The 72,089-nt window shown below is 36.1% G+C and overlaps 2 protein-coding genes and 3 long non-coding RNA genes across 5 annotated transcripts in view; 3 read left to right on the top strand and 2 right to left on the bottom strand.

Moving 5' to 3' along the window:
• Positions 1 to 4,589, bottom strand: part of LOC123868103 — a 22,730-nt gene extending 18,141 nt beyond the window's left edge. The window contains exons 1-2 of the long non-coding RNA XR_006796583.1: positions 4,578 to 4,589; positions 3,320 to 3,334 (exon numbers count right to left, since the gene is read on the bottom strand). This is a non-coding gene — a long non-coding RNA (uncharacterized LOC123868103). The remainder of the gene's footprint in view (positions 1 to 3,319; positions 3,335 to 4,577) is intronic.
• Positions 1 to 31,615, top strand: part of LOC123868082 — a 169,358-nt gene extending 137,743 nt beyond the window's left edge. Inside the window, exons 5-13 of the mRNA XM_045910434.1 lie at positions 21,672 to 23,505; positions 23,754 to 25,874; positions 25,968 to 26,245; positions 26,361 to 26,567; positions 26,902 to 27,191; positions 27,913 to 28,024; positions 28,543 to 28,806; positions 30,370 to 30,591; positions 30,776 to 31,615. Coding sequence (XP_045766390.1) covers positions 21,672 to 23,505; positions 23,754 to 25,874; positions 25,968 to 26,245; positions 26,361 to 26,567; positions 26,902 to 27,191; positions 27,913 to 28,024; positions 28,543 to 28,806; positions 30,370 to 30,501 — 5,238 coding nt within the window. The 3' untranslated portion in view covers positions 30,502 to 30,591; positions 30,776 to 31,615. The remainder of the gene's footprint in view (positions 1 to 21,671; positions 23,506 to 23,753; positions 25,875 to 25,967; positions 26,246 to 26,360; positions 26,568 to 26,901; positions 27,192 to 27,912; positions 28,025 to 28,542; positions 28,807 to 30,369; positions 30,592 to 30,775) is intronic.
• Positions 31,616 to 40,083: 8,468 nt separating this feature from the next.
• Positions 40,084 to 42,260, top strand: LOC123868487 (clumping factor A-like). The gene is made up of 3 exons (XM_045911026.1): positions 40,084 to 40,127; positions 40,246 to 40,454; positions 42,118 to 42,260. The coding sequence occupies exons 1-3, from the start codon at positions 40,084 to 40,086 to the stop codon at positions 42,258 to 42,260; spliced, it is 396 nt and encodes a 131-aa protein (XP_045766982.1).
• Positions 42,261 to 54,796: 12,536 nt separating this feature from the next.
• LOC123868124 lies at positions 54,797 to 61,162 on the top strand. The gene is made up of 3 exons (XR_006796594.1): positions 54,797 to 54,922; positions 55,843 to 55,845; positions 61,151 to 61,162. It is a non-coding gene; the product is annotated as an uncharacterized LOC123868124 (long non-coding RNA).
• Positions 61,163 to 68,812: 7,650 nt separating this feature from the next.
• Positions 68,813 to 70,273, bottom strand: LOC123868123. The gene is made up of 3 exons (XR_006796593.1): positions 70,230 to 70,273; positions 69,913 to 69,981; positions 68,813 to 69,266 (listed from the first exon to the last, which is right to left on the bottom strand). It is a non-coding gene; the product is annotated as an uncharacterized LOC123868123 (long non-coding RNA).
• Between the last annotated feature and the right edge of the window lie 1,816 nt (positions 70,274 to 72,089).

The following is a 72,089-nucleotide window of genomic DNA, read 5'->3' as shown; positions in this document are numbered from 1 at the left end:
CAGACATATTCTAGAAACTAATATCTATGTCTGTGGTTTTCCAGATTTCTGTTAAAATATTCGGTTTCAAAGTTACATGGTCTTAAAAATTTTCATACAAATCTTTGAGCCCCTGTAATTTTAAAACTACATATTTTGAGAAAAATCTAAAACACCACAGACACAGATATTAGTTTCTAGAATATGTCTGCAAAATTTCATGGACTTTGGTTGCTTAATATTCAAATGAAATTGGAACTACGATTGTATGAAACGAGTGGAAACGAGTGACGGAGGAGCCCTGTTAATATATGACTCTCTCTGTTATGTAATCTCATGCCAATGACAAAGACAAAAAAGACAGAAAGCCATTGACGAACAAGTCCACGAAAATATCATCTCAGCCACGATTAGGCGTATGTTTGTTATTAAGGCGATTTATACTTTAACACTATATAAATAAGGTAAGTCTTCCAATGCAATGTCTAAGCACTTTTCCGGCTCTTCTGTAAACGAATAAAGTCGAAGCCACACTTTTGATGTCAGATTTTGTATGTGACTTCGCTTCTTTTCACAAAGCTACGGTTGTACACTTTATCTAAGCCGAAAGCCGTATCGCGTCTTGTAAATCAATACAAATGAAGGAACTTGTAGTGAGCGTAAAATCTATTCAAGGCTGTTCGTAGATAGAGTTTCTAATCTCAGTTCTTACATGCGATACTGTGAAGCCGAATCAGTAACAGGATCACGTAGCCTCGTGTTCTAGATAAGCGCGTCTGTGCCACGGTAATGGTATCTGTGCTGTCTTATACCGGCTTCCCACGGTGCGTAGTTTTGCAGATTATCACGCGCCGGCTGGACGACCACGGGCAACCATACACTCCGCGCATAAGGTTCTTCCAACGATGCGTTAAGTCTATGTGGGTCTTGAGATTAGAAGCCATTTTATAAGAAGTTTATCATGAGGGATGTGTCTGCGCTACCACGGATAGTACTCTTCTCATAGTGCGTCGGTGCGGGCATCGATCCGCAATATCACGCACCGTGGGAAGCAAGAATAACAGTGCATTATCTACACTAATGAAGGATTAATCTTGAATTCTACAAGTAATGGCTTCATTTTCTTTTAATTTATCTAGATTTGGAGGATCTTGATATAAAACAAAATGTGTGATAGCTCAGTGATTAAGACGTTTGCCTCCTATTCGGGAGGCCTGGAGTTTGATTCCAGGCACGCACCTCTAACTTTTCAGAGTTATCTATTATTTGCTTTATCGGATGAGGAAAACATCATGAGGAAACTTGCATGCCTGACAGTTCTCCATAATGTTCTCAAATGTGTGTGAAGTCTACCAATCCGCACTTAGCCAGCGGGGCAGACTACGGTCTCAACTCTTTTTATTTCGAAAGGAAATTTGTATTCAGTTATAGGCTGGCAATGGTTTGCTTGCTTACTACTTTCAACATTTCCACTATCAACTACAATAAGTTTTTTATACATCATGATAGTTTTGCTATCATTATTTACATTGAACTTTTTTAGCAGTAGTATTTTTAAAATTTTGGATTTGGCTATTAGCGGTAATAATGACTCTTTTAATACATACCAATTTTTTCTACTACACTCTTTTTTCTCAAATTTAATTTTCCTGTTTCTACTAGAGAGAAGCTAGTATAAAGCTTTTAAATCAATCTTTCTCTTTTTTCCTCTTCTGTGTTAGTTTCTGGTGGGTAAGTACTAGAATAAATAAATAGATAAAATAGATGAACTATCTTTTTTCTCTTCAATTGATTGATTTTTCTCTCGAGAGAAGCTAGAAAAAAGCTTTTAGATTAATCATTCTTGTTCCTATTCTTTGCTAATTTCTGGTGGGATAAATAAATAGGTGAACTTTTATTCTTAGTACTAAGATAACATGAAGCAAGATTAGTAGCTAGATCACGTAGCCGTGTTCTAGATCCTAGACAAGCTGGAGCCGAGTCTAATAGTGTTTTATCCACGACACTAATGAACAATTAATCCGCACTTGTGCAACGCCAGGAGTTGATTTTTGAGCTCATTTCTTGCTTGTACGGAGTGAAAAGATAATAATTATACGATGATTTCACTCGTAAGTAAAAAACCTAACTCCAGAAGGTCTAAAGCGCTGGTCAACATCGCTTAGGCGTTTGTTTTTCAAGGAAATTACGACATAACATCGTCATAGCTGATACTCTTAAAAAATCTTATAAAAATATCGTTTTTTTTTTAATCGCAATTCTTACTTACTTACTAAAATATCTGTAAAACATTCAAAATTCAAAATATTATTCAATTAAACTTTTACAAGTACTTTTGAATAAATCCGAATAATAAGTAAATGCCCTGTGATACTAAATTACAAATCGTTTTCGTTTCTCAAAGCCAAGCTGTAATCTTTTTTATCAATATTAAGGCCGTAATAAATACAGTAGGTGCATTCTTTAATGCCCGATAGAGCAATTTCATCTTAAAATTCATTCCACAAAATTGCTTTTGAAGCCGTGTTTTATCAAAAATATTAGCCCAATACATTTTAACATTTCTCATCTCTTTTAAACCGTTTCCCGGCAGTAAGTTCCGGATATCTTTTATTGGAATCGAAAAATACTCGACAAAAAAAATTCATGGATTCCTCCCTGCTTTTGTTTCCCGTTTGAATTTATGATAAAAATAAGTGTCTGTTCAGACTGACCACAGCAGCGACAAGAACAATGGTCAGGTTGAATAATAATCTCGTCGCAAAATGTTTAATAAATCAGCTACATACCTGAAGTTGAATGGTATGGTTTTGTATGGCCGCGATGTGTTGTTATTGACCACACGTTCACAACGGCCGTTGAATGCCAAATTATTGTGGTACGTTTGAATAGAACCACGCGTTTGCATACGATTTGGCGACCTTTCAACACTGAGGCTTGCTTGTAGCTGTGGTACGTCTAAAAGGACTCTAAGGGAAGAGATATTAAAGCAAGATCCAGTTTTGAAATAACAAAGTATTTATATGAATACAAATAATGATGTTTTTTATATGTTTGTATGTTTAGATTTTATCTCGTAATTACAATCTTTTCTGATGATTAAAGTTCGAAATGGCTTGAAATTAAAAATATACCAGTGAATTATGAATATGGCAGACATACCTTACTTATATGTATATCTGTGATGATTTTATATGTTGTGTGTGTGTTTGTCTGTACCTAATAAAGAATTTTTAGTTACTGACTTATTAAAAGTCTCGTTTTTAGGTTTAATAAAAAATTTGTATAAAAGGTATGCATAGAGAACAATCTATACTTATAAAGGTAGCTATAGCTAGACTTTATACTTGTTTTTCTTTTTTACAGGTAAGTTCCAGTGGTAGCTCCATAATTAATTCACCAACAAAGCGTATGTATTTTCTTAACTAAGCAATTTTAAAACAGAAGAAAATCTAAATCAAATTAATAGTACTCGTATCAGAGTTAAAAAAGAGAAATGAACAAGTTACAAATGTTCCCCTAAACTTCCGGGAAGGAAAACAGGAATTTGATTACACCAGGATTGGGGAATTAATCGTCCGCAACCGATGGGCCGCGATACCATTGCTTGGCGTATTTTTATAGACAGGAGTGTTTTATTGAGGAAAGTATTTAGGTATTTAAATAGTCTGACTGCAACAAAAGATCGACTTATGCAGTCGATCTTGGTTTTCTTTGGTTGGTTTTCTTCTTATGATGTTGGTCGCTAATTTACCTATTCAGTGGTCGCTAACATGACTCTCATACTTAGAGCGGTTTCGCACTCATCCGATCCAAGGCCGTGAAAATACTTATATAAAAACTCGGATATTGCTTACGCACTAATCCGAGCTCTGATCCAAATCCAAGCTATGCAGTGACATCTTTGACATATCTAGTCGGAGCTAGCGCGTAAGCTACCATACAAATAGTGCTATGAATTCTTCGGAACGTATTTTCACGGATTCAGATGCAGTGCGTAATCGCCCTTAAGGTATATTTACCTTACTTACCTTACTATAACACAAGTTTAAATTAAAAATTTATAACACCCCCGACAAGTGAAGGTTATACAGTAACTAGAAAAGAGCTGATAACTTTCAAACGGCTGAACCGATTTTCTTGAATTAAGTGTAGCTAAGAACACTCTCGATCAAGCCACCTTTCAATCAAAAAAAAACTAAATTAAAATCGGTTCATTAATTTAGGAGCTACGATGCCACAGACAGATACACAGATACACACGTCCAACTTATAACAGCCCTCTTTTTGGGTTGGGGGTTAAAAATTGTCGCGCGTCTCTCTCTCAAATATTTACATAAGTAGGTACATATTTTTGAGCCCGTATTACTATGAATCTAAACATTTTTACAAAAATAGGACAAACCACAGATCCAGAGATTTGTTTTTAGAACGTTTTATTGAGTTTGATTGGTTATATTCAAATGAGAGCCAAATAACGTTTGTATGGAGGGTGTAGGAAAAACTACTATTTTCACATTGAATGTATGATTTCGTTTCTTAGATCTCTACTTCACACAGGATCAAGGACTCTAAAAAATGGTATTAGAATATGAAACACACCTTTATCTAACTTATGCACTTTCGAATAGAGGTGACTCGGTTGGGTCAGCTATAGAAATTATTGTATATCTAAACTGGCTCAGGTCTAGACTAATGGAAAGCTTAGCTTAGAAAAATCAAGTCATTATTATAACTTTCCTAACCAGCTCGAGATATTTATGCAGGTCAAATATAGACATAGTGACACAAGTAACTGTAAGAGTATAAATCATACATGTACACAAAAGCGAAATTTCATTAAAGTTTTAAAAGCTTTTAAAATTTTCCGAACTCCGACTCCCTTCACATTCTGGTTGCGTTTTATTTATTCACGTTTCTATATCGAAAGAGACTTCCAATTGACACGTTATATATATTCATACAATAACCCCAGGTTTTTATTAACCCACAACCCAAAAAGAGGGGTGTTATAAGTTTGACGTGTGTATCTGTGTATCTGTCTGTGGCATCGTAGCTCCTAAACTAATGAACCGATTTTAATTTAGTTTTTTTGTTTGAAAAGTGGCTTAATCGAGGGTGTTCTTAGCTATAATCCTAGAAAATCGGTTCAGCCGTTTAAAAGTTATCAGGTCTTTTCTAGTTACTGTAACCTTCACTTGTCGGGGGTGTTATAAATTTTTAATTTACACTTGTTATAATGTCATCCTTAGGGTTCCGTGCCGGAGGGGTGCTATCGGGACCCTTTTACAGATGTCTGTCAGCGGGATGTATCTCGTGAACCGCAAAAGGGAGATTGTAATTAAGTATCACAGAATGTCACTTCTATTGCCGCTGTAACAAAAATAATAAAAAATTCTAAATGCCCGCCATGAAATTTCGAAAGTGTTATCAGTTCTTGCACGATGTTACGGAACCATTCGTGTCCGAGTTCGACTCGCACTTGACCGATCTTTATATGCCTTAAATATCAAAATAGTACATTCTGAAGAGTTGCTGTAAAAAAAAAAGAATAACAGCTCAAATAAATATTCGGTTTTTATATATTTTGGAAGTAAAGGAAAAAATCGGCTGAATGTAGCCGAATTACAGTTTCAAAAGTGTCATACGAATAAAAAAATCCACTCAAAAGTTACGACCTTCGCGGACGTAAAAATAGACCGATTTCACACATCGCAAGAGCCTATAGGTTTTTATATGGAGGCATAAAACTTTGTTCAATATAAATTTTAACAGTGCGTAACGGATTCGTAGGACCTTTTTTCTATGATAAGTTTGAATTAAAATTTAAACTTTAGAACTTCTTTATGAAGTTGGTTCTTTAAGTCAGTTAAAGGATGGATTATACTGTGCCCTGAGAGTGTGAGTTTTTTCATGTAAAAAAACCATGAAATCCGAGTTACCATAACAATTTGCTACCTTTTGTTTCCAGATGTGAAATGATGATTCTATTGCGGAAAATCAAGTTAGTTCCCACGGGATTCTTAAAAAACGCAGGCCTCGTCTTAATATATAAAATGAAAAGCTGACTGACGGACTGACTGAATGCCCGACTATCAACGGACAGCTCAAACTGCTGGACTGATGGGGTTGAAATTTGGCATGCAGATGGCTATTATAACGTAGACATCCGCTAAGAAAGTGTTTTTGAAAATTTCTAAAGGGGTAAAACAGGGTTTTGAAATTTGTGTAGCCCACGCGGACCAAGTCGCGGGCATATGCTATAGTCTATTTTATCCATATTAATATTATAAATGCGAAAGTGCCCAACAGCTTTACCGATTCTGACGTGGTACAGGATTAGCTTATATCCCAGGGACGGACATAGGCTACTTTTTATCCCGGAAAATCCGAGTTCCCACGGGATTCCTAAAGACCCATCCACTCAACCGATTTGTATGAAAGGTACCGAGGTAGCTTGCGTCCATGTTATTGACATAGACAACTTTTTATCCCGGAAAATCAAACAGTTCCCACTGGATCTTTAAAAACCTAAATCCACGCGGACAAAGTCACGGGCAAAAGCTAGTCCTATACCTACCTATATGATAAATACCTAATTATTTTCAAAATCATCAAAAATAGAAAAATTTAAACATTTTTCTATAACGTATTTGATGTTTAATTTTGAAATAGTCATAGTTTATTCTAATAAAGTGAAACGAATCTCTCTCCACAATAAACTATTATGTCTAGGAAACCGTACAAAGTAGTTTCAACATTGGTTTTGTACGAAAAGTTAAACGAAACACGGAACTTTCCCATCACGTATTTGATAATCCATTTCGGATCCTGAGATTGCATTTACATTCTGTTACATAACCAAAAAGAATATATTGGCACAATCAATTTTCCTTTATCTTGGCAATAGTAGTTTTAGGTTACTAAATAAAATTGGAAATCTTGAGTGAAGAATATACTTACCTACTCTCTGAAAATATGGTAGCTTACGCATTTAAAGTGAAGACTTAAAATTACGACACTTGGGTCACATATTGTGCGTTTCATGTCTGTACGTTTTGTCTTAAGTACTCATTATCTGGCAAGAATTTTATACGTCATAATAATTACTTAATACTATAAACGTAATTGTTTGTTTAAAATTTTGTGTCCGTTTGTGCGTCAGTGGGAGGTATCTCGTAAACCGTAATAGGTAGAGAGCTGAAATTTTCACAGAATGTGTATTTCAATAACTAGAACAGCTCGTTTAATAAAAATTTCGAATTGAAAAAAATTAAAAAGTGTTATTTCTTGTATGTATGATGGTACGGATCCCTTGTCGAGTCTAACTCGGACTTGACCGTTTTTTTTCTAATTTAAGTTCCTAAGTTTTTTCCTAAGATGGTGCAGTTAATTTTTCCTAAATTTTTTTTACAAGTTTTTGTTAAATAGTTGCGCGACGTTTGAGAACGGAAATAATATTGCTCTGAATAAGTACGAACCACTTTCAACTTCGGGATCTTACCTAAAGGGAGATTGAACGAAAAACTGAAAATTCGCGTCACGTTCTTGACATTTCATTTTCATTTCAGTGGAACTCCCTATACATACAGTATTTCGAAAAAAATACTATTGTCTATTTTTAACCCCCGACCCAAAAAGAGGGGTGTTATAAGTTTGACGTGTGTATCTGTGTATCTGTATATCTGTGTATCTGTGTATCTGTCTGTGGCATCGTAGCGCCTAAACGAATGAACCGATTTTAATTTAGTTTTTTTTATTTGGCTTGATCGAGAGTGTTCTTAGCTATCATCCAAGAAAATCGGTTCAGCCGTTTGAAAGCTATCAGCTTTTTTCTAGTTACAAATTTTTAATAAATTGGGGTGTTATAAATTTTTAGTTTACACTTGTCTTATGGAAAGATTTTCTAGAGTGTAGCATTAGTTTCTAACCGTTCTAGGTATCTAGTATTTTCCCAGTGTTTCCAGAGTAGCTTTTATTTAAAATCCATATTTAACAGGTTGTTATTTGTTATTTTTAATCGATTTAAAAAACGTGGTTATGTACTTAATCCTTATGTATTTATTTATGTATATACGCGATTATTTCAAACACTTATGAACCGATTTTGATAATTTGTTCAGTAATAGTAATTTACATTCAAGGTTTAGTTTAGTATGTATAACGCAGCTAGGTATCGTTCTTATGTACGAGGTAGGTATACATATAAATGTACACTCATGTCGCCAATATTTTTGATTATGTAGACCGATTTCTACAAGATTCCTGACAATAGCTTGCATCTTGGAGACGGACATAAGCTACTTTTTATCCCGGAAAATTATAGAGTTCTCACGAGATTTACAGCACCTAAAAATCGACGTGAACGAAATCGGGGGCATCACTTAGCCCTGGGGGGCCTAGCTATTCTTTGCGACTTGGTACTATCCAACACTAGCTTCTCCTTTCAGCAAAGATTGCCTGGTAGAGATTGCTCTAAGCAATAAGGCCGCCTTTGCACACAATTGTTTTTTCTGTGTTCTTCTTTCTGTGTTGTGTTCCTTTACATGTGTTTTTCTATCTATCTATCTATCTATCTATATAGTTCAACAATAAGTAATTTTCCTATGGATAACATTAGTTATTCGAGGTTTCATTAATTATTGAATGAGTGTCGCTACACAGTCTAAATAGGTATATTGAACCAGGTTTAGCTAACAAATGTATGAATTGGCTTCAGAATTGCTATTATATTGGCTGAATTAAAATACACAACGTGAATTCCTAGTCACGTTTAGTTCCGTTCACATTGATTGGGAAACTAAATTGGGGTTTGTTTCTTTATTTAGATGTATAGGTAGGTGATATAGTGATAAAATAGTTTCCAAATATATAGTTGAATTAAGGAATCCGGTTAGTCAGTCTAGGTGTCTTCTCTTGTACGACGGTAATGAGTAGAAACTAAAGTTTAGTATTTTATAGAGGGTTTCCAATATTTAGAAGCTTCTGATATCATAAAGATATTTTGGTTTTACTACATAACATAATATTATTCCTTTAACTTAAATCATCTATGATAGCAATTTGCTTTCTCTCTCGCTTCTTTTATCTCTTTTAAACTCAGATGAAATGCAATGTCTAAACTATTTATAACTGAACAGAATAATTAGCAACATTGTTTCATGTTATGTTACGGAGAATGATAAATCATTACGTAAGCAAAGCACCCATATTTGTATGACTTTTTGATTTGGGGTGAATTGAAATATTTGGATTCGACATTTCTTTTTCTAATTCAATTCGCTTAAATTGATCTACTTCTGTTAGTCTATTGTGCTAATTGACTACCTATTTCGCGTGGTAAATTCTACAAACTATTCAAAGGGATTCCGTATAGAATACCTGTATTCAAGTTTATTGAATTTACTAAAGCATTTTCGAATGGGTTTATGTCATTTGTAAGGCTAAATGAAAATACAGCGTTTTGTACTAAATGAATGTGGAACTGTGAAGAGCACTGGAATTTAGAAGTTTCTGTTTGGTTTTTATACTCCTATCCTCTGATAGAAATAGAAACACACCTATTTTTGTCTGTGTATGTATTCTGACGTTACAAAAAACTACAGAACGTAGGTATCTTTATGTATAATGATGATTTTAGAAATATCCTGTCTAAAGGTAGATCGTTTGGCGTAGTTATAATCTACTTGATCTTATGTACCTATTAGTTAATAACACGCGTCATGAATTATTGAATATTCTTGTTGTCCTAAATTCTTAAATTTTTGTAATACTTTAAAAATATAATGAGTTTTTTCCAAGCGTAAGCGAAAAATCTTTGCATAAGTATAATCTCGTACCTACCTATCTTAAAATAAAATAATACATTTTAAAAAATACGAAAAAAGCAACGTTGCATCTGCTATCAGGAAAATGAAAAAAACTGCAGTTTTAGATGTTTTATTTTAAATAAAATAGAGGTGAAATAGTGTGAAAAAACATCAGAGTTTTGACGTTTGCGTCGGAAGAATATTATTTATGCGAAAAAGCATTTGAATTTTTATGCGATCAGAGGGGAATTGTGGAATATACTAGAAATCAGCATAGCTTTGGATTTTACAGTTCAAGCCGATTATCACTGGGTTTAAAATATTTTGTATATGAGATTGTTTTATTTTAAGTGTCAATAAATCTGCAAATACGAATATAAACATAAAAGCAGATTGCTGCTTAGTTTCATATTTCAACTTATTTGTGGATTTCAATGCAGTTTCCAATTTCATTTAGAACATATCATTTTGATTTTGACATTTTTACTATAGGTATAGGCAAAAGGAAGTCAGCTAGTCGTAAAAAAACTGTAACAAGTGCAAATTAAAAATTTATAACACCCCCGACGAGTGAAGGTAACTAGACAGTAACTAGAAAAGAGCTGATGACTTTCAAACGACTAAACTGATTTTCTTGGATTATAGCTAAAATCACTCTCGATCAAGGCACCTTTCAAAAAAAAAAAAACTAAATTAAAATCGGTTCATTAGTTTAGGAGCTAAGATGCTACAGACAGATACACAGATACATTCAGTCAAACGACAAACATCAAACTTATAACACCCCTCTTTTTGGGTCGGCGGTTAAAAATTAACGCATATCGGTATGTAGAATGTAGATATTATTATTTATATTAGATAGGTATTATTAGGTATTATTATCTACTAGATAATAATAATATTATAAAATTGAGGGAATATTGAATGGTAACTTACTAAACTGGAAATTTCTAAATCATCAACGTTTACAGGAATCATAATATCATACAATTTTCCGTTAAAGAAACGACAACACAGGCATATGCAAATAAAATAAACACACAATTTCCTTACCCAAACATAACAATTTCAATATCACTTTTGAGGCATTAATGCTCGAAATACGCTACATAAAGGGGATTTCGCAAAAACGCTGACGTTTACGTAACACCCCTTATCTGGCAAGCGGGATAAACGCTACAGAAAATCGACACAAAGTTGTGTAGCGTCAGCAAAATATAAATGGATATTGTAGTGGAAATGTAGGGAAAACTTTTGCAGCTTTTGGCTTAATTGAGCAATTGAAAATGAGTGCTGGAATTCGAATGACTTTTCTAGAATGTTTTTACTAGGTAGGTACTGCTCGCTTTTGAACTATAAAAGTTTCCGAGTAAGACTAATGTGTGTGTGTATGTTTGTTACTCCTTCTCGCAAAAACGACTAGATAGATTTGGCTGAAATTTGGAATAGAGATAGATAATATCTTGGATTAGCACATAGGCTACTTTTTATCCCGGAAAATCAAAGAGTTCCCAAGGGATATCGAAAAATTTTAATCCACGCGGACGAAATCGCGGGCATCAGCTAGTAATTGAAATATTTTGGATTTATTTAAATACATTCTAATATTATAAATGTGAAATTACGTTTACGTATCTGTGTGTCTATTCTACTATAATAAGGGGTGTTACGTAAATGGACATAGGGGTGGGTGGCAAGCGGGATAAAGGCAACAGAAAATTGACATCAAGTTGTATAGAGTCAGCAAAACATACAGGCATATTGTAGTTGAACGACAATATGCCTGTATGTTTTGGTAACTTAATTTTGTCACTGTTTTATATAGCACTTTTTTGTTTTTTTTTCGATCATTCTTTTTAGGATTCCGTACCTCAAAAGGAAAAACGGAACCCTTGTCACTTTGTTGTCTGTCAAGAAAACCTATAGGGTACTTCCCGTTGACCTAGAATCATGAAATCGGGCAGGCAGGTAGGTCTTATAGCGCAAGTAAAGGGATAAATCCGAAAACCATGAATTTGTGGTTACATCACGAAAAAAAATTTAAATGTTTGTCAAATTTCAAAGTAAAATAACTATACCAAGTGGGGTATCATATGAAAGGGCTTTATTTTCTTCTAAAGTTTCTGCGAGCAGTACATGATGTCATATTGTTATGGCGTTCCAGAGGTAAAACTGATTTTATCAGACACATTAATAGCATTAGCTCGTTTGCCGTCTTTATTGCGACCGGTAAAAGCGATTCTCTCGATTGGAAGATGTAATTTTTCGTTCCATTTTCCCGTTCGTTTTATTGATGGCGAAGGTGGAAGGTAGATTGGTTTGATTGTGCGTCCGATTTATATGTATATTTGTATACTTATAAACTTGTATTTTAGTAGGTAACTGACCCCATATCTAGCAATCCGACCTTGATGTAAAAATTTTGTTTCTAGATCTATCCGTTAAACTTTAACTGATTTTGACGTTTGGCTTGCATCCCGGGTACGAAGATATGCGTTTTTATATCATGATAAATCAAATAGTTCCCGCTGCATTTTTAAAACACCTAAATACAAGTGCAGATTGGCAGACTTCACAAACCTCTGTAAACATTATGGATAACTCTCTGCCCTCTGGCTTGCAGGTTTCCTCACGATGATTCCTATATCGTTAAAGCAAATGATCCTTAAGCGCTTAAAACGTAACTCCGAAAAGTTAGAGTTCCGTGCCCGGGATTGAAGCCCCAACCTCCCGAATAGCCGGCTGATGTCTTAACCACTAAGCTATCACGGCTCTTACATCATCTAGATTCTAGTCTAAATAACAAAACAGTGCTTCTACCCTTAATGCATCCATTTTTGCTCTTTCAACTTGCATTTCCTTTTTCATCAGCAAATGAATGGGATCTATTTGCAATGCCTTCGTTCGCAACAAAATAACATTAGAAGCCTCGCCTCCACCTCACCTAGGTACAGTATCGAACACGCTTGCCCCTAGAGACCTTTGTTTCCTGATATTTTATGTCGAACCTGACACTGTACGTTTTCCCATTGTTATTTGAATTTTCATTTTCTTTCTTTTTTATGGACGCTGAAAATGTATATAAAACTATATTGTGTATATAATATGTGTGTGCCACTCGTATAGGTATAGAGCTGAAACGTAGACTAACTGTTGACTTTGTCCACAATTTAATAGTGACTCAGAACGCTATGGACGTTAACTATATTGGCTGTCTCTCTCAGAGATAAAATTCGCAATGAGATAATTCATAGACTTTAGTTTATTAATCATTTCAGCTATATTTTTATGTCCACTTACATAAAACTATAGCTAAAATGATTAGTAAGCTAAAGATGCAGTAGACAGGCCATGCCTGTAGCAGAAGTATTAAATATTTGCATGCTTATGAAGTAGAATATGAAGGTCGCTACTTAGTTATAATTTTGAACTCAACAACTGATATTCAGCAAATAAATAAAATTTCATTTCATTTCAAAATTTCATTTCATTTCCATTTCATTTCATTTCCATTTCATTTCATTTTCATTTCCTTTCATTTAGAACCGACTACCAATGGGCAGACGTATTCTGGGGTGAAGACCACATATCAATAAGCACAGCGTAGGACGACCAGCGCAGTGTAGGACGATCAGATATTATTGTAAGGGCCAATGCAGACCGAGTGAGGGTGATTAGAGGTGGCAAGTCGAGGTGCGTTGAGTAGAGGCGTGGACAATCATGGTCATAATTGATGAGCATCGGCTGGCTCCTCCGTGCCGTGCCAATGTCGCTAGGCACTTTCCGCCTGTGAGCGTTGTGCTTTAAATTCCATTCCATCAGCCAGTATGCGTCCACTGCTGAACATAGGCCTTTCCAAGAGCGCGCCACCAAACACGATCCTCCGCCTTCCTCATCCACCCGCTCCCTGCCACATTCTTCAGGTCATCGGTCCAGCGGGCTGGAGGTCGTCCCACACTGCGCTTGCCGGTACGCGGTCTCCATTCCAGAACAAGTCTACCCCATCGGCCGTCGGTTCTACGACAGACATGACCTGCCCATTGCCACTTGAACTTGCTAATCCTTTGAGCTATGTCGGTCGCTTTTGTTCTTCTACGCTTGTGCTTTAAATAATGAAGCTTTATTTTGACTTGTGCTACAATATCCATCCATAATATCCATAATCCAAAATAATATTATAAATGCGAAAGTGTGTTTGTCTGTCTGTCTGCTACGTTTTTACGGCCCAACCTTTGAACCAATTTTAATGAAAGGTACAGACTTGGGATACATCCCGGAGAAGGACAAGGGCTACTTTATATCCCGGAAAATCAAAGAGTTCCTAGAGGATTTAAAAAGCCGATATCCACGCGGGCGAAGCCGCGGGCATCCTCTAGTTGAATAATAAAACCCCATCCATCCCACATCTTAGACCACATCATCACTTTCCATCAGGTGTGATTGTGGTCAAGCGCTTACCTATAGTGAATAAAAAAAAAATATATAAGGCTCATGATACTTATTTTAGGGTTCACGCCCCACCATCGCGGCATACTATCATTCCCATTATTGTTTTAACATTAAATTTTATCCATTAAATGCGTCTCGGGAGATTGGTTTGACATTTCCCTTGCGGAATGACGAACGCACATTAATATTTAATCATTTGCTATTAGCGATGACGATAATAATGATAAATTATGAATTAATCAATGAAAATCAGAACAGTTCCGTGTATTTGAATATGTTTAATCAAAATTATACTTGTTTGAGCTAATTATTAATATTATTATGGATCAAATGTCCAAATATTCGAAATATTTCTTTATTTTGACATTTTGAGGATCCGTTTTTATATGGTTTTTATAAACAGCGTATTTAATAAATCATAATATGGCATGCTTGATGGCATGACGATTAATGAGGTATGTAGTACCAAATAGTTAATGTCATAGGTTTTTTAGTTTTTTTCTGATACTTGATAAACTTTCAAACGGTCTTCCGAGTTCACAGAAGCTTTTTACAAGTTTATTTTCTGCAATCAGCTGGTTACAGGGTTGTTACATTGGAGTTTTAAGCAAATTCTTTAAGTCTTTATATAATATCTCCCACAGATATCACGCTAGGAGTCGAAATAAAGTAAATAACAATATTGAACCATTCAGTCATACATAGAAACAAAAAGTGTATTCGCTTATTCATATAAATCGACGCCAGAAACCTGTTAAAGATATGTCAAAAGAGAAATATGCAAAAGGTATCGCATGTTACCGGCTCAGTTACCGAGGTAACGTTACGGTAACGCGATGCGAGGAAATCACTCGAAAGTGGGAACGGGACTGGAAACCGTCGTTTTGTTACGCTCACTTGTTAGGATACCTATTGTGTGCTGGTTTTGTTTTTGTATTCCATTTACGTTGAATTCTTTTTTTTTTGTTTAAATCGAGGTTAGTTCAGCGTTTATTTGTAGAATCAGGTTATTGTTATTGTAGAACTGTCCGGAGTTTATTAAAATGAGTTTTTTTTTGTAGACATCTAGGTTATCAACTACTTTTTTAAAGAGAGCGTTCAACAATTTATTTAACAAGAAAAATAATAAACTTTTAGGTTAAATAGTTTTGATGAATTTATTTTTACGAATAAAATATAACAATCGAATAATATAACAATTTATTTATACGATTATTATATTCGTACGTTCGTACCTAATATACAAAAGTATACCTAGATTGTAATATTTTATTCGTAAGAAACAGATTCTCAGGCATTTGATTCGGACATGAATGTCTATGTCAAACTTTATACTTTAGCTATACCCATAACATCCACTCCACAACCAGCAGAACCTCACTCTTTTTATTCGTAGGGCTATCATCAGGATTATGGAGTTGGAACCTGGAACTTACCTAATTTTTGTCTTCATAGAAGCCAACTTCTATAAGAACCAGTATAGTAGAAGTAGCTGAATAATCCGTTACAGATTGGAACCAAATATACGAAACACAAAATTTTGATCGGAAATTAATACCTATTCACGTAATAAAATGGAAATGATGGTTAGGTATAAGATGATTGAAAAGTCAATGAATGCTATGATTGTGTTCAGCAAAAATGAAATGGTATGTTATAAAAAACCAATCAAAACCAAACCAAAGTATAACCAATATTGGAAAAATTTATAGTTCAATTTATAAAGGTGTGCATGAAAAAATATAAAAAAACGTTTTCGAGGAAGATTTTGAACAAAAATTCTATATATTATTCTATATTCTATATGATATTTCATCGAATGGAATTTCAACCGGGATAAAAGTCGCCTATGTCAATTTCTGGGACGCAACTTATCTCTGTACCAAATTTCACATAAATGAGTTGACCGGATGGGCCTTTAAGAATCCCTTAGTGTAGCTACTTGCAGCTTGGTGGCCCTTAGGAACTCTTTGATTTTCCGGGATAAAAGTTGCCTATGTCCTTCTCCAGGATATAAGCTAACTCTGTACCAAATTTCACTAAAATGTGTTAACTGTTGGGCCGTGAAAAGCTAGCAGACAGACAGACAGACACACTCTCACATTTATAATATTAATATGGATTTATTTTATGTTTTTAACCCCCGACCCAAAAAGAGGGGTGTTATAAGTTTGACGTGTGTATCTGTGTGTCTGTGTATCTGTCTGTGGCATCGTAGCTCCTTAACTAATGAACCGATTTTAATTTACCTTTTTTTGTTTGAAAGGTGGCTTGATCGAGAGTGTTCTTAGCTATAATCTAAGAAAATCGGTTCAGCTGTTTGAAAGTTATCAGCTCTTTTCTAGTTACTGTAATCTTCACTTGTCGGGGGTGTTATAAATTTTTAATTTACACTTGTTAAAACTGCAGTTGTTGAAAAGTAAAAAAAAAGACTACAAGTAAATCGCAGTAGTAACGCATCCGTGGGAAGTTGCTATGTGATCCCAACCCGAGTATCCGATAACCTTTTAAGAAAGTTCTGGAATTACCCTGTTATCGAGTTCTCGAAGAAAAATACGATATATTCGAATGAAACGCGAAGTTTTCCGCGGGTCTGCGCGAACACGGGATTGGTTTTGTATCGCCTGTTTGATAGTTTGTTGGATTGGTTGAGAATACTTCGCGAAATTCTCGCAGCTTTATTCCGATTTCGGTTACAGTACGAAAATGTCGTATTTCCTAAGAGAAAGTTTGGAATAATACATGTTTTGAAGTTATGTATTTGCCTAACGTCACAGCGTGCATTGAACCTTTACTAAACAAACTTGAGACAAGTAATAAAGCAGCCAACCTGAGTATAATTAGTGAATTTAACTGGTTTTGACGAAACTTTGTACAGATTGCGTCCCAGAAAAGGACTACTTTTTATCACGGAAAATCAAATAATTCCCATGGGATTTTGAAAAAACCTAAATCCACGCTAACGAAATCGAAGGCATAATCTACCTAGTGATAATACTTATAATATCTAAAGCATTAAGGTATAATATAATTTTAATCTATAAAATAGTAAGATCATCCGTTCTTAACTGAGGTGAAAGGTACAAGTAATAAAAAAATAAAGGATAAGAACTTACGCTCTAAAAGATGAAAGTCGTTCAAGTATCTAAAGTATTCTCTTTTAAGATTTATTGTAAAAATGCGTATTTTCTTTAATAAAATATGTTGGCCGTAGAAGTAGGTATTTTTGATAGAAACCAGTGAGGTGCGATTCGGACTCCCACACAAAAGGTTCTGTGACGCCATTGCATCGTAAAAAGACATTTTTTATTTTATTTTTTTATTTCATGGCAGATGTTTTGAATTTTTTTATTATAGCGGCAATGGAAATACACATTCTGTGAAAATTTTACCTCTCTACCTATTATAGTTCACGAGATAAAGCCCACTGACAGACAGACAGCTAGATATACGAACAAACGGACAGTGAAGACTTATTAATAGTGTCCCGTTGGCACCATTCAGGTACGGAACCCTAAAACAGTATTTCCGAATGGCAGTCTTTCATCAGGATACCAAAACCCATTACAGTGAAAGCGTAAGAGGGCTCTCTCCGTCACTCGCTTCATACAAACGTAGTTCCAATTTCATTTGAATATTAAGCAACCAAAGTCCATGAAATTTTGCAGACATATTCTAGAAACTAATATCTATGTCTGTGGTTTTCCAGATTTCTGTTAAAATATTCGGTTTCAAAGTTAGGCGGTCTTAAAAATTTACATACAAATCTTTGAGCCCCTGTAATTTTAAAACTACATATTTTTAGAACTTAATATTCAAATGAAATTGGAACTACGATTGTGTGAAGCGAGTGACGGATAGAGCCCTGGTAAGAACGAGAGAAATCCAACTTTAAGGGCAATTAATTTTATTGCGTTCTAAACAAATGTTTCGTTCAAATAACTTATTCATTAGCAGAATCAATTTCGCGTAATCTGTTCTGTATCTCAAATTGTTTGCAGAACTTTGAAAAGGGTTCCCCTTTAGATCGGAGTTGGAATTTGTTTTAGAATGGCCCATCCGGACTAAGTAGGGAGGCTAATTATTTTGTTCGTTGTCTTTTTCGGATTTGTGTACTTACCTTTTAATACTTGAGTGTTAAAATACTTAGTTCAAATTTGATACAAGATGAACTTACCTACGCTACTTAATGTAATATGCTTAATCCCTACCAATATTATAAATGCGAAAGTGTCTGTCTGTCTGTCTGTCTGTCTGCTACGTTTTTACGGCCCAACCGCTGAACCGATTTTAATGAAATTTGGTATAGACTTGGTATACATCCCGGGGAAGGACATAGGCTACTTTTTATCCCGGAAAATCAAAGAGTTCCTACGGGATTTGATAAAACCAAAATCCACGTGGGTGAAGCCGCGGCCATCCTCTAGTATAATATAATATGCTTACGATAAACTACTCACTGTCAGAAACTGCCATAGGTAGGTAGGTATAAGTTAGCCTGCTTTAATCTTATACTGCATCATCACTTACCTCCAGGTGAGATCGCTATCAATGCCTAACTTGTATCGGAATTTAAAAAATACCATTTTAAAGTACTTTTTTTAGCTATGGGTAGGTACCTATCTATCTATCTACTTATTCCTTCAAGGAAGAATTTATTTGTATCTCAATTTTTGTAATACAAATATTTTGTAAGAAATTGAACAATGTGATCAAAACTCAAAATGCCCAAAAACTGAAATGGATGCAATGTTCTTCCATTGTTATGGAAAATGAAGATGCCTACATATGCCTGCCAGTGTACGCTACAAACCTATAGGCTATAGGACAAACTCCATAACCGTCTTTGCCTCAGTCAACTGAAATATTACTTTTTTTTTTTAATTATATAGACTAGCGCTTGGCTGCAATCAGACCTTCTAGCAAGTGATGATGCCTAAGATGAAGCGCGCTTGCCTAGAAGTTGCCTATTCACTCTTGACTTGAAGGTACCCATATTATAGGTGGACTGTTAAACTAAAACTGAGCTCAAGACTGAAGTCGTTCTAAATTACTTGATAACACGTTGGCTTTATTTGCCTTATTTGTTACTTTCGTGACAATAAAATAACGTAACAACGAATTCAAGCCTAGCTAGTTATCTAAATTCGATCGTGGCTGAGCTTTGGCAACCGCAGCCACGACACGGTCTGAGTTGTTTTTGCAACTAAATACAGCGTATTTGTGAGACTGCCTTCAAATAATTAGAGGTGCCTCTAATTTAAGTGTTATCTTATCTACAAACAACAGCTTATAAAGAGTCTAGTACAAATTGGTTCCTATCCCGTGCGAATTTCAAAAATCCGGCCTTATGCCTTGTCGTTGTAAAGAGAACCTCTGTACATTTCAACTATTTAAGTCACAGGATGTTATATTTGTAAATTTCAAGTAAGTAAATCATTAGTTATAAGACTCTGACAGATGGACGAACAAACAGATGGACGGACAGATAAACAGATGGACGGACAGACAGACGGACAAGTACAAGTTCACTCAAGAAGACTCGGATTTCCCGTTGCAATTTTATCCAATCCAATCCATCAGCCTGTATGCGTCCACTGCTGGACATAGACCTTTCCAAGAGCGCGCCGCCACCAAACATGGTTCTCCGCCTTCTTTATACACCTGCTCCCCGCCACCTTCTTCAGGTCATCGATCCAGCGGGCAGGAGGCTCGTTATTTCCGTTAATAAATGTTTAAATTATGAATTGATACTTTTACCGTATTACCGATGTAATTGGTTATTTTCACGAGCACAATCTCTATCGTTAAGTTGGTAACATCGATGAATACCGTGTTATCCACCCGCCGATTGTAGGAGTTAATTGAAAACCGCGTAATACCCAATACGATACGGAACCCAATTTGGCCTCGTTACTTGATGTGGATAGTGTACCGTAATCACAATACGAGTTTGATTGTGTTTGGATAAAAGGCTCTTTTTAATCTACAGAACCTGATTCATTGTTAAAACGGTATGCTTAAAATATTTTTTTACTAGCTGATGCGTGAGACTTCGTTCGCGTGGATATAAGTTTTTAAAATTCCATCGAAAGATTTTCCGGGATAAAAAGTAGCGTTATTCACTCTCCTGGTTTTTCACAATATTCATGCGCAAATTCAAGCGAATCATTGCTTTGTAGCGGCTTGATCAAACGACAAACCAACAAAAGAGAACACACTTTCGCATTTATATAAGATAAATAGCGTCGAAAGAAGCTGCTCACAAATTACAATCGAACTTCAGTTGGTAAGTTCGATTGCATGCAATATTCTTGTGTGTTAACGATAGGTAGTGATGAAAAAGTCAAATAACCTAGACATCTAAGATAATAAATGATTTAGATCAACGAGTATTTAATGTTTCGGAATTCGGAGACACATATTTACATTACAGGTATATTTTTTTGCATACGTTTTTCATCCGATAATAAAATTACAACTATTACAAAGTGCCCAAATCTACTCATACCAAGAGCTGTACCATAAGTCTCTAACTACCCCATATTGGAATCCGAAGACGTGAATCCTGGAGTGGACTAAGTGATCACTAGTTTCCGATCATGCATTGTCCGGCACTGTCCTGTAGAACAATATGGTGGGATAGAGTCATTAGAGCATAGCTTAATAAGGATTTACGTTGCCATTGTTGGCACATAACAGTTTTTTCATAGCTATCTAAAAATTAACACTCCTACACTTCTCTTTAATTGATTCAGAAAATACAGTACTTAATTCAAGTAAAATAGGTATTACTGTAGCAGTTTACATGAAACCTTTTAAGAAGCCTTCCAAATATATTTTATATGCTTCTAGTGGATGTTTTAAAGTTAAATTAACCATGTTATGTGTAACAAACAATAAATAACGTTTCACTTAAAGAATCTTCAATTTAAGGTGTAAATGTTGGCAATTGTATCAAATCAGTACACCAGCTTTTGTTCTGAACCAAACTTTTCGAAATTCAGACGACTTTGCTAATTAGTTGAGGCTGGCACAAAGGGAACTATTGTAAAATGATTACAAAAAACGTTTTCAACTGGTTGAACCTCATTTGTATAACAAATGAAATTAAGGCATTCAAGCCAAATACTAAAGAAATAATAATTGATAGGGAGTTTCTGATTGAGAATGAAAAAAGGCTTTGTTAAAGCAATAATGGAAAAATCTGTCTCCTAAGTGGGTTTTATAATACAATGTTTTATTTTTCACGATTGACTACGTGATTATCACGCAATTTAAGGTCAGGTGTACTATACTAATACGACAGATTAACTGACAGACATATCTGTACATATTATTATATGAGAAACTAATATACGTCCCACTAAGTAGGTAGCTTGTTATTTTTAAAATTCTAATGAATTTTCACTTATTATTTATTTTTCTTTACAGATTTACGAAACACCTGAAAGTACGCGTCCGAAAAAATGGTCTTCGAAACTGAGACTCAATACCTCGGGAAGCTCCAAATCTTCAGAGAAGTCACCCGAGAGCCCTTATATGTATGGAACTATTAGTGGACAAGGTGGTTCAGCATTGTCGAAATCCATGAAGTATGCAGAAACGTGGCTCTACGGGTCCGTGAGGACCCAAACTCCAACAGGAAGGCCGAGTGTCTTCTCAGCATATCCGGAAGTTCCCGGACCTGTTCTAATAAGTACTCCTCAAAAACCAACTCCGCATAATTATGCTGTTATACTATGTTCCTGTCCTGAATACCTTAACGGTACGAAGAAAACCAGCTCTACCAAAGTCAGTATATGTAAGAAATGCAAAGGATCTCGTTTGCCACTAACTATAACTGAAAGTCCACGATTGTTAGTAGGTGGCACTGTGCGTGGTCCTCAAGTCAATCGTGATGCTGGTGGTTTATTAAGAGCTGGTACTGTCAGAGTTCAAAACACTAAATCTAGGCCTAGTATTCTTAAACCCAACGGCGATAATGATCCGTATGACTTAATGCGTAGAAGTAGATTAGCTCCTCCACATGAAACTCGTATTGGGAGTCAGTTTTCAACAACGAGATCTCGAGCCAAGAGTATAAGCCCCTGTCGGATCAAAGCTAAACAACCAAGTCCAGAAACTATTAGCAAAAGTCGAAGTAAATCAGTGAGCCGAGTTAATGAACTATGGATTGATGAAGATAATTCAACGGATAAAAAGAAATCCATATTATCTTGCGATATAAATCCCTACGAGTTGGTAAAAACGAGTAGTAGTTCTAAGTCTATGGTCGAAATTGAGTTTGACGATGATTTTGGGGATGTCTTTCAAGATTCTCCTAAATCTAGGCCTTTAAATAAGTCTAAATCTGATACAAATGTTAAAGCGATTAGTGGACAAAGAATAAGGGTGTCAAATGAACTAAAAACCAATAGCTTAGAAGAAGGATCTGTATATGACCCTGTTAATTATGATCTCAAAAATTATGACTTTAAATCTACTGATATGTCTTCAGCCTTATCTTTACCCAACATAAAAAATGAAAATAGTAAATTAGCATCATTAGGTAAAAGTAGTAATAAAAAAGTAGCAAGTATATCAAATGCAAATCGTATAAAGCAGAAAAGTGTTTCACCGAAAAGACCACCGAGAAGAGTAAGACACAACAAAACTGAAGATGACAGTGAAAGTGACAATCAGCGCTTACCGGAAAAAAACTTTAATAAAAAGCCCACCACTGATTATTCACGCAGCCCTAAATATAAAAATCACAATTCCGATACTATTAAATCTATTCTTAAAAAACCAAGAAACTATGAATCTAATGACACTAAAAATAAAGTTGAAATTAATGAAGATTCATTTGAAAGTAAAAGAATTAATTCTTCACAGTTTTATCTTCCGAAACCTAAAGATAAGAGCTTGAATTCATCTCAAAATATATATCAACGAAAAAGAGTTCAATTTCTTGTCGAAAATGAAGAAACCAAAGTAATATATACAGCAGACTTAAATTTACACGATAATAACTTCAAGGAAGAAAAACCAAGCATCGTTGTTGAAACGGAAGAAGAAATAATTGCTGAAGGTGATGTCGTAAGCCATAGTTTAGAAGCAGCCGAAAATGATATTACATATTTGAATGACACCATTAATATCCAGAATGATTCAGAAGTATATGAAGATGTGCAAATCAATTTAGAGCTAAATAAAATTGCTACAGACATTATAGCAAATAATACTGTAAAAGAAGAAACTGATGCTATTCCTATAAACAACGAAGGTAATTTAAACTACTTTAAATAATTTTACAATAATAATATGTGATACTTACCCACTATGCGTTGCAATACAACATCTATTGTACGTTAATGGTAATTATCAGATATATTTTCTCAAGTCCGAATAATAACTGTATGAAATTTCATTACGATTGGATGAATGGTAAAGGAATGCTTCGGAATAGAAATATATTCCTATACTATATACGTAAATATTACTAAAAAATTAAATTTTCATTTTTTTTTTCAGATAATAATGTACCTAAAATTCCAGTTCTACGTCGCTCCGAATCAGAAAGGTTAGCTTCAACTATATGCATTTCTCCTCCAAAGTTTTTAGACACTATGGCTCTTCGATCTAAAAATAAACACTGTCATACAAGTCAAGTGTTTTTGGAATTTGTGAATGAAATTGAGACGATATCGCAACAAAAATGTGTAAGTTCCGAAAACCACATCAAAGGAAATGTTGATAACGTTCAAGACTCTCCAAGTAAAAATGATATTGACATCGGAAATTTAAGCGATAGTAGTGAGATTACAAGTAAAGTACTGAAAAATTTACGCCATGGTATAACAGGTTCTCCAGAACCACCACCAAGATTAAAATCTAAATCAAAGAAACACAATTACGTTAAAACTAGATTTGTGCGTCACAATTCCGCAAGTTCAACTAGTGATGAATGGTCAGATACAAATGACAATGAACAAAAAACTGTACTTAGAGTGAAACAATTTGATTCCGATGAGTTCGATGAGCCAAAGGAAAGAAAAGAGACTTGTAAAAGTTTGGAAATAGAACCAAGAAAGACCTCCATACAAATTAACGGAAATGAATGCTATTCCACTATGAATGTTAGGGGTGATACACCAATATATCTCTCATCAGTAGTTGTAAATGATGACTATAGTAATGCCTGTAATACTTATCAAACGGGGACCACGGTTACTATAAGTGTAGGGTCTCCAAAACCTGAACTTAAAAAGTCAAAAAGTCAAATATATATTGGAGCAGAGTTTCCAGGGCAAATTGATAAAACAGAAGAATCAAATACATATGAAGACTATTGCAATGATGCTTATAAAAATCAATATTTAGAATCTTTTCATAAAAATGATATAACTTCTATCTTAAATGATCCAGTTGAAGCTGTGAGAAGAAACCTGATACCTCATGTTTGTGGGAAAAAAGATAACATCAGTAACTTGGAAAAAGTCGGGGATCAAAGGAATATGGGAGATGAAAGCAAACCTTCTGAAAGTGGTAATTATATCACTAAACTCTTTGATGATCCATTCTTTTCACACTTGGCAGAAGGGCTTGATTCAGATCTAGTTAAAAAATTAATTGAAAACTCGTTAATAAAACTCCAAGAGACCAAACATCAAGAAGGGACAGAAAGCAGCAAAGCAACCATAGAAAAACTTATAGAAAGCTCTCTTATAAATTTAAAAGAAGAAGTTCAAAAAGAAAACAGTCAAAAGGAGAAAAAGGCAGATCATATGACGAAAACGACTTTAGTGGAAGAAAATAGTGCACATGAAAGTAGTGGTTGCTTAGAACATGATGATAAAGGCTGCTCTGCTCCCTATGAAAGTATGGAGTACGAGAGCGGAGCCATGGGAGTTTTTTCAGACATGGAACCAATGTCCGATTGTTATAATGCGTCAGCTAGTGAATTGTCAACCGAAGATGACACTAATTCTACGAGATCAAAGTTTTACCAAATGTTAGTAGATGCTGCAATTTGCGACATTGAAATAGCAAATAATACGGATGACGATCATCTTTATGAATCAATTAGATTAAATAGTGATCCAATTTATGAAGAAATTGGAGATATGCCTCCACCATTACCAACAAATCCTCCTCCTAATTCGTTGCTGTCGTTAGATGACGAGAAACGGAGTGGATCACGCTCAATTTTCGAAGGTGCATCCAAATATGATATACTATCTTACTTAGTAGATGCTAAAGAAAGAGGAATCGATGATGAAGAAACCTATATTACAAATTATGCTAATGAAAATGACAATTCCAATATGTTAGATGAATCGAAAGAAAAATCTGAGGCAATTAAATCTAAACTAATTAGCAGTAACACCAGTCAGCTATCTAATGCATCAGATTCAAGTGAAGATAACTCTTTAATAATTAATCAAGACAGTATAGAAAAGACTCTGGTATGTAAAAAACCTTCAGCGGAAATTGAGAGGAATGATTCTGGAGTTGGTTCTGAAACCAGTAAATCTTCTAGAAGTAGACTGCAAGGAAAAATCACACCAAATAGCATGATGAATGACAAGGATGCTCCAATTCATTTATGTGAGGATTGCGATACTGCGGTTGAAACTCAAATTACTGAACAAGGTACAATTATGTGATTTCCTCGATGTGTAAGGTTTATATTCTTTATGTTTAAGTTTTTTTATGTAATTTAATTATTGGTTTATTTATTTTAAGGCTCAGTGTATGCTCCTTTAGTATGTCGAAAATGTTCTAAGAAGAGAACTGAAAGAAAAGAAATAATAACAGAAATTGTGGAAACTGAAGAGAAATATGGCCGTGATCTACAAATTATTCTTGAAGAATTTTATAAGCCCATGTTAGTTGCTGGTTTACTGACACAGGAACAATTAAGCGCAATTTTTTTAAACGTTGAAGAGTTAATAGATAATAATCAAGTGTTATCGGAAAAACTAAGAGATGCTCTCGAAATCGCCGTGGAACAGGGGGATGAGGTATTTTATGATCTAATAACATTAATTTATCCGTTAACAATAAAGATATTTTAAAGGAAATTTTCATTGTCAGCGTTCTTCATCCTCTCTTAAATTTTTATTATTTGTTTTTCAGGACTTACTGACGGTAAACGTTGGTAAGATTCTCTTGGAGTGTTCTGGTATGCTGACAGCTTTTCAGTCATATTGTGTAAAACAAGCAGGCGCCGCATTGCTTTTAGCCGGTTTGGAGAAGGAGAAGGAACTCCTGAGGATATTCTTGCGCGTCTCGCAAATGGAAAATGTGGTTCTGAGGAGGATGAATCTAAACTCGTTCCTCATGGTAGGATGCCTCTTCTTTTCATTTTAAATTAAGAGATTTATATTTCATTCATAGCATGAACGGGTTGAAGTAAAATTATTGTATGGATGTGAAAATTTGTAGTTCTCTTCTATTGTCTGTATTGTTTATAGACGCCTTTGTATGCTTTGACCTTTTTTAATTAATATAAATGTGAAGTATTAGTCAATTCAATTCTACATCATGTAAATCTTCATTTTGAAGAACAGAGTTTTCATTTACTTATTCAAGACTTATAACAACTTGATGATAGAAATTCACTTTTTATATAGTTTTAGTCTGATATTCAAGTTTTAATACATTAAATTGTCGTTAGGTGCCGGTTCAACGCGTGACAAAATATCCCCTCCTTCTTTCGCGGCTGTACCGTGCAACTCCGACTTGCGCATCAGAAAGAGAAGATGTGAAGGGTGCTCAGCGTTGCGTTGAATCCAGACTAGAAGAGATCAACGCTGCCGCCGCCGCCGCTGCTGCAGCTGCGAGGGACGTGCCGTTGTGGAGAAGACTTGCTGCAGCGAGACGGACGGCGCATGATTTGCACGTCGCTGACATAAGGCTGAGGAAGATGGCTGTTGATGTGCTGGATTGGAATCATGATGATGCTAGGTGAAGTTCTGTTGGGAAATATTTTTTTATTGTTATCTATCTACTTAATTCAAGCAATTTTTGAGTTACTCGACGGCAGAGCAAAGCGAAGTTTTAATCACACTAATATTATAAAGGCGAAAGTTTGTGTGTGTGTGTGTGTGTGTGTGTGTGTGTGTGTGTATGTTTGTTACTCCTTCACGCAAAAACTACTGGACGGATTTGGCTGAAATTTGGAATGGAGATAGATACTATCCTGGATTAGCACATAGGCTACTTTTTATCCCGGAAAATCAAAGAGTTCCCACGGGATTTTTAAAAACCTAATTCCACGCGGACGAAGTCGCGGGCATCGGCTAGTTATTTATAACAGCAGAGGACTCAAGCGCGGCGCGCGTTCTCCGAATATTATTTTCCGTATATCTACCACTTTTCACATGTCAAAGGCTAATGTAAAATCTAAGTTTGAGTTGCTGTAAAAAGATTTCGCTCTACTTAACTCCATCTGTTTACGCTGGCCCTAAGCCGTTGTTAAGAAAATGTACTTTGAGCACATAACTATTGTAAATAACATTTTAAGTATACAAAAAATTTACAATCATTAACATTATTTGATTCAATTACTTGATACACTTAACTGTTAAAACTTGTTGAAATTAATTTGTGATAAGTACACAACTCAAACGAATTCTAATTTCTGAACCTTTCATTCCTATTAAAGTGTCGTTAATGTGTTTTAAAGGTTTGCAATGGAGGGCAAGCTGCTGTTTACACAACCCAACGACAACAACTGGCGCAAGGGTCGGACGATCAAACTGATGTCGATCAACGCCCTTTTGGTAACTAATGGAAAGGTGAACCTATTTTTTTGTATTATTCCTTTTTACATCCCTTTTTGAAATGAAAACTTCTTTCGGTCTGTTGAGTTGACAAAAAATATTACTTACGATTTCGATTACTGTATTTTCGATGGGCAGCGGTAAGCGGGTAACTGGCGTAGTCTAAGAGCCAGTGTCCACTTGTCGTCCGTCGGATCCGGATTTTAATCGGATGTTCCAGTGGCAGAACATTTTATATGAAGCTTTCACACTTTTCTGAAAATGTTCTGCTACTGGAACATCCGACAAAACGCTGGCCCGACGGCGGACAAGTTGCAACGGGCTGTGAGATAAAAGTGGCTAGCCTGGAGGTTTGAATGTGTATGACAGATCATTTATTATATTTTATTGGATTTTAGTCCACAAGTCCTTAAAAATCTTTTGGGGACTCTGATTTTCCGGGAAAAAAGTACTTTGTATTAGTTCATGAAACACCTTAAACTTGAGATTGGGACTAGTTTATAAACTTATCATACTATCATTTCTACTTCCAGCCAACGATCGCTCACAAAACGAACGAATTACGGGAAACGAGAGAAGCCAGAGACAGAGAAGCGAGAGAAAGAGAAGGAGAAGCTCTTTTCGCACGCAGTGGAGTGAGAGAGGCTGCTTTGCTGTTAGTGAGAGAGAAGGCAGGAAGATACACGTTGCAGAGAGAACCGCTCTTCCTCGATCGCTGCGTGGTCGCCGCGGACCACGAGCCTGAACACTTCTTCGAAGTCCACGAGATTACGACTAAGGATTCCTTTATTTTTAAGGTATGAGTTAAACTAAGTTATTGCGTAGATTTCATACTTTGCTCTGGTAAGGAAATATAAATGTAACAGTCACTTATCGATGCTGAATTTTCGTTATCCTTGGGGTAGGTACCCCAGTCCACAGTTCTGCGATAAATTTAAGTACTGGCGGTGGTAGAAGGAAAATATATTCCAAAAATGATAGATTCATGGCCAAATGGTACAGATATATAGCTTGCATCTTAGGGGCCGTCGTTGGTTAGTTTTTCATACGAGAATTCAAAAAGTTGCATGCATTTACATCTAATTTTGTCGGATACTTACCTACTCACTTTCTTGAGGATGTTTGTTTTAAACAATTTAGAGACGAGAATCTACGCTATTTGATTATGCTAAGAAGCTGTTGATTATACCTACTGTTGGTTCGGGGAAAGTAATGTTTACACAAACAAAACAAATTATGTGTAACTTTACTTGAATAACTTAATTGGGCAGATGATTTTTGTGAATTTTCTTAAATTGTGTCTAAGTATTATTTGCTTACGAACTTTATTCAATAAGTTTGAATTAAATATAATGAATAAAAACAAACAATTTAACAAACAAAATTAAATCAAAATAAAGTTAGCGTTCTGGTTACACTCTCATTACTTACATTTTCAATTAGGAAAAACTTTTATTAATCATAATTTTGGTCAAAGAAATATTACGTTGACACGTTTATCTAAAAGCAGTATGCTGACTCCGGGCAGTGCCAACGTTTATGCATTGCAGTGTAGTCAGCACTTGCAATATATTTTGGCACAAGCCATTGCACTTTATTTACGAGTGAGATGCTCGCTTTATTTGGCACGCGATTTTTGTGACGCGCCTGCGGTTAGGACAATAGCTAACATGTGTTTGCATAAATTGGCTAAAAACATTTTCTATTTAATGTTTATTCAGAATTTTGTAGGTGTTACGCAGCATGTAGATTGTAGATATTATGAAATTTAAAAGCATCTACTTTGACGCCGTTTTAGTGCCTTTTGGATATATCAAATCACTGAGTTCCCTAAATTTGCAGTTTTAGAATGTTTACTTTACCTCTCATTAGGTCACTATGTTTTTATTAAGCATTCAAAGTCTTCGAACCCCTTCATTTTTGCATATTTACATAGTAGATTTCTTTTTCTGTGTATATTTTTAGGAGTAGATAGTACACCCACTTTGACCGAGGCCGGTAATTGCGAAACGAAGAAGCGAATGAATGATAGCAACCGAGCTAATTTTTTAATCCATTGAAGGTTTTCTACGAAACAATATTTTAATATCACCCAGTGAAGCAGCAATGTAGAACCAACTAACAACGGTGGCTATCATTCAGTGTCAGACACTGAGTTAGCGTATTACCTAGCTGGCCTACATATAGTTAGAGTCCTATGTTGCAGTGTGCCTCTCTTTGTAGTGTGCTTTTTCAAGGCTCTATTGAGGACTAGAACCCAAATAAAGCCAGTTGAGAAATAAATCTTCTTTCGAACTACCCTACCCGCAAATAATTTGATTCATAACAGAATATATAAAATCCCTTTCTCTATGTTACAGGCGGAAGAGAGTGCACGCACGCGCATCTGGTATCGGCAGATCCAGTACCACGCCCAAGGCGCCGGCGCATGGCGGAAACGGCGCAACGCTCTCGCGAACATCATGATAAATCCTATGCTTACTAGAAACTAAATTGAAAAGACTAGACTACAAAAAACAGGGACTTTTAGCGTTCTGTACCCGAAGAGTCCAAACGGGACTTTATTACTAAGTCTCCACTGGCCGTCTGTTTGTCAGAGGCCTGTATCTCGTGAACTACTATGGAGAGAGTTAAAATTTTCACAGTGTGTACATTTTCTATTGCCACTATAGTAACCTATAATAAAAGAATCAAGATGGCGAATTTCAAAATGGCCGCCATGCAAATTAAGTAAATTAATAAGTATAGCACGCAAGTATTGAACAGTTTGCTTAAAAGTAGAGCAAGCTTTAAATAATGAATTTTTTTCAGCTTGCCCATTTCGGAACAAAAATTTTTGTCACATTTTGAGTTACATTCAAAATAATTATTATTAACGGCATTACAAGTAGGTACCTACTGGATTAATTATTGGACCCAGAAAAGAGCCCGGAAAAGCTTAGATAGAGAAAATTGTTAAAATCTGTTACTGAAAATTATTAGGTACTTACCTAATTTATTTCTCTATTTTGAATTATATTTTTCAGTAATCTGAAACAAAATTTAACGAGTACATAATATAATTTAAAACCGTACTGTACCTAGTGTATTTGACATTTCAATTTGCAATTAATTGCATGTGTTTTCCAAAACGATTATATAATAAAGTTTAAAAAAAAATCTGAATTTTATTTGATATGTATTTATTTTTATGCACAAAAGTATGTTTGGATGATTTTAAAACAAAAGTAAATTGATACTTAATTTGTAGTCTCGATTGATTGTAGAACAAACTTTGATCAACTGCACCTATTTGATAAACTTCGGGCTTCAGAGCTAGCATGGGCAGTAGATAAAAATTATATCCCCCGATCATATCAACTGAAGTCATAGAAATCAGTGGATATAATCGGGGATATAATTTTTATCCACTGCCCATGCTAGCCGGGCTGGTATGCACAATATTGCACTTAATTTTAAGTCAAAAGTCCATCTATCTTAATTGTATTATTTAAGTAAACGTAAAAAGCGTCACTTTATATTATGTTTTGACCATAAAATTGGAATAAGGAATTTCTGAATCTAAGAAATGCATAACTTGTAATAATTTTAAGTGCCACAGATAAATATAAAATGGACACATTTAGTTTACGGTAATCCACAACTTCACTATCATTTTATTATTAATTTATCTTTCGAGAGGTTTAATGTAAATTTGAATCCATAATTTCTTATTGCTTAATCTTTTTATATTTTGTAAATATAAGAAAAAGTTTGCCACTAGTTTAGATTTAGCTTATACCAAAATATAGTTTGTTATTATAAAATAATAATATTTTTGAGCTGCCGTTAATTTTAAACTTAACTTTAAAATATATCAATATGTTAAAAAGAAAACAAGAAAGCTTTTTTATATGTAAATAGTTAACTTTAATAGCTGTGATATCCCGACTTTTAAATCGAAAAAATGCACTATATTTTTTTGAATTCATAATTACGTAGAAAGTTAACTGAAAATTTGAATGGCGACGCCGCAATAACTTCCTGACTAGTCTTTAAGGAAAATGAAGTTAATTGGTAATTTATAATTAAGTAAGTAAGTAAATATAAAACCTGGATTGTATTTATTGTATGTATTTTTTAATATAATTTTGAAATGCTATGTAAATGTAGTTTAGAGACTTCTTTCGCCTTTTAAAGTTATGTTTGTTAATTTTTAGGGAAGACAAGGAAAATAAATTAATTAATAAAAAAGACTGGTTGTGTTATTTTTCGAAACCTTAAAACGAAACATGCTTTCTTCTTTGTGACGGAAAATAAGCATAGGAAATTTCCTATCGGCCAATGAAAATGGGCACATTAAAAACAGGGAAAATTCCTTTCTCCATATCTCTGTTAAACGACCCTTGTCGAAATTACAGCATTCGTAATTAGGTGCTTATTTTCCGCCGTCAAGAAGGAATGTCGCCGATATTATAGCTCCAAGCTCCTATTCGAATTTCCCTCCGACAAGTTTCATATCCGATTAAATACTTACTTAATATTAATATTCTACTGTGTCTAAGATATTAGGCATTATATTTCTACTTATTCTGAGGATATAAAGATTACTTAAATTAAGTAAGTATATGATAAAGTTTGAAATAAACAGAACGCGTTTATAGTTGGAGGAACGGGGTTGTAAATTGTACGGAGTAACTACGTGGAAGGACGCTCTGAGAACGTGCGTATGCGTGCATGACTTGTAATGATACTGATACTGACCAGTGTTTCGAGTGAGAGAAAAATACTTCTCATCTTGAACCTGCGTAGTGATTTATCAATCTATATGGTGGTGCAAAATAAGGCGAGACGCGACGGCGGAGTTTCTGTTCCGCTGTTCATCAGTGTATCTTTCGCTCCTCGCGCAGTGGGAAAGGACAGTAGCTATGTTATGTGCAGTCACATCTCTTCTACTGTCGTCCAATGCTCTTTTTATCTGCAGTCAACTATATGAAACACGTCATACTATGTATGAGGCCTCGTTCATGGAAACACGGTGCGAACTGAAACTATTATGCTGATATAATAAATTTTCATGCAGAAGCGTTCTAAAACGCGTTTAGCTTTTAATATATAGATTTTATCACGGTAGACTACATAAATAGCATATGACGGATACTACAACGCCGCAGGTCAATCATACTTCCCGCGGCATGGAAAGGGAGCCTACGGGCTTAGATGGGTGTATACAATCTTGCTAGTGTGTCGTTGCAGGCATCGCTGTGTGTGTCGCTGTGGGTGCCACCACCCGCTTCTCCAGGACTAAAATAAACGCAGGACGCGCCGCTCAACGCCCCGCGTCTCCCTGAACTAAGGCCGCGAGTGCTACAGCAGGATTGCAGCTCCAAGGCGTACTTTGCTGTGCGAACGCATTCATACAGTTCCTTGTATTGTATAACTTTCCAATTGCAAGTTTAAATGTCATAAGCATAGTAAGCAAGTGGGATGTAAGCCCACTAATTCCTCCTCGGTTAACTGCGCTTCTGCTAGTTGGGAACTTACTGTTTGAATTTAACCGAGTTTAGTTTCCCATGCGAACTTCAGTGGCATGGAACTTAGAATACCTAGAACATATACATACTCGTAGATTCCTACTTTTCTTGTTAAGCCCGCAAAAACAAGTTGCAAAATAATCTCACCAAATGTAGGCCGAAATCTATAGAAAATACCTCTAGTTCAAGCTTTACTTAAAGTTACTCGAGACTGAAAGACCAACTGATGAAGTGTGAACGCATAGTACCTACTCTGTGACAATGTCATTGTATAAAATATGTTCTGTGGCAACTGTCATTCTTTCTCTTGTTGGCTACGTCCATACGTCCATGGCTACGTCCGAATAAATTGCTGTCTGTCATAAGTGTTATTTTATTTAAATAATCTAATAATTCTTAATTCACAAAATAGTTCCTCTATATAGTAAAAACAAAATTGGTTGGTCCCATTCATTTCAATCTTTTATAGAAAAATCTGATAAAACTTAAAGAAATTCTAGGCAGTAATATAGAGTTTACAAACCCACAAAAACCCAGAAAAAGAGATGATTGTGCAATAGTTTATTTTATGAAGAAATAAAATTTAAATTGCAACAAACGGCGTCCTTTATCGCTGCAATAAAGAGGATGACCCTCGTAAACATAACTTTATGTCCGACGAGTACGTAACCCGCAGACGTGTAGTGAAACAAAAGTTGGGAACAATGAAATTTAGGGGTCGCCTGCCACTTGTTTATGTCCTAAAATAATTACCCCTAGGGTCGTGTGTGCTGATAAAGGGTAGCTTATCACCGAGGCGTGATTAGAGATCTCATATGTTGTTGAACATAAAATATTACAGATACAATATTGTAATATCGTCTACGCAAAGTGCAGATTTTTTAGTATTTTACCTTCGCTTTTATAACATTATTTCGAGTTCTCAGATTTTCCACTATTAAAGATACAAATTGATGAATTTTTAGTGATAAGTTTGCATACAAAACGGTCGGCTTTGCATTTATCGGTCCACAATAGGTATAGTGAGGCTGACATGCATAAATGTAAAAGTCTATAAATAAAGGATAAAAAAATAGGTATAGTGTTAAAAACATTGCCTATGTAATAGTGTACAATTTTTGAATACATAACTTCTTTTTTTTGAAATCGGTTAAAAGTGATATAGAGATTACGTTACTTGGGTTTGTCATGGGTAATTGGGTTGATCATGAATCATGATGATAATTATCGTTAATTTGTAGAAGTACAAGTGTGTAAATTAAAAATTTATAACACCCCCGACAAGTGAAGGTTACAGTAACTAGAAAAGAGCTGATAACTTTCAAACGGCTGAACCGATTTTCTTGGATTATAGTTAAGAATACACTCGATCAAGCCACCTTTCAAACAAAAAAAACTAAATTAAAATCGGTTCATTAGTTTAGGAGCTACGATGCCACAGACAGATACACAGATACACACGTCAAACTTATAACACCCCTCTTTTTGGGTCGGGGGTTAAATTTTTTTAAATCATAATGTACCTACATAACATTTCTAACATACTAGATACCTACACACATTAAGACATAGTCAAAGTTGTACTACTGAAGTTCTAACAAAATTACCAAGGAACTGGCAATCTGTAACTGCGAGAAACTCACCTCGGTTCAACACGAGATTTGCAAGTTCCGAGGAAAGATGCGGTTGACCGAAACGAACTTAGTTGGATTATTCCGCTTATGACATACTTGGATAACAGAGGTTCTGCATAGTTTGATGGTTTGCTCTTTACCTACTCTCTATGCAACGAACTAAGAATTCCTTCTCTCTCTCTTTCTCTCTCTCTCTCTGTCGCGTCTCTGAGTCATATTCCTCTTTGAGAGTTTTTCTGTTTGATCAAATCACGCAGAGAAACTCACGTTACCGTTTTAACCATCAATAAGGGAAAAATGAGTTGCACAAGTCAGAATATTCTAATTTTGAACCATACATTTATCTTTAATCATGGAAGAATGAATACTGGCTCTTGCTTTGCTTTTGATTGCTGGTCAAACTTTAATGGTACTTTAACGGTAACCGTAACATGACTTTAACCACCACCTTAGCGACTGGACCTTAATCACACAATCACACTTCACACTAATAAAGGCGAAAGTTTGTGTGTATGTTTGTATGTGTGTGTGTGTGTGTGTGTGTGTGTCTGTGTGTGTGTGTGTGTGTATGTTTGTTACTCCTTCACGCAAAAACTATTGGACGGATTGGGCTGAAAAGAATGGAGATAGATTATACCCTGGAATAACACATAGACTTTTTATCCCGGAAAATCAAAGAATTCCCACGGGATTTTTAAAAAACCTACATCCACGCGAACGAAGTCGCGGGCACTTGCTAGTCTACTATATTCCGAGTCACAACATACCGTATCAGAGTAAACATAACTCTAAAATCCGTTACGAGTTAAATCGGCTTACAACCGCAATGTTGTCTTCCTGATCGCTAATGCCGCGATAATCCACGGTTTCAGAGCTAAACATTAAAGCTACTTCACTGATATAACAATTATAATCTCTTTGTAAATACACCTAAACTTAGTAGTGCATACTTATTAGTATAATAGGAGCAAAATGTGGTGATTGAGGAATTAGGTTAGAATTGTAAAGTATTGTAATGTATTTCTGTTGCCTAGTAAAAAAAAAAATATAATAGCAATCAAAAACTATTATGCATAAAAAGAAATAAAAATCTGTTTTAGAAAGTGCAGGTAAAGCCCTTTCATTATGATACCCCACTTGGTATAGTTATCTTACTTTGAAAAGTAAACATATTTTAATTTTTTTAAATGATGTAACCACAAATTCATGGTTTTCGGATTTATTTCTTTACTTGTGCTAATATAAGAGCTACCTACCTGCCAAATTTCATGTCAACAGGAAGTACCTTGTCTATAGGCTTTCTTGACAGACACGACGGACCGACAGACAACAATGTGATCCTATAAGGGTTCCGTTTTTCCTTTTGAGGTAAGGAACCCTAACACCTATAAGTATTACCTTTACCTATTAGTACCTAATTGTAAAATTTTGTTGTCAGAACCAAAACTTGAGGACATAAAAAAGAAAATAAGTTTATCACCGGATCGTACAACTCGTAAAAAACAGAATCATGAATTTTAGAGTCCGTTTCAAGTCCGTTTCTAGTGAAATCAGCTTAAAGTGAGGACGTAGTAATGTTGTTTCTGCTATTTTGCTTATCCCCGGTAATCCCCGGTTTGGAACTTGACTAATCTTTTAAAGTCACTCTGATATTCATTGGAGGTGGCTAATTTACCCATTGATTAAATTAAATTGTTTATTTACTATGTTCTATGAATCATTCAGATTGTTTACCATCCAGTTTTTGAAACACTATTTAAATAAAATTAACCGTCAATCGTTATATGTACTTTTACCAAAATTTTATTGAAACTAAAATAGATATGCCCGTAATATCCATTTGGCTTTTCTGGTCCTTTTACATGACTAGGTACCCAAAAAAGGAGTGTAATGTTTTCAGAATGTATGTAGAATGCCTACCTATGTGAGTTCCTTTATTGAACTATAATTATTTTACCCGTATCTTAATGCCACCAACAAGATAAAGTTGAAAACTGAAACCCGACTACGATCGTTTTAATAAACGCTGAAATATTAAGTACAGTAAAATTGTTTTTCCGTCGCTTGGTATATTATAATTTTTAATGTCGAAGTTCCATTCATGAACTCAGAATTTTCTCCTCTTTCATTTGACATCCCACTTGATACAATAGAAAAAACATTTTTGGGTTCCCCCACTTTTTTTTAATGTAACACCCGTCAGGTCATTTTTTCGCATAAAATATAGTCTATGTCACCCGGGCCTTTGCAACGAATCATTTGACACCTCATTCATCAAAATCGGCCCGGTAGTTTAGGCACTACGGTGGAACACACAGAATCTGGATACAAACATACATAGATTGCTAAAACCATAATCCTTCCTTTTGGATTTGCCGTAGTCGGGTCAAAAAAGAAGAAAATCGACGCGCGTTCTAAATCGAGGGGACAAGTAGGTAGTGGGTTATACTCACTCACAGTAACTATATTATTTATTAAAGGGAGCTGCAAGAGAAACAAAGAATAAGGTGGTATAAAGCATTTCGCCATTCCATTCCAAGACGAGTGCACGAAAAAGGAAATCTTCCATTCGACGGAGCGAGAATCGCTTCCGTCAGGTAAAGGATTACAACAGGCGAAAGCTTTAACGGCATTCAGCCTGCTTGGAAATGGAAGCTCCATATGCTAACGTATTATCCATTTGGCTTTTCTGATGCTTTTTATACGACTGCCCGAAAAAAGGGTGTAATGTTTTCAGAATGTATGTACTATGTGAGTTATTCTATTCAACCATAAGGTCTATGTGCTTGAACAGATTTGGATGTGCGAGATAAAATATATACATCATCCCGAGTGATACTATGAATTTAAACAAGTGTAAATTAAAAATTTATAACACCCCCGACAAGTGAAGGTTACAGTAACTAGAAAAGAGCTGATAACTTTCAAACGACTGAACCGATTTTATTGGATTATAGCTAAGAACACTCTTGATCAAGCCACCTTTCATACAAAAATAAACTAAATTAAAATCGGTTAGTTTAGGAGCTACGATGCCACAGACTGATACACAGATACACAGATACACACGTCAAATTTATAACACCCCTCTTTTTGGGTCGGGGGTTAAAAAGGAAATAGAAAATGTTGTCACTATCAACTAGCTATAATGTGACGTAGTGGTCTTATCTATCTAAGACAAATCTATTTCTTCCTTAAATCAATTAAATAATTGTTTTTACCATAGGTTCAGTTATCATATATTATTAATATAAATAATATATTTAATATTCATCTAACAGTATATGTTAGGTATATACTTTGAACATACTAATTCATTAAAATACAAAAAACCGTCCGCTAAATGCTTATCGGACTAAGTATCATTTTCAGCTAAGCTTGCTAAATTAAGCAATCCCCTTAGGGGCGAGTTGTGGCCAACAGAATAGTTTAGTAACTCGTGTTTATCCCAACAAACATCATTAGGAATTCTGCTTTATACCTACGTGAGGATGCGTAAAATTTAAATTTAGTGCTTCTATAAATACTCTTTGCTAACCCATACTAATACTACGCGAAAGTGTGTCTGTCTGTCTGTTAGCTTTTCACGGCCCAACAGTTTAACCGATTTTGATGGAGTATGGGTACAGAGTTATCTTACATCCTGGGGACGGGCATAGGCTATTTCTTATCCCAGAAAATTAAAGAAGTCCCTCGGGATTCTTAAAGGCCTTTCTGTTTAACTGATTCATATGAAATTTTGTTCTTACAGACGTAGGTTGCGTCCCGAAATTGAGATAGGCAACTTTTTATCCTGGAAAATCAAAGAGACTATACGAAAGACGACGTAAAATCAAAACTATTGCTTTCTCCATATTATGCATTAAAAGACGTCATAAAATGACAGCGCCGAGGAATATGCAATGAGGCTGCAAAGCTTGGATTTAAATTTCTAGCACTGAATACATTTACTTTCAGTCCTTAAGTTAAAACACAGTTTCAAAGAAAATTATAAGACGACCTGCTAACGCAATGACACAGCCTGCGGTGTAGGTTTTAAAGTAATAAGTTTGAAGCAAAAGGGCGCTTTTTAAAGTAAAAGCTTTGTACCTACTAAAATTATACATCAATACATAATTACATTGCGCACTTTTAACAGGGCTCTCTCCGTCACTCGTTTCATACAATCGTAGTTCCAATTTCATTTGAATATTAAGCAACCAAAGTCCATGAAATTTTGCAGACATATTCTAGAAAGTAATATCTGTGTCTGTGGTGTTTTAGATTTTTCTAAAAATATGTAGTTTTAAAATTACAGGGGCACAAAGATTTGTATGTAAATTTTTAAGACCGCGTAACTTTGAAACCGAATATTTTAACAGAAATCTGGAAAACCACAGGCAAAGATATTAGTTTCTGGAATATGTCTGCAAAATTTCATGGACTTTAGTTGCTTAATATTCAAATGAAATTGGAACTACGATTGTATGAAACGAGTGACGGAGAGAGCCCTCTTAAGGGTGTCTTAAAGTCTAGAATGTAGTGTTGTTTAGATCCAACAAAGCCCCACGCCGCGCTCCGTCTCCCCTCCTCAGTCATTCACTAGTAGTGCTCATTTTAGTCCTCGTCCATTGAAGGCCCCTAAAAAGGTCGAGTTCATTTCGCACCGCTTTGTGCCTGAAATAAGGCGTTTGCAGTGCAATTCGCCAATCGAGGACCGTTTACAAAAGGGTTTTGTATGCTTGTCAAATGAAATTCTACTGTAGGTACAACTGTACTGTAGGTACTGTAGGTAGGTTCTGTAGGTACTGTAGTCTACAGACTGCTTCATCCAGCCGATAAACCCATCGCCAGCCCACTACTGAGAACGGGTCTCTACTCAGAATGAAAATAGTTTAAGCCGTAGTCCGCCATGCTGCTTGCGCGTGAGCGTGCGTGCTTGTGCACGATGGTAGTGCAGATTGAAAAACTTCAGAACTCTCAGGCATGCAAGTATCCGTACGATGTTTTCCTTCACTGTTACAGCAAGTGATATTTTACTCGCAATATCTTAAAACACACTTTCTTGAGTACCTGAGACAAAGACAGAAGGATACAAAGACTGAGACAGAGACAATGACAGAGACAGTGGAAATGACAATGACAAAGACACTGACAATGATGATGATAGTGACATTGACAATGACAGTGACAATGACAGTGACAATGACAGTGACAATGACAGTGATAATGACAGTGACAGTGACAGTGACAATGACAATGACAGTGACAATGACAGTGACAATGACAGTGACAATGACAGTGACAATGACAATTACAGTGACAATTACAATGATGGAGAATGGACTTCGTCTGCGATGGCGTTTGCTGGCGCGCGTGCTGTGCTTGTTTGGAGTGTTTTTTTTTTGTTAAGAGTGGCTGGTTTTTGTGTTAGTTGGTGTTTTTTGGTGGTGGAACTGACTGGGAAGCGCTCTAAAGGGGCGCCGCGCGTATGTCGGCGGGCGCCGGCGCAGACGGAGTCCATACTTGTATAAATTCAATAACTTGAAAATATCACAAACTTGACATTGGCTAATCAGAGTAAAGCCAGATTTAAAGAAAAAAAAAATGATGGAGACAGTGAGAATGACAATGAAATGCCAACGACAGTGACAGTGACAATGACAGACAAAATTACAGTGACAATGACAATCAATGCCAACGCCCAGGCAATGTGTACTTGTGCGTCCCAACGACGAAAATTTATAAAAACCTCATAAAAGAATAAGAAAAACCTCATGAAATAATTAGTTTCTTCTAATGTTTTCTGTATATGTATATATTATGTTTGTGTGTGCAATAAAGTTTTCCAAAAAATTACGAAGACAGCAGTCTTAAAATATTTGTTTTCATAATATACCCTAATAAATAATAAATTCAAAGAGTTTTGTTCGGTTTGTATATTTCTATTCGAAAGGCAAGGCTTGTTCAAAATCGTCATAAAAGAAGACGTGACCCAAATAACCTGCCCGCATTTTGGATTATAATTTGCATTGATTTGTATTCATTGTTATTGTACATTTTATAGATAGACATCTCTACAAGATTTAATTTAAGTAATATATTGTCGACGCGGGTTTATGTTCTTATGATTTAAGTAAATTACACGCTTAAGCTGTAATAACAAGGGTAGATATATTTTATATCATGTATGGCCAATACCCGAAAGAGCATAGACAAAGAGCTGTACGGAATTAATGAATTCATACTAGACATGAGTCGTGGACGGCTCATGCTAGCATCATTCATAGCATAGCATTTTTCATGATTAGCAGTGGGGGGGCGGGCGCGGTGCACGCATGCTGTATGTTGCACCATACAAAGTCTGGTACAGCGGATTATAGCAAAGAGGGGTCTCTCCGTCACTAGCTCCATACAAATGTAGTTCCAATTTCATTTGAATATTAAGCAACCAAAGTCCATGAAATTTTGCAGACATATTCTAGAAACTAATATCTATGCCTGTGGTTTTCTCTATTTCCGTTAAAATATTCGGTTTCAAAGTTACGCGGTCTTAAAAATTCACATACAAATCTTTGAGCCCCTTTAATTTTAAAACTACATATTTAAAAAAAAATATAAAACATTACAGGCACAGATATTAGTTTCTAGATTATGTCTGCAAAATTTCATGGACTTTGGTTGCTTAATATTCAAATGAAATGGGAACTACGATTATATGGAGTGAGTGACGGAGAGAGCCCTGTGTGTGTGAGAGGTTTGCGTTCCTTGTACACAAGCTCATTGACATAATGTCAGGCCGTAACACGACTTGTGCTCAATTTAGTCTGACCATCAATTTTCTAATGTACCAACTGTTACACTAGATATTTTACTGACCACCAATAGATGGCGCCACACATGTATTACCTCGTGCTAGACTCATAATCAATCAATTTTTTATACCATTAAGTTTAATTCAACAACGATTATTGTTGTATAGCCACGCGATCTACAAATTGTGCAAGTCAATTAGCTGGGTGCCTACTAAGCGTAACTTTGGTAGCTAATGAAACATCTAAATTGTATGATGAACGCAACAATTACATTAAATCACCAAAACACGATTCTCCCTTCCACCCCTAAGCTTGTTAACCCAAAACTGATGAAGTGTACTGCGAGCCAAATGGCCGTATGCTGAAAGATATTTAATTATGAAGCCATCCCGCCAATCGATATCCATGATTAGAGCAATATAACCACGCAATCATTTGTCTGGCACTAATTCGCAATTCAGTTATATTATAATTATCTCTGCTTCAATGCTCTATTAAATCAAATGAAAAAACTCCAGTATACATAATTGATTAACTATATGAAAAAAAAATCAATAGATAAAATTATATGCACTGTGACCCTCTATCCAAATCGGCTGAACGGTTTAAATGAAACATTCTTAGCTGATATTTGGCAAAAGATAGCTTACATTCTGGCTAAGGTTTTTTTGCAAGAAAAAACCGACCAAGTGCGAGTCAGACTCGCGCACTGAGGGTTCCGTACTCGGGTATTTTTTCCGATTTTGCACGATAAATCAAAAACTATTATGCATAAAAATAAATAAAAATCTGTTTTAGAATGTACAGGTAAAATCCTTTCATCTGATACCGCACTTGGTATAGTTATCTTACTTTGAAAATTTAATCACATTTTAATTTTTTTTTAATGATGTAACCACAATTTCACGGTTTTTGGATTTATTCCTTTACTTGTGCTATAAGACCTACCTACCTGCCCATGATTTTAGGGGAACGGGAAGTGCCCTATAGGTTTTCTTGACGGACGGACGGACGGACGGACAGACAGACAGACAACAAAGTGATCCTATAAGGGTTCCGTTTTTCCTTTCCTGACAAGGATTAGGAATTTTTAGGAACCCTAAAAATTCCTAATCCTTGTCAGGAATCGAACTCAAGAGCTACCACACCGCTTACCACACCACCAGGGTGATCGTCAAAATTCACTTACCTAATGAATGCTGGCACGGACTACGCCTCGCACCATTATCGACGCGAGCTTCTCTAATTTGACCGAAGACCAATTAAACAAACTCGAGTGACTTCAAAATGTTGCCATTCCGTACCTTCGTAATTGGTTAATGGAAGTAGGTGTGAGCAATTATCACAATTTCGTCCAAAGCTCAAGTGCCACTTCAATGGTATTGACTGGGATGTGCAAAACTTTCTTTGCTACTTACGTAATAGGACTGTAGTAATAAAATGATGCCATGTATAGCGGTAGTTTATGGAGCTAGTTTTTTTTTATAAATTCAGATACAAATTAGCCCTTGACTGCAATCTCATCGTGTGGTAAGTGATGATGCAGTCTAAGATGTAAGCGAGATAACCTGAAAGGGGTATGGCAGTTTTATTAATCCATACCCCTTTGGTTTCTACACGGCATCGTACCGTAACGCTTAATCGCTTGGCAGAAGGGCTTTGCCAGTAGGGTGCTAACTAGCCACGGCCGAAGCCTCCCACCAGACCAAACCAGACATTTAGTAATTATTAGATTCCAAACCCATGCCGGGAGTTGAACCCGGGACCTCCCACTAATAAGACCACAGCACTGATTTTTTTTTAATAATTAAAAAAAAAATCAGATTCTTTGGTATGACTTATCATGCCCGGATTGCTAATGATTTTAGTGTGTAGCGATTTACCCTGTGGTTTTATTAATTCTTTTCCCGACATACAGGTAAATAAAGTGTATGGGGTGAAGCAAAATGTATTACTTCATGAGATCGATAGCTATAGGGTCGGAGCTAGTGATTAGTGCGTGACAAATGACCGCCGCGTTGATGTGGACTAATTACGATCGGAGAGACTAACGATGATTCTGGATAATTCAATTTCATCGAGCGCTCACTGTTCATTTTATTCCTCAATAGCTCAATCAAAGCCTCCTAAAGAGCCTCAAGGGGACTGAATTCCGAAAGGTCGGCGGTTCAAACCCTACCCGTTGCACTATTGTCGATAACTTTTTTTAATAATTTATGAATGATCCTTTCTAGGGATGTTATGGATATATAATTTCGGATCCGGATATGGATATGGATATTGGTAAATAATAATATCGGTTTCGGTTCCGGTTATGGATATTAAATTATTTCGGATTATCCGATAGTTTCGGTTACGGATATTAATTTTTTAAGGAACTGTAAAATGTGAACTGATGAAGGTGTCGCATTCCAGCGGAGTGCACAGTTAATTCGTACGAGTGTAGTATTTAGTTAGACTCCGCCCTATCCGAAACTATCCAAAACTTTTATTACGGATTCAGTTACGGTTACGGATATTTTTTTATTTCGGATATCCGATAGTTTCGGTTACGGATATGGATATCCATAACAACACTAATCCTTTCTAGACGGGTTACATGCATTCAAATCTTTGAAAGTCTGATCCATTTTTAACCGACTTCAAAATAAAGGAGGAGGTTCTCAATTCATACCTAGGTACATTACACGTGTAACTAAACAAAAATTATTCATTACATTTTAGTGCTTGTGGTTTTTGAAGTCGGTTTTATTTTTCGTTTGAATTTTTTTTTATTGGGATCAGACTTTCAGAGATTTGAATGTACCTATTCTTTATCAAATTTGATTTTGGAAGTAGTATCAAACTATTTTCTATAGGTATAATTATATTAGATACATTTTCCAGCCATAATATTGCTTATTGCAAAACCGCAAAGCGTTTTGGTTTCTTAGTAATATCTTTCCTCAGATTCATATTTACTTTGTAGTAAGTATATTGTGTGACACGCAAGTGTTACATAACTTCGACGATTATAATTTAAATGTTTGAGAACAATGGCACATTCACACTACATTTACATGGAGCAAGTTTGACAGTAATTAATACCTGGGTATGGACTAAGAGCCAGCGCGTGCCAGGCCTTCGTTATTTTTATATTAAAGTTTAAGGGTGGAAGGGGGTTACCACGATACTAAATGTCTGGCAATGCATGATGTGATTTCTAATAATATTCCGTAGAAAATGTACAAAAATTAGAATGGTGTAAGATTTTTTACACCTTTATTACTAGTTATCTCCCAAAGCCGACATCATCCACTTCATAGTCGCTAATCGTTCCTCCCTGTGTTGGGGACAATACGCAAATAAACTTTCAGATTTTATAAAATAACGAAGGTCTGGCACGCGCTGGCTCTCACTCTAATAGATGTTGGACGTAGACGGGAACTAATGTTATCAATTAAACAGCCCGAATGCTGAATAGGTGACTTGGATATGAATGGATGGGTATTAATAATATCATGTTAGGATAGATGTGCGGTTCTTTTGACATGAAAACTTTCTTAACTTGCCCACGTACTCATTGTATTCTCATTCACTAAACACAAAATTCAAAGCCTCAATAGCTCAACGGTTGAGAAGCGGACTGAATTCCGAAAGGTCGGCGGTTCAAACCCTACTCGTTGCACTGTTGTTGCACCCACTCCTTGCACAAGCTTTACGCTTGATGTGAAAGGGGAGTATTAGTCATGATTAGCATGGCTAATATTCTTTAAAAAAAATGCACCCAGACGTGGGTGTGGGTGCATTTTTTTTAAAGAATAATCCACAACAGAGATATTCAAACACACCCATTAGACTTAGACAAAAAACATTCTTTGTCTTATTGTAATTCTTAGCATCCTTTAATTGCACTGAATAATATAGGTAGCTACAAAGTTAGTAAAATTGGCATTTGTTCGGTGCAGACAGACTGAAAGCTGTTGTAACAAAGAGATAAAATACAACAATTTTAATATCATTCATCAAAATACTTTGTCTTAACTCTGAAAGTATGAAAAGATTAGTTGAGCTCGAAAACGTCTCTACTCAGAAGAAAGATAAGAAAAGTTGAAACTAAAATTGCTAGTAATTCAAACAATTTTAAACTTGTAAAATAATATCTAGCGCTACGAGTATTATACACTTCAGATCTTTGCTATATTTGATGAAAACGTGCTTTATCTAAGCTTCAGATATTAGTTTGTAAAATTGGAGCTACGCAGCTTTATCAGTAGTTATAAAGGTGTCTTTACATACGTGCTAAAGAGGGTATAGTGCCCGGCAAATAACTTAAGCATTGACGCGATTGGCTGGCGAATGGCGGGTGCACGCAATTGGTTCATCAGTCGGCGCGAGTGCACGCGATTGGTTGATACGTCGACTATCGCTTCCCGGATTCGCCAACTTTGCCGGGCACTATACACCATATGGCCACAGTTTAAAGAGAGATACTATAACTATTGTCCGACGCCTTTGATATCGTGCTAGATGACGACCGCGACAACCCAAACCAGTAACAGCCAGTTTGGGACACCCGTTTGCCCCGCACTTACCGGATGATGACTCTGTTTAGACGGATTTATTCGGACCTTTGTGGGTTTCATATCCTTACTCTGTGACATGGTGAGCCGAAGAATTAAAGAAACACGAAGAAGATTCAATAGGGCATGCGTTCGCCGCTTTACCAAGACGTTATAAACTATATTATATAGAATCAGCTTATAACATCTAAATCAGGGGGCACGGCAGTGCCCCCGCCAAGACGAGCCAAACGGCGGCCGGGGCGCTACGTAGTACCTTTTTCTCGAAGTGTTTCGCCGTATTTTTGACCCGTCATAACTTCGGTCTGGATGGCGCTAGAAAGCTGAAATTTTCAGTATAAGGTGTCCTCAGCAAATGTACCAAATATACTAAGTATCAAATATCTAGCTTTTATGGTTACAGATTTATTGATACCTAAAATACGCCGTTTTCGTCCCTCACTGATGATCATCACTATTCATAGTCTGTAATTCTAGGGTACTTCCAGAAGTCCTAGAAGGCTGAAATTTGGTATGTAGACTAGAAATTGCATACAAACTACAGGAAAATTAAGAAATTGGCAATGCCCCCCCTCTACGACTCTTATGGGAAAAGCAAATCTGTAAATTCTGTCGGTAGAATGCTGATATTTTCAGGATAAGATGTCCTTGGCAAATTTATTAAACGCATTGAGTATCAATTGTCTAGCTTTTATAGTTTCAGATTTATTGACAGTCAAAACTTCTAGTCTGTAATTCTAGGGTACTTCCCGAAGTACTAGAAGGCTGAAATTTGGTATGTAGACTAGAAATTGCATACAAACTACAGAAAAATTAAGAAATTGGCAATGCCCCCCTTCTACGCCTCTTATGAGAAAAGCAAATCTGTAAATTCTATCGCTGGAATGCTGATATTTTCAGGATAAGATGTCCTTGGCAGATTTATTAAACGCATTGAGTATCAATTGTCTAGCTTTTATAGTTTCAGATTTATTGACAGTCAAAACTTCTAGTCTGTAATTCTAGGGTACTTCCCGAAGTCCTAGAAGGCTGAAATTTGGTATGTAGACTAGAAATTGCATACAAACTACAGGAAAATTAAGAAATTGGAAATCCCCCCCCCCCCCCCTACGACTCTTATGGGAAAAGCAAATCTGTAAATTCTGTTGCTAGAATGCTGATATTTTCAAAATAAGATGTCCTTGGCAGATTTATTAAACGCATTGAGTATCAATTGTCTAGCTTTTATAGTTTCAGATTTATTGACAGTCAAAACTTCTAGTCTGTAATTCTAGGGTACTTCCAGAAGTCCTAGAAGGCTGAAATTTGGTATGTAGACTAGAAATTGCATACAAACTACAGGAAAATTAAGAAATTGGCAATGCCCCCCTTCTACGCCTCTTATGAGAAAAGCAAATCTGTAAATTCTATCGCTAGAATGCTGATATTTTCAGGATAAGATGTCCTTGGCAGATTTATTAAACGCATTGAGTATCAATTGTCTAGCTTTTATAGTTTCAGATTTATTGACAGTCAAAACTTCTAGTCTGTAATTCTAGGGTACTTCCCGAAGTCCTAGAAGACTGAAATTTGGCATTAAGTAGGTATTTCAAGAATTATGAACAACAGATAAATTAAGAAATCGGGTCCCCCTTCATCCCCTCGTATATGAGATGCATATCTGTAAAATCTGTTGCTCGAATACTAAAGTTTACAGGATAAGATGTCCGTGGCAGATTTATCAAACGTACCAAGTATCTCTGTATTTCCTGAAGTCCTAAAAGACTGAAATTTGGTATATCTGCTTCAAAATTGAGTTGCAAGATTCCACCCGAACAAATATACGTACATACGAGTACATTGCAAGTTGAATAAAAGCTTTTAAAAAAAGAGGTAACGATAGAGAGTGGGCCATGAAAATGATGTACCTACAAGAAATAGATCCAAAAAAAATTTAGGGCACCTGCCAAAAAGAAATGAAATCCCACCAAAAACATTTCATGTAAAAAGTTAGCCAAGACTCACAAGTTCATAATGTTTTAACTGTTAAAAAGTTATGAGATCTCTAGTCCCATGGCCAGCACAAATCTAAGCTCAGCTAGGGGCTTGGCTCTACTAGAGATCTCATAACTTTTTAACAGTGAAAACATTATGAACTTGTGAGTCTTGGCTAACTTTTTACATGAAATGTTTTTGGTGGGATTCCCTTTTACAGCTTACGTAAACAATTTTCTACTGAGTGCGAAATTATTAAACTAATATCCTCTTAACTATATGAAAGGAGCCTCGTTAAATTGTAGAAAACTTTAAGTCGATGATAAAACCTAATTGTTCACTGTTGTACGCAGAAATACTTGAAACCCCTCTTATAGAGCGAGTAGAGAAACTAGGTTAAGTCGGGATACGCAATCCTACATTAGACAGCGAGAAACTATTATATATTATATTTATAATATAATAATATAATCAAATAATGTAATCAAAGTTGAGTTAGTGGCGAACGGTGTACCTAACTAGAATCCTGATCAAAATACTTTTTTTTATTTACGTTTTTGTTCCTAAAATACCAATCAGATCTCATTCCCAGGCAAAACGGCCTAAAACTATGCACTGATATTGAGTCCAAAATGGATGATTTCGATCAAAACGGTATTATTACAGTTTCAACATATTTCATTCCGTTTTTTCCTCCCGTTCGTAATAGTGGCAATGGCTTACTATAACTGAGATCTTCAGTTTTTTTTTTAATAAAGTAACTAACATTCCCCTTTCTCCTCCAACTAAGCGTTAAGCTTGTGCTTGGAGTGGGTACGACAATAGTGCAACGGGTGGGGTTTGAACCTCCGACCTTTCGGTTTTCAGTCCGCTCCTATAACCGTTGAGCTATTGAGGCTTAAGGAATGAGTGGGGTTTAGCCATAATCCACGAAGCTTGCTAAGTGCGGTTCGGCAGTCTTCACACACTTTAAAGAACATTTATGGTGAACTCTCAAGGCATGCAGGTTTCCTCACAATATTTTCTTCATAGTTGGAGATATAGATATTTAATTGCTTAGGACACAAAACTCCGACTAGCGAAATGGTGGACCCGGAAACGAATTGCGCGACTCCCGATGGATTGAGGTGATGATCATGATGATGATAATAATTGTATTTTTTTAACCCCCGACCCAAAAAGAGGGGTGTTATAAGTTTGACTTGTGTATCTGTGTATCTGTCTGTGGCATCGTAGCTCCTTATCTAATGAACCGATTTTAATTTACTTTTTTTGTTTGAAAGGTGGTTTGATCGAGAGTGTTTTTAGCTATAATCCACGAAAATCGGTTCAGCCGTTTGAAAGTTATCAGCTCTTTTCTAGTTACTGTAACCTTCACTTGTCGGGGGTGTTATAAATTTTTAATTTACACTGGTTATACCTAAGCCCTTGCCTGTGATCTCACCTGGTCGTAAATGAATATGCAGTCTAAGATGGTAGAGTGCTAACAGGGTATGGCATTTCATTAAAACCCATACACCTGGTCAGTTTCTACGCGGCATCGTACCGGAACGCAAAATTGCTTGGCGACACAGCTTTGCCGGTAGCGTGGTAACTACGGCCGTGGCTAGTGTCGTGGTAAAAGCGGGAGGCTACGGCCTCCAACCATACATTTTTATGGTACTTTAATCTAAAATGCTTTTCTGAAAATGCAAGCGGCATTCGCACGTATCTGTTAAGCGCCGTGTGCTGAAACAGCATTAAATTTCAAGGAACCTCCTTTGCAGCTGTTAGGTATAATTAATTGGCTGTTGGCTTGGACCGTCTACCTGAACTAACTAGGCATTCGGTTACAATTTGTCGGACAGATACTGTTATAAATATTTTTTCACTTGTCATGTTCCTCCATGTTTGTCATCGTTACACTTGTCATGTTTGTCACTGTCTGTCGTGTTTGTAAAGTTCCTCTTTTTGCCCGTTATAAGTGAACTAAAACTGTTTTTATGACCTTGAGCATCTGAGCATGCTCTGCTGCTGATAATATTATGAGGCTTCATAATATTATACTCCTATGCTTTCCTGGTGCTTACTTTACTCTTGTAAGGTACAGTTGCTGTGACGTCAAAAGGTGTTTGACCTTGTACCTGCACAGTGGGGGATTTATCAATGAATGGCTAGAGCTCACCCAAAGGTTGCGGACGTGTATCACTGTTTGATTTTCTCGTAAATATAGCCTGTCGCTGTGTGGAATGGTTCGTTTTAATCCCTCGTTCAACAATCTATTATTTAAGAACAAGTCCAAGCCAATCTCCTTCATACTGACAAAAAAATATGCTTGACATGACTATTTATCGCTGAATCTAATCTAAAGTTTTATACCGGCATATTGTGATGGAAATACATGTTTTTAGTTATTTTTTTTCTTATTAAACAAATTATTTTTCTGGGATTGTGTATTAATTAAATAAGTGTTCCCCTCTAAAAAAAAATTCAGATAAAATAAGCTATCTATTTTATGATATTGTATCATTTTTGGAGCTTAGATAAGTCGGGACGGGAAATTGTAAACGGAGTTCTAATTTATTGTACTTACGGCATGGAGTAAATTTTGGCTGCAACCGTATCTTGAATATTATTTCCAAAATTTAAACTGGTTTAATTATCTTAATGATACCTACAACATTTTCGTATGAACTTGTTTTCTATTGTAAGTAGGCACACGAACCTACTTAATATAATTTTGAAATGCAAAAACATTTTCTGTATACTTGCTTACTTTTATTCAAAATTCATGTTTTATGTTTTGAACTTTAATATTAATTTTTATTCAAAAATTCAACATTCAAAATTTAAAATTTAATTTCTATTTCTTTTATTACAAGATTCAGACCCTTCCCTAGTGTTTGATACTTCATTATTACCTTAAGATTTAAAATAAAATACACTTTTTCTCTGCGCGCGAGGCAAGAAAGGTAAAGAGCACGTCTGCCTGATTTTGCCATAATTTTACAACCACTTGCGTATACATACGGTACTAACGGCGAGGATTTGAACTTTGAAGTAAGTCTATCCGTTATCTGTTAGGTATCTAAACTCATAGGATACGAGGTCTATGAACAACTAGTTTAATTTCAAAATTGGAAACTTAGCTCTGTTATCGTGCCCACACACTCTAGAGACGTTTCTGAAAATGATATGTCACCATTAAGGAGCATTATGTAAAATACTGACTGCATCCTAAATGATACCGAAGATTCGATGTTGCCACTGAGCAATTTGTCTAGACGTACAAAATCTTTCTAAGTTGAAACCAATAGCGGCTGGAAACTATCTAACATCTTAACCATCCGACGATCAAGAGTCGCCGCAAATGACACCGTACCAACTGGACATCACTGCTTGATTTGCAAAAATAACCGCTAAGCCCATACTGTAAAGTTCAATTTACCTGCAAAGCTTTTGAAACTTTGAAGTGTACAAATGGGAAATTTTAACGTTCTAAAACGAACTCAATTACAAGTGAATAGAGTTTCTAAACTAAATTGTTCACAAGTAGATTATAAACTCGAAATTGCGGTAAGCTAACTACATAGGTACAAGTGTGAGGCAGTTCATGCTACGCCTTGGCTACACCAAACCACGGCATCCCCGTGCGGTCTACGCAAAAAATATACCTAGCTGAATTTCCTTTGCTCATGAAGTTATAGAACGTATAGACCGTCAGTAAGATTTTATCTCTCACCAATTGGGATAGAATTCGAGAGTCGAAACAAAATAATGTCAAAGTAAAATAGACCTAATATAGGTTTTTAAAAATGCCGTGGGAACTCTTTTATTTTCCGGGATAATAAGCAGCCTATATGTTAATCCAGGGTATAGTCTATTTCCATTCCTATTTTCAGCTAAATCCGTCCATTATCTTTTGCGTCAAAGAGTAACAAACATCCATACATGCATACAAACTTTCCCGTTTATAATATTAGTTGGATATATTGAATTTCCATCGATCATTGCAATCGAATTGGATGAGCACAGAGGCATTTAACAGTGATTGCATTTAAGAGATTCAGTTATCCATAAAGAAACTTTTAAAAGATAGTTGTTTTTCTTGCGGGTTATCTTAAATCCACGGTTTCACGAATCACACTAATATTATAAATGCGAAAGTTTGTATGTGTGTGTGTGTGTGTGTGTGTGTGAATGTTTGTTACTCCTTCATGCAAAAACTACTGGACGGATTGGGCTGAAATTTAGAATGGAGATATATTATACTCTGGATTAGCACATAGGCTACTTTTTATCCCGGAAAATGAAAGAGTTCCCACGGGATTTTTAAAAAACTACATCCACGCGAACGAAGTCGCGGGCATCAGCTAGTAATATTATATTACTAACTCTAGTAAAGGATCATAACTGGATAAGTTCTCTAAGTGTAGTTGTAACCGCATATCCGCTCTACCAATTTACAAAGTTGGAACAGGGTACACTGTTCCAAACTTTACCCTGAATTATCAAATAGAATCCAAGGTATTATTTAACTTTTAAGACTTATTTTTTCAACAAGAGAGCCAGTTTTGATTCCTTTAAAGCTTCAGCTTTAATTCATAAAAAACTAGCTGATGATGAGCTGATTCCTGACATTTTCATTTATTGTAAGTAAGAATATTGCGGTTACTAAATCAGAAATATTTCCGTAAGTCCTAATAACACCGGTAAAAGATTGAACTCAATTGGATGGACAATAAACGAACTCAAAGGACCATAATGAACAGACAGAGATACGTAAACAAACATTAATTTTTATATGTAAGAAAATATCTTTTTAGACAAATTATTGGTTTGCGCAGCGTAGACCAATCAGTTATTTAAGAAAATATCTATAGTTCACAATTCTTACATGGAATAGTGACGGCAAATTTTGTCGTTTTTAGGGTTCCGTACCTCAAAAGGAAAAACGGAACCCTTATAGGATCACTTCGTTGTCTGTCTGTCTGTCCGTCGTGTCTGTCAAGAAACCTATAGGGTCTGTTGACCTAGAATCATGAAATTTGGCAAGTAGGTAGGTCTTATAGCACAAATACATGAATAAATCTGAAAACCTCGAATTTGTGGTTACATCATTAAAAAAGAATTTAAACGTGTTTCAATTTTCAAAGTAAGATATATAGTTATCATATGAAAGAGCTTTACCTGTACAATGTACATTCTAAAATAGATTTTTATTTATTTTTATGTATAATGGTTTTTGATTTATCGTGCAAAATATTGTAAAAATACCCGAGTACGGAACCCTCAGTGCGCGAGTCTGACTCGCACTTGGCCGGTTTTCTTTTCTTAGCTTGCCCATCTTCTTTGTTGTCATGTCATTCACGACTTTATGGCATTTTTTAGGTTTTAACAGGTACAGTTACAGTAGGTACCAGTTTTAGGTACGTGCATGGTACGTGTTGGACCTCATGGTTAAAACTCTCTAGAGTCTAGACACTTAGTTTAATCTTGACCCTTATTTAATATCAGTTCCTTTTTCTTTACTTCAAGGTGTCAGCAAAGAACTTCATAACGTAACATAAATTGCACGTCTTTGTTACCAGCACATAAAACTACAACAGCAATGTTGTTAGTCCAGCAAGAATACGAAATAATGTTTATTTACTTTAATAATATATGATGCAATTAAGAAGGAGTTATTGTGGACGAAACTGCTTATCTCCGTAGTAATGTTCTTTGTTAAACGAAATGTGTAATTGCATTTTATATCAACTTCGCGAAACATTTTTTATATGTAGTAAGTATTTAAAATTCTATAACACAAGTGTAAAAATTTATAACACCCCCGACTAGTGAAGGTTACAGTAACTAGAAAAGAGCTGATAACTTTCAAACGGCTGAACCGATTTTCTTGGATTATAGCTAAGAACACTCGATCCAAACAAAAAAAAAACTAAATTAAAATCGGTTCATTAGTTTAGGAGCTACGATGCCACAGACAGATAAACACGTCAAACTTATAACACCCTTCTTCTTGGCTCGGGGGTTAAAAACAAGGAACTATTACAGTTATGACCAGTCTGTGTCAGTATTTTGAATTATTCTTGCACTAACAAATCCCTCCTTATAAATATAGTGAATGAATCTCTTTTTACAGTAAATATTCAGTAAGGAATTGAAGCTATTCCAGACATGAGTATGAGTAATTTATCACGTGCAACTCGGCATTGAGGGATGCTGTAATATCCGCTAAGAAATGGTATCGAAGAGCAATGCGAGCTGTGTTGATAGAATGTGTATTGTGATGGATTACCATCGCGTGCTTTTAAGGTCATAGCATACGTAACCTGTTTTTCTCGTGCTGCAGGATGGGATGGGATGATATATTGAACTACTATTGGATAACTAGAACGTCCCGTCCCGTCCGTTTTCTAGTTATCCACTAGTAGTTCAAGAAATCCTCCCGTCCGTGCAGGTTGAGAAAAAACATGTTAGGTAAGTATGCAATGACTTTTACGTGAAATTTTTGTATCGCTTAGTTACGTCACTTAAATAAAATCAAGGAAAACTTTTCGCTCAGATTTTGTACGTGAATCACTATCCATAAAATGTGAAAGTTTAATCACGGCCCATTTTATCCCGGAAAATCTAATTTCATAAAGGTGGCATACGTTGCCTAATCTATTATTATTTATTACAAGAACTGTTAGATATTATATCTATATCTAGAATATCTAGAATACATTTTTCCGTGGGCCGTTGTCAACGAGCCCACATCAATCAACGTCCGAGGCGCGCCGATACCCACGTCTCACCTGGCCTAATAAATGATACGGAACCCACCGCTCCGAATTATATAAGTGACGTACAACCCACATGTGACGAATTTCTGTGCTGTAACCTTGATAATGATTACTTGATGATACTCTATTTATTTTATATTGTCATTTTTCATAAAGATCATTGATATATTTTATTTAAAAGTATAAAAATACGGTACGTACGGTACGGTAGTACGGTATTTTTTTTTTGATGTAAATATTTGTATGTATAAAAGTTGTTGGTTTTCCAATAAATAAATAAATAAATAAATAAATAAAATAAAATAAAAATAAATTTAAATATAATTCTATCTGCACTTGATCAATTTTTGTATATTTTATTCCTTCGCGCGTTTTTGCGCTTAAGATTTAGCTAGTATAGAATAGAGTAGAGCTGAAAATAGCTGGACCCATAATACGGGTATTCATTTGTCTCCCGCCGCCTCTTATTTTTCACTGTCAGCTGAAATGTGTGCGTTTGCTGACCCCTTGTGGTGGTACCTATTTAATGGGTTAGATAATTACGGGTAGGTACCTATAGCACGCTTACCTTTAATATGGTTTTAAGTGTGTAATAATCGCGTGTATGTGGGTAATCCATTTTATTGTAACATTTTATTAACAAGTGTAAATTAAAAATTTATAACACCCCCGAAAAGTGAAGGTTCCAGTAACTAGAAAAGAGCTGATAACTTTCAAACGGCTGAACCGATTTTCTTGGTTTATAGCTAAGAACACTATCGATCAAGTCACCTTTCAAACAAAACTAAATTAAAATCGGTTCATTAGTTTAGGAGCTACAATGCTACAGACAGATACACAGATACACAGGTACACACGTCAAGCTTATAACACCCCTCTTTTTGGGTCGGGGGTTAAAAATAACATGACATTTGCATGACATAGTAACTTTGATGGTTGGTCAACCATTGACTTAATTTCAACACCTGCAGAGTAGAAAATTGTAAGTAATAATAAATTAGTTACATTGTATTAAGTATGTTATTAATTATTGTAATGTTTGTACTATGTGTGTGCATCAAAGTTTAAAAAATAAATCACATACCTAACAATTTCTGCTACGATTTGATGCAAAACAACTTTGAAAACTTCAATATGGGGGCATAGACCTATAGGAGGTAGATTTCATGTATTACGGTATGCTTATTTTATGATAAACTAGAGGATGCTCGCGACTTCGTCCGCGTGGATTTAGGTTTTTAAAGATCCCGTGGGAACTATTTGATTTTCCGGGATAAAAAATAGCCTATGTCCGTCCCAGGGATATAAGCTAACCCTGTACCAAATTTCGTCAGAATTGGTTGAACTGTTGGGCCGTGAAAGGGTAGCAGACAGGCAGACAGACAGACAGACAGACGGACAGACGGACAGATAGACAGGCAGACACACTTTCGCATTTATAATAAAATTAAATAATTAAGTATGGAGTATGGATAACGGTCTAAGTATAATATTTTTGTGACTAAAATTACGCACGACTTAAGAGTCAAAATTATATGTGCTTGATTAATCAGTTAAATTAATTGCGAGATTAATTACTCTTGATAGAATATTATGATATTAAAAAACTTTCCGGTTCGCAATCGTTCGTTTTCACCGCCTATACATATCTACCTACATATAGGCTCAGGAAAATTAGTTTGGAGCACTTTGAGATTTTATGAATCTAGAATTTTGAAGTTGGTAACATTCGCTTTTGTTTTAAGACTAAGTAATAAGTTGTAAGCCTTCTTAATTAGTTTGGTTTGTTTTCGAAATTAACTGATTCAATCTTTTGTCTGTTGGCTCTTCTGTCTGTCTGTATTACAGTAATACAGGGTGATACCAGAACGCTGGCACGAACGAAGATTGGCAATAGTACAAGATGATTACTGATAAGATAATATAAAAAAACTACGAAAAAAATAACTTAAAAGTTCACGATATATTGCAAATAAAACATCTGACTGACGCTAGAGGTCAACGAATGTTCCGTAAATAGATCACTCGAAGTCAGTGCCGCGTCGTAGGGCGTTGACCCAAGTTTTGCGCGCTATACAATGCGGGTTTGAAAAATACTGAATCACTAAAACCACACAATAATACTATAGAATAAGATTCGAATAATATTTACCCTCGCTCAAAGAAGAGGTCAATATACCCGTGATATTTGATACGCCAATTATTAATATTGCTAACATTATTAATTTAAAGTGACATGAATATTTAATATTCTTAGTTCGTGAAGTTATTATACCTAAATAGAACGCCGTTGCTCTAAAGTGCGGTGAAATTTATGAAATGAGCGAGTTGAAATGAGCGTGGGATTATGTCGCGGTCGACTATAATATTAAAAAACTTTTCGGTTCGGAATCTGTGTCGGCTCATTCACTGCTGCCGCTTCACTTTCGTAAAGGATTGGGGCAAATTAGAGTGCCTCATTTGTACCAGTTTATTCAGCGGATGTTCAATAAAAATGTATTATTATTTATTTTATTTTAGAATATTATATTTTATTTTTAGTTTTAATTTAGGTTAAAGTTTATTTTATAGTATTGCCAATTATTATAATAATGAAATAATAAAAATGTTAAGAAAACTAAAGTTAGATAGAAAAACCGATCAAGTGCGAGTTGAACTTGCCCACAAAGGGTTCCGTGTTATCCTTGAAGAAACACTTTTTAAATTATTTAGGATTCCGTCCCTTATAAGGAAAAAGATATAGGATGAATCTGTTGACTGTCTGTCCGTCTGTCTGTCAAGAAACCTACAGGGTACTTACTTACCGTTGACCTATAATCATGAAATTTAGTAGGTAGGTAGGTCATATTTATAGCACAAGTGAAGGGAAAAATCCGAAATTCGTGAATTAGTGACAAAAAAATTAAGAATTGTTATTTTATGTGCAATGGTACGGAACCCTTGGTGTGCGAGACCGACTCGATGCAACCACAAATTCATGATTTTCGGATTTTTTAGACAGCCAACGAAGTGGTCCTATTTTTCTCTCTGGAGATATTTTTATCAGAAACTTTAAAATAGGTACATAGTTAAAGCTACATCTTGGACCATCATCGCACTTTCAATTTGATGTAAGTGTTTGCAATCATTTGCTATTCCATCGAATGTCTTAACAAGTCCGAGTTCAAATAGTATCCGCAACAAATTGGAATTTGGCTGCCTTCCAACAGCTAATCAATGAGGGGGTCCCATTGCACGGTAAAGACTTGGACAAACACAACTTACGACGGCAGCACGACAACATAGTAGAACTTGGTCCCTAGATTTGTAAATACCTACCCAATATAAAGCACTTTATGAAAGCTTTTACACAGTTTTGTTAAATATCTTTGAACTTTTTAACCCCCGACCCAAAAAGAGGGGTGTTATAAGTTTGACGTGTGTATCTGTGTATCTGTGTGTCTGTGTATCTGTGTATCTGTGTACCTGTGTATCTGTGTATCTGTGTATCTGTGTATCTGTCTGTGGCATCGTAGCGCCTAAACGAATGAACCGATTTTAATTTAGTTTTTTTTTGTTTGAAAGGTGGCTTGATCGAGAGTGTTCTTAGCTATAATCTAAAAAAATTGGTTCAGCCGTTTAAGAGTTATCAGCTCTTTTCTAGTTTTCTTGTAGAAAAGAAGGTTAGATAACCGTTAGGTTCAGAATATTATGTCAATAGACAAATGTCAAGCTGTCAAGATGGACGTTGCCTAAACACATAATTATTTATTTGAAAATGATTTTTTGGAAAACTCAAATACTTTGGATCGTCGGGGGTGTTATAAACATCGATGTATATAAATTTTTAATTTACACTTGTTGCTAACTTTTGCATTCCATACAGAATCCACGAGAAATCAATTATGTCAAACTGATTGTGTTTGGGTACAGTGTGACATGATATCTTGTTCTACTAATTGTATACACATTTGCTTACAAAATAATATGATCTAAATGATCAAAATAAATGATTTTTTAAACAGCGACAGTCTGCCAATCAGCCGTCACGCTTTCTGTATGTCTAAGCCCTAACTCCGTTAGGAAACATAAATAGGATCGTGCTTATTATCTTCCGGTTAGCGCCTGGTCTAGTTGCTTATGCATTGGCTTTGAAACTACATATTTCTGGTGAATATTTCAAACGGGAACAAAAACCTCATTACCAACTATGTGTTCCTCCTGAACAATTTCAGCTCAAACCCTACTTATATTATAACCAACGTGAAAGTAAGTCTGTATATCTATCGGTTTGTCTGTCACATCTTTTCAAAGCTCATTCATTTAATCGATTATAAAAAATCGATTCTTTTCAAACTGAAACACAGATAGCTTGCATTCCAAAGATTTTTTAATTCAGATATAAGTTAGCCTTTGACTGCAATCTCACCTGATGGTAAGTGATGATGCTATCTAAGATGGAAGTGGGCTAACCTGGAAGGGGTATGGCAGTTTTCATTAAACCTATATTCCTTGGATTTCTACACAGCATCGTACCTACCACAACACTATCGCTTGGCGGTAAGCTTTGCCTGTAGGGTAGTAACTAGCCACAGCCAAAGCCTCCCAGCAGACAAAGATGTACGTATACTATTTTTTAACTCGGAATTTCAAAGAGTTCACAAGGTATTTTAAAATCCTCAATCAAAGTGAAGTCGCAAGTATCACATTGTAATAAAATGCTACTTGGCAAAGTTATAAATATGGAAATCAAATAGTGCTTACAACCGTAGATTTGGCCGTAATCCAGTCTTAATCAATGGAGGTCTCATTCTAAGTAACTGGTGCAGGAAACACGTAATAGGAGCTAAGTTATTACCCGTCAGTTCACACCTTGCTCGCGTTGGTTATTCTGTTATGCATCGGATTATTTATGGGTTGCACTGAAAAGGTATTTCATGGATACTCGTCGTATAAAAGCTCTGTTTCATAAGTTTATTATTATGATTAGTGCTTTTAAAAAGCTAGTGTAGGTATGTGCCGTTTGACATTTAGACTACGGTGCTTTGTCGTCTTGTTGGCCCTTTGCTGAAAATACTTATTATAATGGAGTAAATAAAGAAGAAATAAAGTTTACACGGTTGAGCTTTTTGTGGTTTTTTTCTCAGACCAGGGGCGCATTTGGAACCCTCGTAGTGTTAGTTTTAAGTTTACGAACTTAATTATCACCATTACATTTTACAAATTCAACAGTTGACAGTCAAAAAGAATACAATAGTACCCACAGATGAGTAAATAGTATTCTCTCATCTGTGTTAGTACCCAATTCGAATAAATGATTGGACTTTAAGAGGGCTCTCTCCGTCACTCGTTTCCACTCGTTTCATACAATCGTAGTTCCAATTTCATTTGAATATTAAGCAACCTAAGTCCATGAAATTTTGCAGACATATTCTAGAAACTAATATCTATGTCTGTGGTTTTCCAGATTTCTGTTAAAATATTCGGTTTCAAAGTTACGCGGTCTTAAAATTTTCATACAAATCTTGGAGCCCCTGTAATTTTAAAACTACATATTTTTAGAAAAATCTAAAACACCACAGACACAGATATTAGTTTCTAGAATATGTGTGCAAAATTTCATGGACTTTGCTTGCTTAATATTCAAATGAAATTGGAACTACGATTGTATAAAACGAGTGGAAACGAGTGACGGACAGAGCCCTGTTAACTTGAGTTGATTTATAACATTCATTTACTTTGAAATCAACACCATGGATCCTTAGATCAATTCTTTGTACCACTAATAGTTTAAATTTTCACCTCACTTTCCGCTCCCAAAATAACACCATGTTAGTCTGGTAACATTGTTAGTAGTCTCTTAAATGACGAAACTTTACTATAAATTAAATCATCATCATCATCATCATCATCAGCCTGTGGACGTCCACTGCTGGACATAGGCCTTCCCTATAGAGCGCCACCACACCCGGTCCTCAGCCTTCCTCATCCAGCCACTTCCCGCCAGCCGCTTTATATCGTCGGTCCATCGTGCTGGAGGGCGTCCCACACTACGTTTGCTCAAACGCGGTCTCCACTCAAGGACTTTCCGGCTCCAACGGCCATCGCCTCTACGACAGGCATGGCCTGCCCACTGCCACTTCAGCTTGCTAATAGTTTGGGCTATGTCAGTGACCTTGGTTCTCCTGCGGATCTCCTCATTTCGGATCTTATCCCTCAGGGAAACTCCTAACATAGCCCTCTCCATAGCTCGCTGAGCAACTTTGAATTTGTGAACAAGGCCATTTGTCAGTGTCCACGTTTCAGCACCATAGGTGAGGACGGGAAGGACACACTGGTTGAAGACTTTTGTTTTCAGGCATTGAGGAATTGACGATGAGAAGACTTGACTTAGTTTTCCAAAAGCTGCCCAGCCTAGCCGAATTCTTCTGTTGGCTTCCTCATCGAAATTGCTTCTGCCTAGTTGAATTATTTGGCCAAGGTAGTTGTATTGTGAAACAATTTCGATGCCAACATTTTCGACGCGAACCGGTGTCGGGACAACGTGCTGATTGAGCATTATCTTTGTTTTATCCATGTTTATCCCGAGACCGACACGTCTGGAAGAGCGGCTTAGGCTACACAGCATCTCCTCGAGATCTTGCGGAGATTCTGCTAAGATAACCACGTCGTCAGCGAACCGTAGGTGTGAGATGTACTCGCCATTTATGTTAAGTCCTCGTCCTTTCCAGTCCAGCGTTTTGAAGAGGTCTTCCAGTGCACTGTTAAACAGTTTTGGAGATATTACGTCCCCCTGTCTAACACCCCTTCGCAATCTGATAGGTTTTGTCTGCTGAGACTGTATTTGGACGGTCATTGACGCAGAATCGTAAATACATCGCAGCACCTCGATATACCGCCAATCGACCTGGCATCTTTGCAATGATTCCAAAACAGCCCAAGTTTCGATAGAGTCGAAGGCTTTCTCATAGTCCACAAAGGCAAGACAGAGTGGGAGATTATATTCCTCTGTCTTCTGTATAATCTGCCTTAAGGTGTGTATGTGGTCTACGGTACTATAGCCTTTTCGAAACCCAGCCTGTTCTGGAGGTTGGAACTCGTCAAGTCTTCGGGCGAGGCGATTTGTAAGAACCCTCGAAAACAACTTATAAACATGGCTCAAGAGAGAAATCGGCCGGTAGTTCTTCAACAGCTCCTTGTCTCCTTTTTTAAAGAAGAGGATTACTACACTCTTGCTCCATGCTTTCGGCGTTGTTCCATTCATGATGACGTCATTAAATAACTCCTTAAGCTCTGTGAGTACAGGGGTACCTCCTGCACGTAGGAGTAATAAATATAATAAGTAATAAATTAAATACCTTTTGTAAATAAATCGACTATTGTACGGGCCATACCTAAAGTCTTGAAAGTTGAAAGGCGCTCTAAATTCGTCTAACAAACTACAAAACACAACTTGAAAGACTTCAAATCTCATTGTTTAGGAGTTTTAGGCTTAGTCTACATTCGCAATTAAAACGTCTATGTGGTCTCGAAATCATTTACAAAATAGGTTTTCTGTCTTAGTTATTATTTATATTAAACTAAAAATTATTTTCTAAATTCAAAATTTAAACCATAAAACCATGCTTTTTAATATTTTTCCAACTTCAGTGCTTCAGCCCCTCAAAGAAATTTTAAGCAACTCAAGGAAAACTCTTAGCATCGTGATGGGAGTCGTCACCCTTTTCATATAATATAATGGTAGGAGATTTCTTAGGATAATAATTCCAATCCATCAGCCTGTTTGCGTCCAACGCTGGACATATGCCTTTTCAAGAGCGCGCCACCAAACACGGTGCTCCGTGTTGAAGACCTGAAGATGGTGGCGGGGTGTGGGTGGTCATCCACCCACTCCTCGCCATCTTCATGTCATCGGTCCATCGAGCAGAAAATAAGGTACGAGAAAATTTTAGTAAAAATCATTATTTTAGTTATCTTTGTCATTACAAAACATATATGTCAGTTAGCTGTTTATAAACGCGCATTTACACAAAATCACAAATCGTATGTACCTACTCGCCCAAGCAACCTACAGGCAACTTATAGTTGGCACAATTCCAACATTGTTAGCCGTTCGCTAAGCCCACAGGCAAAACCCTGATGCTTTTTGTTTGCCCAGTGGTGATTAGCGGAACACGGTAAATCCAGGTAACACGCAGATATCTGTTGGCATTGCAATTCCTCGCTCGAAAAACATTGTACCCCAGAGTGGTCAATTTGCTGTACGATTCTGACCTATTCGATGGACGCCCATGGCGCAGTGGTGCCAGGAGCAATCTGGGAATTTATCCATACTAATATTATTATAAATGCGAAAGTGTGTCTGTCTGTCTGTCTGTCTGTCTGTCTGCTACGTTTTCACGGCCCAACCGCTGAACCGATTTTAATGAAATTCGGTGAAGAGTTGGGATACATCCCGGGGAAGGACATAGGCTACTTTTTATCCCGGAAAATCAAAGAGTTCCCAGCGGGATTCCTAAAGACCCATCCGCTCAACCGATTTGTATGAAATTTGGTACCGAGGTAGCTTGCGTCCATGTTATTGATATAGACAACTTTTTATCCCGGAAAACCAAACAGTTCCCACGGGATCTTCAAAAACCTAAATCCACGCGGACGAAGTCGTGGGCATCCTCTATAATTTATAAATTGTCTCTAGTCTGGTCTGATGAGAGGAGGGACTGTGGCTAGTTACCAACCTGTCAGTACGACTTTGCTGACAGGGCGGTAACTAGTGATGCCGTGTAAAAACCGATCAGGTGTACCTATAGGTTTAATAAATCTGCCACACCCCTTTTAAGTTAACCCGCTTTTATCTTATACTGCAACATTACTTGCCACCAGGTGAGATTGCAGTCATGGGGTAACTTGTATTGGAATAAAAAAAGCTCATAGAATCGGTTTATGGTAACACGCAGATGTGCCAAAAATTTGCTTGAAGAACATGGTATCTCAGAGTGGTACAATTTGTTTCATTCATCCACGTCCATTACGTTAGAAAATCAGTTATGGTAAATTCAGGTATCAATGTACTGTAGATGATATCTATAATTGGTATTGCAATTCCTGGTTCGAAATATATTGTACCCCAGAGTGGAGGACAATTTGTTTTACGATTCTGTCCTATTCAATGGACGTTAAAGAATTTGAGTATAAGTAAATTCGTGTAACTTACCTGTAAGTGAAGTTCATCGATGGTGAAGTTTGATCATAATTGTTAGTTATCATGCTATTCAATAGCCATTAGGTATAGAAAAAAAATTGATGCCAAATATTGTTTTTTATTTTTTAACCCCCGACCCAAAAAGAAGGGTGTTATAAGTTTGACGTGTGTATCTGTGTATCTGTGTATCTGTCTGTGGCATCGTAGCGCCTAAACGAATGAACCGATTTTAATTTACTTTCTTTGTTTGAAAGGTGGCTTGATCGAGAGTGTTCTTAGCTATAATCCAAAAAAATTGGTTCAGCCGTTTAAAAGTTATCAGCTATTTTCTAGTTTTCTTGTAGAAAAGAAGGTTAGATAACCCTTAGGTTCATAATATTCAAGTGTCAATTGACAAATGTCAAGCTGTCAAGATGGACGTTGCCTAGATATACATAATTATTTATTTGAAAATGATTTGTCGGGGGTGTTGAAAATTTTTAATTTACACTTGTTCGTAAGAGACGTAGAAGTGTGCAAAAGTGCCACTTAAGCATTATTTTCCTACTTAGTGTTCGGAAACTGTTCACCCAAATTTTGAAAGTTTATAAGTGAAAATTGCTTTGATAAATTGGCTACAGCACGTGAAAATGCTGCAACATGTTGCGGAGTAAGTTGTTGCGAGTGCTCTCCGCTCTATGCTGGCTTGCATCGCCTTCAAGTGTTCACAGCGTAACTTCTAGTGCTAATTAAAAAGAACAAAATTCCTCCAAACTTTTTCATTTTAGCGTCAGGAAATTTTAAATATTTGGTTAACTGTTAAATCGTTTTAGAATTGGGTAACTAACTTATAAAAGTCGATCCTTTCCTTTTTAAGTTCAGTATTGGCTGTGAGTGCTCTTTGCTCTATGCCAGCCTGCATCGCCTTCAAGTGTTCACAGCGTAACTTCTAGTGTTAATTAAAAAGAAATTCCTCCAAACTTTTTCATTTTAGCGTCAGGAAATTTTAAATATTTGGTTAAATGCTAAATCACTTTATAATTTGGGTAATTTATAAAAGTCAATCCTTTCCTTTTTAAGTTCAGTATTGGCTGTGAGTGCTCTCCGCTCTATGCTGGCTTGCATCGACTTCAAGTGTTCACAGCGTAACTTCTAGTGCTAATTAAAAAGAACGAAATTCCTCCAAACTTTTTCATTTTAGCGTCAGGAAATTTTAAATATTTGGTTAAATGCTAAATCACTTTATAATTTGGGTAATTTATAAAAGTCAATCCTTTCCTTTTTAAGTTCAGTATTGGCTGTGAGTGCTCTTTGCTCTATGCCAGCCTGCATCGACTTCAAGTATTCACAGCGCAAATTCTAGTGCTAATTAAAAAGAACAAAATTCCTCCAAACTTTTTCATTTTAGCGTCAGGAAATTTCAAATTTTTGCATAAAATGTTAAATCACTTTATAACTTGGGTAATTTAGAGACGTATAAAAGTCAATCTTTTTCTTTTTTGGTGCAAACTAAAATTTTTACCCTATTGGTTCAGATTTTGGCCTTCCGTTCGGGGAATCCATGCTTCCATCCAGTTTTAATATTTTTTTAAATATGGATTTTTTTAGAGTGGGCTTACATTTCCAAAATAATCGTCTCTGATACTGAATAAAAATTATTCAAGCCAACAAATGTTTCGTTCAGAAAGAAACATAAAAATCAATCAAGGGAAGTTCCAATTTTCCTCCTCAGCGCCTGACCGAATACTTTCTGACATTTGGCTTAAGAACTAACCCAGACCACCGACGACGGAAAAGTACCGATTTGACGCCGACTTTTTGTAGGAGGTCTGTATCAAGCATCGATGTATATCAAGTAAATATCCAGTCATCTATTTTTAGTCGAATTAATGGACGAACTTTGGTCTGAGACCGATGTTTTCGGCAGCGCACGTCTTTAGGCCAGAACAAATTGCAGATCGGATTCCACTTCCAGAATGATTATACCTCTCCAACATAATATATACATTATACATACACGCATCACACTAATATTATAAAGGCGAAAGTTTGTATGTATGTGTGTGTGTGTGTGTGTATGTTTGTTACTCCTTCACGCAAAAACTACTGGACGGATTTGGCTGGAATTTGGAATAAAGATAGATAATATCCAGGATTAGCACATAGGCTACATTTTATCCCGGAAAATCAAAGAGTTCCCACGGGATTTCGAAAAACCTAAATCCACGCGGGCGAAGTTGCGGGCATCGGCTAGTATTAAAATACAAAAAGCGCCGTTTTTGCGCAGACAAAATGCAATAGATTTTCGACGTGCGGAAAGATTTGTCCTTAGCTAAGGCTAAACGGTGCTAGCTAAGGCTAGGAGAAAAGGTGACCGATTCAACAATGATTAAAGACAGAGTGAAACTATCGTTTGCGTTGATGCTTGTTCACTCTTATGTTCATATGAATTTCCGATTAAATAAGCTTCAGTTGGAAAGACCAAGAGGGACCATTTTGAGTAGGACATCTGCATTAAAATGTAGTAAAAACCCTGTGTTCTTTTTCGCCGATTTTGGTCAATTTTATCAGTGGTCTGCAATAGGCATAATGTTCGATTCCAGTACATTTGAATATCATACCTTTTTTTTTCCTCTAGCCTTATCTTACCCTTGTGATTTTACGTACGGCTGTTTGCATATTGAATTTCGATAGAGTGCTCAAATTTATTGCAACCATTGAGCGGCGGTATCTTGTTTTGTGAGTACACTATAGCGATTTTATTTTATTCGTAGTAGTCGTTAACCAGAAAAAATGTTCCTATACTTTTACATTATTTTTTATGGTATTTTTACGACCCTGTTTGGCTCTGTTTTTATTTGGAGAGAGTAGGTACAATATTAAAGATACGTAATTTCTAAGATGAAGGCACATAAATTAATGGTTACCTATATTTTTCACTGTTCCGTATCTGAACGGTGCCAACGGCATTAGCTGTAAGTTTTTTAAATACCATGGGAACTTCTTGATTTTCCGGGATAGAAAGTAGGTAGCCTTTGCCCCTTTTCAAGATGCAAGCCGTCTCTGTACCAAATATACCATGCCCGTAGTTTTCTTTACGTAGATTTTGAAGAATCCCGTGGGAACTCTCTGATTTTGGTCAAACATGTTTAAACAGATTGGCCGTGAAAAACTAGCAGACAATACAGGCTTATATAATACTAGCCGATGCCCGCGACTTCGTTCGCGTGGATGTAGGTTTTTTAAAATTCCCGTGGGAATTCTTTGATTTTCCGGGATAAAAAGTAGCCTATGTGCGAATCCAGGGTATAGGCTATCTCCATTCTAAATTTCAGCCCAATCCGTCTAGTAGTTTTTGCGTGAAGGAGTAACAAACATACACACACACACACACATACAAACTTTCTCCTTTATAATATTAGTGTGATTAGTATCAGGGATTTGCTTGGATAATGTTGGTGGACAGTGTAAACGTAAACAGTATAGTACTTGACAGGTTTAGGTGGTAATTGGGGTTTGAGGCGAGTGGGGGAGAGTTCACCTACAGTGGGCTAGCGCGGGGACTGAGCGGGTGTGCGGGGCGTCCCCACCCCGGTTGCCATCTCAACCTGTCGCGCACTATACTTATTTATTAGTTTGCTTCAAGTATCATTACGCTGTGGGAAAGCGAATGAAACTGTAGATATTCCGACTCATGATATATCGAGCGCAGTGGGCGGCATTGAAGGATGCTGTAATATCCGCCAAGAAATGGCTCGGTTGAGTAATGTTTGGGATGTAGAGAGAGTAGGAATGGGTATGCAGTTACAAATCTCAAGGAATATAAAAGGAAATGACTTTTGCGCTTTGCCTGTCCAAATAGCTACTATGTTACCCATGGACGTATTATAACTATGGACCGATAATAAACTGAAAATGCGTGTCAATTATTTTTGTGCGCGTAAGTCATTTTGTCACTGTGTGCACCATCTAGGGCTGGGACGGCGAATTTGGGTATATCGATACCACATCAAAATTAATTTTCTATGTTACTACGACGGACTACGTGCAATATATACTTATCCATACTAATATTATAAATACGAAAGTGTATCTCAGTCTGTCTGTTAGCTTTTCACGGCCCAGCAGCTTAACCGATTTTAATGAAAGGTACAGAGTTGAGGCTACTTTTATCCCCGAAAAATCAAAGAGTTCCCATGGGATTCTTAAGGCCCATCCGTTGTACCGATTTATATGAAATTTGATACATAGGTAGCTTACGTCCTGGAAATTGACGTAAGCAACTTTTTACCCCAGAAAATTAAAGATTTCCCATGGGATTTTTAAAAACCTATAAATTCACGCGGACGGTTATTATATATTCAGTAAAAACAAGAGTAAAATGAAACACTTTTCAAATAATTCAAATCAATTTATTAGTATTATTACTATATTTAACGTAGGCATATTTTATATTATGTTACTTTTTGTGGCGGAAAGTTTCTGACAAACTTTTTATTGAATTGAATATTAATTATTCACAATCTTCTGTAAAACATACTTACTTATATTATATCTACACTCAGACTTTAAGAAAAGTGAGTAATGTTATACATATGTACCTTTAGCAGGCAGCAGCTGATACTTATAAATTGGCCGTTTCTCAGAAAATAAGTACATAAATACAGTCTGGCGCTTCCGGGATCTTGCTCTATTATAAAATAAAAAGCCAAGTAAAAGTCAAGAATTCTAGGTCAACAAAATTATAGAGAGCTGGACGTAGAAAACTGACTGAGGAAAATGCTCAAAACCTTCGTTTTTGTTCCATTATTAGCCAGCTCTCGAAGTTTGTTTCGTTCGTCCTTTATAACCTGAAATTAAATGAATTAATGTATGTCTTGCTGTTACCTAGTCAAAAATGCATAATTCTTTATGATAATAATAAAATTTAAAAAATATCAGTAAAACAATTAGGTAATTTTTAATTTTAGAAATTATTTAAACTCACTTGTACTTCAAACCTTAAAATTAAGTATAGTTATATTATAACATAATATCTACTAAGTTTTTTTTCCATAATAATTACTGTCTCTCTTTGCTGTACCTATTCTACTCCCTTTACAACCTCTCGCACTGCCAAGGGTCACTGGTAGAGATCTCTTATAGAGATAAGTGCTTCCCTGTCCACTTTATACAAATATACTTGTACAAATAAAAAAATTAATAAATTAATTAATTGTTGGTGTCTTTTTTGTTTAACTATTGTCAAATAAAGAAAAGTGTAACATTACTACATATTTATTTGTAGATAAGTACCTACCATCGATGTGTACCTACATACAATTTGAAAGAGCTTAGTGCTTACTGGTTGATGGTATTGACTATTGAGGATATCTTTCAAATATAGTTGGTATTGCATCTGATTTCAATTTATTTATTTTTAAACCAGAAACCTAACAAGACTCTTCCAAATGTTTGGAGCATAGAACGAAAATCTGGAAGTGAAAGGTATATTACCTTTCACTTCCAGATTTTCGTTTTATTGTCCAAATCCACGCAGTTCTAATTTCAGGACATTTTGGAAATCTACAAAAGTAAGCAATGTTATTTATAAGATAAAAGACAAATTTGATTTTATCGATAAAGTGTGTACACATCACTACAAATGATGCCTAAAATAATTCATAAATTAAAATTAAATTGCGCTGTAAAACGTGATTCTTGTCAGTATTACACGAGATAATTACACTTATAACATGTAAATCTTTGATTTTTAGCAATTTTCGGAATAAAAGTCGCGGTTGGTATCGATGAAATAGTTATTAAAGACTTACCTATGAAAAGGCAATTCAGGAACTTGGACGCCTTCTTTCTTATATCTGGAGGCACAAAACACAGCGTCACACATTTGGTTTTTAGTTTTTATCTTAATTTTAAACCAGACTTTTGTGATTTTTAAAATTTTATAAAAACGCTGCATCAAATCCCAATGTTTTGTCTCCAAATGCTGACAACTACTGTCACCAGTTACACATACAGTGCGTTGTTGCCAGACTTATATGAGCTATCGCTTTTACCCGAACTGAGGTTCCCTGAAATAGACGGAGATAACAATATCTAGTTGACAAATGGATGTACAAGAGCGGCAACAACCTATGACTACCTCTATTGTTTATATACTATCTCTATGATGTTACCCCTTATGGTTTTGTCATGTCGATTTGTTAGTCTTTCATTGACATTTCTAAATACATAATGTCCTGTGATAAAAGGAAGTATCAAGGCGATTGCGCACTGTATCCGATCCTAATCCGTGAAAATAGTCGTAGTAGTATTTGTATAGCAGCTAATAACTCGGTCAAGCTAAGTTTGCACCTCGCTGGAATGCGGCGCGTCTCCCACTTCCCCGCTCACCTCCCCGCGGTCGTCTTGTCGCGTCATTACGGTTCGTATACCGTACTTCAGCGTCAGTGTGACGTAATCGACGCTGGTGCAAACTTGGCTTGACCGAGTAGTACGCACTAGCTCCGACTTGTGTCATCCGAGTTCTGTCCGTCGTACGTGCAATGCGGAAACGTAGTTTACACGCCCAGCGCTTGATTTCTCTACATTTCTACGTTGCAGTACGGGCGCAAACCATCTCCTGGAAAAAGATTTGTCTCCACTGCATGCCCTATAAACCACGTCTATGGACGCCTGTACGAATTTGAATCTTGAATTAGTCGTATTTAAACTCTGGTAATTGGATTAACTTATTGGTATGAATTTTGAGTTTATCTTGTTAAATTCCATAAACAATTGTATTAGTTGTTGCTGGAGGTCCTGACACCAACACCGCGGATACGTTAAGCAAGACTCGTCAACCAAAATAGCAAAGACTTTACCTTTTATTAGGCATCAAGTATCTACCGATTTATCGCCTAGTAGATACTTTTAAAGTCCAGCAATTCGTTACCGTCTGCGAACTAAGCCAAAATCGTAAAACAAATTGTCCACATTGAGTTACGTTGCCCTTTTTTCACGAGCGAAGATTTACACCGACTGCAGATACCTGCGTGTTACCTGAATTTATCGTGTTCCGCTAATCACCGCGGGGCAAACAAAAAGCATTAGGTTTCGCGAACAGTTAACAAACTTGGAAGTATGCCAGCCGCAAGTTGTGCCACTGTTTGACAATCATACAGTCGGGCAAGGCAAACTTAGCCTTTCTAATAATATGTGTGTATTGGCGATTCAAAGTACCTATATAAATTTGGTTTTTCACGATGCAATGGAAGGCGATCATCATGTGCTTTTCAAGGTAAGGGGCCGCCACATTTGAAGCACGCTCGTAAGTGTTAAAATGTGCGTATACCCTGTGTCATCTATATAGTCTCCCAATATTTTCTGCAGTCGCTCGGACCGTATCCGTAGTCTAGGCATGTGGAAGTGATGGTATCCTATTATGGCATTCTCTCTGTCTGTCTGTCTGTCTCAGGGCAGGGTTTATTTCTAAATATGTTCGGACGAAGGAAAACAGAGCTCAATTGGCCATTACGGCGTGTTTACTTTAAGTTCGTCACCGAATACGGCAACCGTTTTCGTTTAAGTTGTCGGCTTACTAGGTTCATCGACCGCATTCAGCCAAACTGTGTACACTCGTGTCGAAATTATCATCATGTGCGTTTTAACAAGGAATTTTATCTGTGTGCGAA

This window comes from Maniola jurtina, chromosome 9, assembly GCF_905333055.1.
Source record: "Maniola jurtina chromosome 9, ilManJurt1.1, whole genome shotgun sequence".
NCBI lineage: Eukaryota > Metazoa > Arthropoda > Insecta > Lepidoptera > Nymphalidae > Maniola > Maniola jurtina.
The sequence above is the reverse complement of the archived record's forward strand: the minus strand, read 5'-3'. Positions and strand labels throughout refer to the sequence as shown.

Coding starts and splice junctions, on each gene's coding strand:
- LOC123868487 (XM_045911026.1), top strand. CDS start 40,084: ATGGTAGTGCAGATTGAAAAACTTCAGAACTCTCAGGCATGCAA. Junction 40,128..40,245: donor CAGAACTCTCAGGCATGCAA/GTATCCGTACGA, acceptor AGACTGAGACAG/AGACAATGACAGAGACAGTG. Junction 40,455..42,117: donor CAGTGACAATGACAATTACA/GTGACAATTACA, acceptor ATTGTTGTATAG/CCACGCGATCTACAAATTGT.